Source organism: Molossus molossus, unplaced genomic scaffold, assembly GCF_014108415.1.
Source record: "Molossus molossus isolate mMolMol1 unplaced genomic scaffold, mMolMol1.p scaffold_m16_p_8, whole genome shotgun sequence".
Classification (NCBI taxonomy): Eukaryota; Metazoa; Chordata; class Mammalia; order Chiroptera; family Molossidae; genus Molossus; species Molossus molossus.
The window spans coordinates 44,260,223-44,323,074 of record NW_023425402.1 but is presented as its reverse complement, the minus strand read 5'-3'; the positions used below and the strand labels follow the sequence as shown (position 1 = coordinate 44,323,074).

At 36.4% G+C, this 62,852-nt stretch overlaps 1 long non-coding RNA gene across 1 annotated transcript; it reads right to left on the bottom strand.

The window, feature by feature from the left end:
• Window positions 1-11,294: 11,294 nt before the first annotated feature.
• Window positions 11,295-53,062, bottom strand: LOC118621748. Its single transcript, XR_004957780.1, has 3 exons — window positions 52,963-53,062; window positions 47,753-47,822; window positions 11,295-11,325 (listed from the first exon to the last, which is right to left on the bottom strand). It is a non-coding gene; the product is annotated as an uncharacterized LOC118621748 (long non-coding RNA).
• Between the last annotated feature and the right edge of the window lie 9,790 nt (window positions 53,063-62,852).

Sequence of the window (62,852 nt, the reverse complement as noted above, 5' to 3'; positions counted from 1 at the left end):
TAGGAGTCTTGGTTCCTGCATCCTTTTGACTCAGTGGTCCAGACTTCAGCATTCTTCTCTTGACTCTCAAGTTGCTCTCTGCCAATTGGCCATGGGGCCTCTTGGGCTGCCTACCTTTGCCCTAGTGTCTAGTTATTAAAAATAATAAGACTGCCTTTACCCTTAAAAATGTTCTCTGCCACAGCTACCATGCATTACTTTCTCTCAGTCAGATACTGTGCTCTTCACCCATGTACAGAGCCAGCTACACTGTAAGGTCAGCAACAGATTTCCTGGATCATAAAATAACACCAACCTTGTCTGTAAGGTTAATAGTCACCTGCTCATATCTCCTTAGTCGGGATGATCAATGGCACCTGTCTGCTCTACTGCATGGTCCCCACACAGTGACCTTGTGCCATAGCTGGCTTCACAGTGGACACTCATTTTGGTTCAGTGCCCAGTCTGCTCTGCCATCACTAATAGCTTGTGGTGATTGGAAGTCTCCTTGCCTACTGGGTCAAAACCCTTGACAAGTAAATCATTCCCATTTCATGATTTCAAAAAGAGTTTCTTGACAAGTTTCAGCTAGAAAGACTCTATTCTAAGAAAAAGTAGATTGCTTTTTAATTGTACTTTTAAATTTCTCTTGTAATATCTGCCCAACAGAGATGAGAGCCTCAAGCAACTGGAATAAAGTCCCTCAGAATTTGGAATCAACTTTTTTTCAATTTTTGTATGACAGATCTTTATTTTTATTTATTTATTTAATCCTCATCCAAGGACATTTTTGCATTTATCTTCAGATAGAGCTGGAGGGAGAGAGGGGGGAAGAGAGAGAGAAACATTGATGTGAGACAGATTCATCGACTTGCTGCCACCCACACGACCCCAACCAGGGCTGGGGACAAACTGCAACCAAGGTACATGCCCTTAGTGGGAACTGAACCCAGAATTCTCTGGTCTGCGGGTTGATGCTCTAACCACTGAACAAACTGGCCAGGGCCGTATGACATGTTTCTAAAGTGTGCTTTGTAATAGTGGTTTTTGTTTCTGTTTTTGCTGTTGTTATTGAAGGTACCATCACAGCAGTAGCCCAAAGTATTTGAAACGAGCTACTGTTTATGATGGTATCTAGAAAAGCAAAAATGCTACTTCCAGTTTTAAATATTAATTGAAAATTTTATTTGAATTTAAATTTGTCAAACTCACGCATAGCTCATAAAGAATTTTAATTCAATATTTAACTTGAATGCAAACTAACTTTTTTCTCACTTGACTCAGCAATATTTTATAAGAGTAAATTTAATGTTTGGGAGTTTCTTACTTGAATAAAGAGATAAAAATGTTCTTTGGTATGTGGAACCCCTTAAGTGCCTGCTTTCTTTCTGATGGGAATATAAAGGGGGATAAGACATTGTCCCTGTTGTCATGCAATTCAGTCTATGAATAAAAATATAATCATAGCAGATTGATTGCAGGATCAGAACAAAAAATAAAGCAACTGCCAGAAAGGTAAAAGGGGGAGAAACTTTCCCAGAGCAGGTGCCAGGTGACAAAGCCTTAGCCTTAAAAGTAGGTAAAGCTGGAAAGCTTATGGAGGAGAGGCTGAGACAACATTTCATCAATGTAAGAAAGACACATATAGAAAAAAGAATTGTGCAAAAAAGATGCTGGAAAGTAAATTGTAAGGGAGACAAAAGGAAGAAAGATTGGTTGGAAACCAAGCAAGATACTGAAGACTTTCTCTCTTTGTTCAAAGAGCTTGAACACCATTCTGCAAAGCAAGAATCTTAACATTGTCTATTGAGGCTTTATAGTATGCCAGTCCCTCCCCAGTGAGGGGAGTGATCATCAAGTCCCTGGGGGTGATGTGGAAAAGAGTTTTGAAGAGGTCAAGATTACATACAGGGAGACTGGATAAAAGGCTGTTGTTTTAACAGTTAATTTAGGCAAGCTTTGATCACTACACAGATTAGAGCTGCCACATTTTAATCTACTTGTAGACTCTAGCTTCCGCAACTTCAGTTAAAACTAACTGAATTCCTGAGTTGCTAAAGTTCAGTTTGTATTGTTTTATTTCTACAGCAATGTCTCTAATAAATTATATCTTCACACTGTGTGCAAGTTAAATGCAAAATATGCAAATAACCATAAGAAAATCCAACTGTGGGCATAAAAAAGATACTTTGGGTAGGTATCCTCAGAGGAGGCAATGTGTATAAAGGCAAATATAACTTTCATAATAGATGATAAAAGATATTGCCATAGCAATTATGTTAAAGACGGCATCAACAAAAAAACATGACTTGGGATGTGTAAAAGAATTTCAAAGGCACCTTTTCTTCTAATTGAACATCAATAAGGGCAGACATACAGAAATGACTGAACATCAATTTGATTTCAGCTGAAAAATGTAATTTGGGTTGAACAGATTTTTAAAATATTTTCCTGGAAGAAGCTGAAAAAGCCTAAGTTGTCCATAATTGAGAAGGTAAGAAGAAATCTAAGAAATCCCTGTTTCCAAGAAATAGAAAACCCAATTCTATCTTAAAAACTAAAGGAAATTTATTGACTAATGTAATTGTAAAATACAGAGATGGGAAAGACTTCAGGCATAGTTTGGCCCTGACATTCATGTTATAAAAACTGGGGATGGTTTTTCCCTCTAGGCATTAAGCTAGAGGCTGGCTTCCCTTATGGTAAATAAGGACCACCTACCAGGACCACCTGATTTCTCATTTATTTCTGGGAAGGATAAAGAACTTCTTTCTGAGCAGTCATAGACCAAAAGTTCTGAACTTCATTTCTGTCAGTCTAATCTCAGACATGTGCCCGCCCTTGAACCACTGGATAGTCAGATGCTGATTGGCTTGGGCTGGGTTCTGCATCCATTGCTGAACCATTAACTCTGACAAGAAGAAGATGCCATTACTTTAATTGGCTAAGATCAATCAAGGTCCACTCCTGATACTCTTGATCAGGTTACTCGGCCAAGGCGGTCAATGGGGACTAGAATCCAGCCCATTATATGCTTTCCAAACTGTGCACCCTGGCGTTGGACTATATTTCCTGGAAGAAGGACAGTCTTTTTATAATTCTCATAGAATCACAGGCTTGTCAACTAATAGATCTGTGTTTACCCATGCATGGCAATTTATACTTTTTCTAATTCATATAGAAGTACATATGGATTAGCAATGGCCATTACCCTGGAGTTGAGGGATCAATTCCAACTAATTTTGTATCTCATCTATTTGTTCCTTCAGATCCAGAATCCACCTTGCTGTGTCTCCAAGAAGCTGACATACATCAATAAACTTATCCTTATTCTCTGATCCCAGCTCAGGAGCTTAAGGATGAGTTTACTGTGGGCTGACTGCATCCCTCCACTATAGGCCAAGCCCCTGCCAACAGCCTTCTTCACGAGTGTCTGTCTCTGCCCTTTGCCTCTAGGTTCTGATAACTGCTTTCTCCTCTTGCCCTTTCAGGTCCAGGTTGGCATCAATCCCTCCTCCTGACCCTGCTGTTCCTGGCCTCCAGATGCTTGTGGTTTCCTCACCTTGCCCTTACCTTCATAAATAGTACCTCTAATAACCTCTCCTCAGAGGACCCAATATAAGTGTGCCATCTGTTTCTTGCCTAGATCTGTATGATGTGCTTCACACTGGGGGAGTACTGAATGCTGGAATGAAGCTGTAGTGCCTTCATGTACCACAGTCACCTTGGTCATCTTCTGGTTCCTTGGAAGACTCAGCTCAGTTGGTCCAGGTACAAATCCAAGCACCAGAGAAAAAATGTCATTTTGCAAAGATCTTTACTTAAAGTGCCAAAGGTATGGATGTTTGAGAAAACTTGAGAAAAACATAATGCTACATCAAGATATTTTAAAGTTGGAGATATATGCATTTTTAAAATTTTGATGATTAGAATGCTGAAATGTTCCAGATCACTTTTGGTGGTAGGCCACAAAATTTTTTTTTTTTTTTTTTTTTTTTAATCCTCATCCGAGGACATTTTTCCATTTTTTGTACAGACAGAGTGGGAGGGAGAGAGAGGAAGAGAGAGAGAGGGAAACATCGATGTGAAAGGGACACATCGAGTGGTCGCCACCCACACGACCAACCAGGGCCGGGGACAAACTGCAACCGAGGTACATGCCCTTAGCAGAACCGAACCCGGGTCTCTCCGGACCGCAGGCGGACGCTCTAACCGCTGAGCCAAACCGGCCAGGGCCAAAAAAATTTTTTTAAGGCCATAATAAGAAAGAAGAAAATGAAAGAGCTCAGAAATCTCAGGAGAGTTCATCCAACACTCTGCCTTTATCTTAGATCACTTTTGTAGATGGCCCTTTTAATCAATATTGGATACACCTAAATGAGAGAGTTTTTAGCTGAGAGAAACAGATGCCACAACTAAGAAAAAGATCACAATGTGAATCTGTCTTGAAGTCTGCTCTGTGATGTACAACTTTTCTAAGCCAAAATTTTAACCTGGTGAACAATCAGTTTAGTGCTGCCCTTAGCAGAGAACCATAAATTAAAGATAAGCAATGGTTCAGACTTTCCAAAGCCTTGCCTTAGAAGTAACTCCGGAATCCCAACCAAATCTGCATTTGGTTAAGCAATTTGGCACAGTTTTCTATTTTGAGGCATTAAATTATAATTACAAATCATTCTTATTTCACTCCAAATAAGTGTTTCTGGAGTAGACATAACTAGAAAAGTCTCTTCCTTCTCTTTAAAGAAAAAAAATGAAACCAACCAACAAAGAAAACCCAATAAATAAATGAGACAAAAGAGAAAAAAAGCAACCCAAAACTTGGAGAAGCTGGAAAATTGTGTGTATGGTATATTTTACAGTTGGATTAATATACAAAATTGATTTGCTAGTAAATCAGGAGGATTCAAATACTTAAATGGTAATCTGAAGACTCATCAGAGAAAAAATATTTCAAGTTTTTTTTTGAAAAATCCAAATAATCAAGCGTAGTGATAATTTAACTTCCTTACAAGTTTTTCTTGATTAAAATATCTTTTTACTATTTTGCTCTAACATTTGTTCTAAATGGTTAAAAAAAAAAAAACTTGATATTTTCTTAGTTGGAAGTATAAGCTAATATGAGAAGGAGATAAAGGGCAGAAATATAATAGTAAGTAGTAAAAAAAAAAAAAAAAAAGTCTGCCAACAGTTTACTGATAACCCGAGGAAAAGAAGTGTGGGGAGGTCAGATAGGGTAAAGGGGGAATAAGTAATGATGGAAGGAAACTTGACTTGGGGTGGTGAACACACAATATAATTTATAGATGATGTATAATATAATTATACCCCTGAAGCCTATGTAATTTTATTAATCAAAGTCACCCCAATAAATTCAATTAAAAAGAGAAAGAAAATTCAAACAAATGTAGACAAACAAAAAGTCTGCAAGTCAAAAATGAAAAGAAGAAATTGAAGGAAAAGACATGTAGGCCTGGGAAAGAGTGACCAGTTCTGTCTTCTCACTGCAACAGGCCAAGAGCAAATCCCACTCCAGGTCCCCAAGAAAAAGGTTTCTGTGCTGAATTATGTGAGTCTACCTGAAGTCAGGATGATGGATTAGAACCCTTCTCTAATCCCTTCAATTCTTATGGTTTATTTATTTAGTGCCCTTTCTTATGTAACTGTCAGACACAACTGTGCTGATTTCTGATGGAGAATAAATAGAAGAATAAAATGTCATTTCTTCTTTAAGAGAGCTCACAATGCAGAAAGGTATTCCTACACTGCTTAGATAAGCAAAATTAGTTTCATTTTCTATCAACTATCTAATGTTCCTATAAACTCAAACTCTCCTCTCTCCACTTCTACGTTACTGATCTAGGTAGTAAGAAAAAAGATAAGCATTGCCAGCTAATGGTTTCTCTGCCTCCTCCAGTTTAAACAGTCTGTTTTGATTTCAGATCTCTTCAAGGTAGACATTCCCATTAATTCTAAGTTCAAGTTCTTATCATGGTGGCTTCTCCCTTTCCATTCTTCCTTCCTGAGATGGTGTCTATTTGCTCTTATGATTCCCTTGGCATTGAGAGGAGATCACTTGGTTTCTTGGGGTCTTTTGCTAGCTTCTCTCATGGAGTAACTGGTCCAATTCTTGGGTCCACCCAGCTCAGGAGTGCTTTGTTGGGCCATGTTTCTGAGCATGAGGTTGAAATCTCCCGCTGAAGTTAGCAGCAAGAGAATTCATGATTCAATCAAGACTGGACACACATCTCTTTCAGTCTACATTTGTGGTTTAATGGAATTCCCAGAGGCCAGCTTGATGCCTGACCAGAGTGGTATTGGATAAATTCTTGTACTTTGGTTTTATCAATCATAATTTTATTGTAGTCTTTTTAAATAAGTTTTTTTAAAACCCTACATATTGCATAAAAGATATTCAGTACATATTGGTTTCCACTCTCCCACTCTATAGTAATTAAATGTTGAACGTTTAACTATTTCCCATTTACTTCTTTTTGTTGTTGTTGTTTGTTTGCGTATTTTCTATCCTCACCCGAGGACATTTTTGCATTTATCTTCAGATAGAGCAGGAGGGAGAGAGGGAGGAAAAGAGAGAGAGAGAAACATCAATGAGAGAGAGAGACATCAAGTAGTTGCCACCCGCACGACCCCAACTGGGCCGGGGACAAACTGCAACCAAGGTACATGCCCTTAGCTGGAACCAAACCCAGGACTCTCTGGCCTGCGGGCTGATGTTCCAACCGCTGAGCCAAACCAGCCAGGGCATTTACTTCTTTTTTATCATTTGACAATGTGTTAAGTGTATCAGTTGCATACATTAAATTTACACAATACTTTTTAAATTAATTAATTAATAATTTTAAAATTTTATATTACAAATAACGTTCAATCTTTTTTTATATTTGTTATAGATGCACAGCATAGTGGTTAGACAATTTACATAGTCTTTCCCCTGACAGGTCTCGTACCCACCTAGCACCATACATAGTTATTACAATCCATTTACTTCTTAAATGGAAAAAAAAATTAATAAATTGTTTTCTCACCTCAAACCTGCTAAGTTATAACATATCAGGTTTCCTATCACACATGTAAAATATACATTGTTTTAGTAGTAGCATCAGTCTTGACAGAAAAATCATCTAAGAATTAATAGAATCCAACAGTAATTTAAACTTTCAGTTTGTTAAAACATAAATGCTTGATTAGTTTTAGCATCGAACTTCATGTTTGTTTTAATTTTGTATTTGTTCTTCAAACATCAATAATTTACTCATGATTTCTCCAGACGAAAACCAGTTGTTTCTCCCAGTTTCCTTATTTTCTATATAATTACATAAAATATTTATAAATGTTTTTAAAGTGCTGCAGTAATAAGCTATATATACTTTTAATCCCTTTATTCTCTTAATATTAAATCTTATTTTCCACAATGATAATTACTATATGTATGATTTTATAATGGTATGACATTTCATCAATTAAATATTCTCCTATGAGACATTTAGGTCATTTCTTAGTTTTTCATGATTATACATAAAAGTACAATGGCCATTTTTATGAACATGATAGAGATTACTCTCCTCTGGACTAATTTCTTAGCTCTTAGGTTCCCAAGAAGAGATCACTGAGTTACAGAGAATAAACCTGGATAGTTTTGGTCTGTATCCAAGGCTGTCCTCCAAAAGGACAGTGTCTACAGCAACATCTGCAGGGTCCTGCTTTCCCATGGTGGCCTCTGCTAGCAACAGATCAAGTTACATGGGCAATTTTTCTTCTGACATGACAGGGCCTTCTCTTATCAGGAGCCTTCCATTTCAATTCTAAATCAAATTTATAATCCGTTTGTTCTGCAGTTAGTATAATTCTCTTTTCCCTTTTACTTTGAGCATCTCATTTTCAAATACAGCAAAAAAAATTAAAGTAGCTTTCACAAAAAAATGAAGGTTTTTTAAATGTACAATATTTCTGGAAATAAGTAAAACTTATTAAGCAACTATTTAATTGTTCTAAGTACTGTATATGTATTAACTCACTGAACATTCATAAGAACTGGGTATTATTCCCACTCTATAGATCAAATCATGGAGATAGGACAGTTAAATAATTTGTCATCTGTCACATAGCTAGTAAGTGGCAGAACAGAGATCCCAATTCAGAAAGTCTGATTTCAGAGTGAACACACTAGATCACTGTGCTGTTCTGGAAATGACAGCATAAACTAATGTATACTAAGGAGTATTTCCACAGAAGACTTGTCTTTTTTTCCCCTAGGAATTTAGTTGTAGACTGAAAATTGTCCAGGAAAAAAGTTTGATTTTAATAAGACTTTCCTTTCATCGTCCCCTATCCTCCTCTAATGCAAATATACAAGGACAGAATGAGGAGTAAGAGAATATAAAAGACAAAAATATTAATCTTTCTTACCTCCATAAACTTTTTACTCAATAAAAATTACCAAACAAAATATAAAAACAATCTTTTTATCAACAAGTTGTGAGCCAAACTCTAATCACATTCTTCACTTGAGCCTAAAATCAATGTGATGTGTACAACAATAATTTCTTACGCTGTCTCATTTTCCCTAAATCCACAAAGAAGATTACATATACTAGAGCCATGAATTTCACAAATTATTTATTTTTTGAAATTACAGTTTGTTTTGTTCATTAATTACATGTTCTCTTTGAGGTTATTACTTGGAATATTATTGATCTAGAAGAGTTAAGCACTTTTATAAATTAATATCTGTTTTTTACTATTAGATCTGACCAAGTTTTCTTTGTGTTTATAAGTGTTAATCATTCCTATTCCACAAAGGTAGAAACAAAACACAAGACATAAAAGAAACAGCTTAAAAAGGAAAATCATCCATAATAAAAATTATACTTTGCGTTTTTTACTTTACAGTGCATTTTCATATTTATATTATTTTCAGCTCATTACTAGGAGGTACCTTTAGACATTAGTCTGTCTCATTTGTTTTACAGATGAATAAACGGAGACAAAAAGAAGTCAGAATCTTGAACCTTAAATGAATCCATCCTTTCTGTGTTTTATCACTAGCTCAATCAATTTTAAAAGATTAACTGATGTCCAATGCACACTTGTTAGCATATACCCCAACACAACTGATGACTGACAACATAAAATATATAAAAACATGTTTTAGGAAAATTTTAGGTGTAACACGATATTCTGTTATATAGTTGTTGTCTTGGGTTGCCTGAATCTGCAATTTGGAAGCTGTAGCCAATCTGCTGAATAATCAAATCTCTGCCATCTCTCGTTTTCTCATCCAGGGGGTAAAATGATAGCCTACTCCTATGAATCTACTCATTTTGCTTGCTAGTATCTAATTAGAGAAGAAATGAACTGTTCTTTCTCTCACATCAGAGGTGAACTGACCAGCTCATGGCTCCTTCAACCAGGTGAGCTCTCAATTGCGCTTAGCTGGTCTTTCTTGACTTGAGTCAGCACACATCTGTAGAAGCTGACTTTTACTGGAGCCTTTCAGGGTCAGGGTGATTTGAGAAGATGGATCAGTGAAGGAAAATGGTTATGGGGTTCTAATTGTGGATGGAGCTATCGTCAAGCTATTACTAATCAGACACATTTTTTTTGCTTTTGCTTTAAATTTTTGTTTTCTTTCCAGTCCAAATCACCTACATTTTTGTAGATCCAGCCTCAGTAATCCTTTATGAAGGTTCTATTGTAATATTCTGGCAAAGTTATACTTTTGCGCTTAACTTTTTCTGTACTTAAATCGGGCCAGTAAACCTTTTAACCAAGTATCATTTTTACCATGACTCTTTATTGTGTTTGTTAGAGTTTGGCCCCTTGATTAACTTAAGACTTTAGTCTCTAGACAGCTGGGGTAGGGGTAAGAGTAAAGTAGGCATTTTAGCTGAAGGGTTTTGAAAAAGGAAAAGCAACTTGCTTTCTAAAATGACACATACATACTTTTTTGTTTGTTTGTTAATCCTCGCCCGAGGATATTTTTCCATTGACTTTTAGGTAGAGTGGAAGGAAGGGAGGGAGGGGGGGAGAGAGAGAGAGAGACATCAACGTGAGAGAGACACATCAATTGGTTGCCTCCCGCACAACCCCAACCAGGGATTAAACCTGCAATCCAGGTACCTGCCCAAGACCTGGAACTGAGACCCTTTGGTCCATGGGCTGATGCTGTAACCGCTGAACCAAACCAGCCAGGGTGATATATGCATACTTGATAAAAGTATTAACTAGAATAGATGTCTTATTGAGTTTTTTTCCTAGCTTTTTAGTTATTTTTTCAAATACAGCTGAATTAACTTCTTTGTATTTGTACATTTTCCTCTTGTTCAATGGATTTAAAAAGAAGGACTTTAAAATTCTGCTCTATGTGTTTTCACGAGACACATTTCTAAGCTGTATCTTACTTACTGTCCAAATCATGCCCTCATTCATTGTGAGCCAGTGAAGGACTTCTTGCACCTATGGCTTCTGTTCTAAATGTGTCTAAAACAGCAATTTTCAACTGGTTGTGCTGCAAGAATTTTTAAAACATGAAATACCTGACTATTTAGTTATGGCCACTGACCTCTTTTTCCTCATATTGTCAAATGAAAAAATGACAACAGCCAACACAACAACAGCCATTCTGGTGTGAGTGAATCAAAATTATACTTTTTTTTTTTTTTTTGGTCAGATAGGCAAAAAGTATATATTTTTTGGTGTGCCACAGAATTATAGTAATTTGTTTATGTGTGCCATGAGATATAAAAGGTTGAAAATTGCTGGTCTAAAATGAGCTATGATCAAAGTTAATCATTCAGAATAATTTTATTTTCATGTGATTTGATTAATGATGTCAACATCACTTTATATGTCTAAACAGTAGAGCTATTTGTTTTTGTTTGTTTTATTCCTAGAGGCTACATGTGAATTTTGAAAACATTCAATGGTAATATATCTTCTATATAAAGAGAAAACTGCTTTTTCAAATATGGCTAGGATAATAGAGGGGAAATATCCTTATCAGATAGAGATGCATATTAAAGTGCTTATAAGAAAAAAAAAAGATTTGATATCTTTGATTTGCATTTAAATACGCAAGTAAAAAGAAAAGTTAGGAGGGAAATAAAACAGTATTGGCAAAGTGATGATTATTGTGCATGGGTTTGCTTCATTATCTTATGGATGTCTAGATATTTGAAATTTTGCAAATTAAAAGAACCATGTTTACCATTTCAGGCATATTCTACTTCTGCCTCTTGCTTCCAGGAATCACATATTCTCATTGTGAATTGAAGAGAAGTTGTCATCTGGCTCATGCCTTCAGAACTTTATCTCTCAAATACTCCCCTGGATTAGAAGAGTAGAAAACACACCTCAAAGTCATACTCTAATTTGAATCCTCCTCCCACCATTACTGACTGCATAACTGTAGACAATTTACTTAATCTCTCTCATCTCAAATTTTTCATCTGTAAAGTGGAAATAAGAATTCCATCACCTGGCTGTGGAAATTAAATAAGATTAGTACCTAGCATTAAGTGCTATAAATTCTTAGTATTTAATATATAATTTTTAATAAAAGACTGTAAATGAATGTTAGTAATAGCATTACTAGGAATTGTTGTGGCAGTTAATATCTTGGAGTTATGTGAACCTAAGACCTACTATGAAGGACTTATTTTTTTCAATTTAATTCATAATAGCAATCTGTTCTCAGATATGTTTGATTTCCCTTCACAAATTTTCTGCTCAGCAATGCAATGGAATGGCTACTCTATTGCAGATTTTAGTGGGAAAAGGCATCCATCCATGAATACCTGTTCAAGGGCTACCTCCTCTCTAAAGCATCCCTGAATTCCTCCAGGAAGCATTAGAATTTCCTCTTTTGTGTTCTCTGAGAACTTTGTTTACATATAAAAGCACTTGCCCAGCGTTATTGTGAGAATTTCCTTTGGGAGAGTCTGACTCCCAGAATTTAGCACCTTGTCTGTTTTTCACAACTTTCATTCCTCTTCCCCCTTGCTCCCAGCACTCTCCCTGACACATATTAGCTGCTTAAAACATATATGAGGATTTCCTGCCTGAATGAATGGTCCTTCTTATTTATTAAGAGACTCCCCTCCCTCCCTCCCTCCCTCCCTCCCTCCCTCCCTCCCTCCCTCCCTCCCTCCCTCCCTCCCTCCCTCTCTCCCTTCCTTCCTTCCTTCCTTCCTTCCTTCCTTCCTTCCTTCCTTCCTTCCTTCCTTCCTTCCTTCCTTCCTTCCTTCCTTCCTTCCATAGCTCTGTTAGGCCTTAATGGTTATTAAAGTCCACAGCTACTTCTTATGTCCCAATTATCTTACTAAATATTCATGTTTTATAGTCTGTGGATGGTTCTGCTTATATTTCTGGGAAAGCAATGCTGCTGTTATTTCATTTTCTTAAATGAGAAGTGGTGAATTTGAACAACTGAAAGCCATACTAATTCATCCAACTTTCTCCCATCTGTGCTAAAAGACAACATTTAAGGGCAGAATAAATGTGTTCAACAGGTCAAAATAGTAATACATTAGCAGGTAATATATATTTATCCTATATTGGTAGGATAAATCTTGTGAAAAGTTGCATGCACTCAGATACTAAGAAAAGAAATTTTAATCAAAATAAGTTAGTCAAAATTTCCTGCCACTGTCCTTCCCAATAATTTGGTTCATTTATCTAGCTGTAGGGATATTTTTTTAAAGAAACATTCAGCTTCCTGCTATTATGAATAGCCACCTTTCTGGCCAGGCTTTTAATAAATTACAGGGTTAGACACATCAAGGTAGCTCCAACCCTTTCTAAATGGAACTGAAAACACCAAAAGCCCAAGATAAGTGGGAGGTTTACTGGATAGTAACCTAGTAACACCAGTCATGCAGTTGTACTGTAGTTACCTTTTGTTTTCTTTTGTCAAGCCTTCTGTGATGTTATATACCTTATGAATCATTTTGTACTTGCTGAAGGAGTATACCTGCATTTACAACATCACACAGACTCTAAGAAAGGAAATTAGAGGTGTGTGGCTGCATCCTTATTGAAAAATCATGGGTTGATGTTAATGGAATTGGGGCCAATAAATAAAATTCCTTCTGTTACTCATTAGAAGTGAATGGCCCACAGAGCTTGCCTGTTTTAAAGGGGTGTTTATTCCTGTATTTGCCCCGTGGATCTATGGTTGTTTTTGATTACAAGAAACCGGTTTTAACAATATGAATGCTAGAGATTCAGATGAAAATAAAATCATTTTCAGGTTTTCCAAATTATTTAGAATAACTTTGTGGGAAATGTATCCAACCATTTCCTACTGAGAGGAATATTACTTGAAGAGAAGCAAATGTAAATCAGTGAAGTACTTTCTCCTCCTCTTCATTCATTCCTTCAACAAATATTTTTAAAGCATTTACTATATGTCAGGAACTATTTTCTATAGAAATACAGAATATATAAAAAGAGATGTGACTCATGTCTCATGAAGATGAGAATTTAGAGGGAAAGATAGCAAACAAAGAAGCAGAGAAAAAAAACTACCAATGTGGTAAACGGAAAAGAACCATGAAGGCTGGGCGGGATGGTGGGATCAGGAAAGGCCTCCCAGAAGTAACAGTTGAACTAAAAGATTAGTTAATGGATTGTGGATTGAAGGATTGAGGGAAGGATGAGTTTAATGGAGGGAAGGACTTGCACAGGGGCACTGAGGAGGTAGCAGTACTTTTGAATTATTTAAAATATAATTTAGAAGTTGCTAGAGTACTGGAAGGAAGGGAAATGGTGGGAAATGAGATGGAGAGGTTGACAGAGCCTCCATTATTTTAGACCTTCTTAGTAAGTGCCGAAAAATATAATGTGGGAAATCCTTTTCTATCCAATGTAAATATCTGCTTAATATGCAGAGTTCTATATATTAATGTACACAAAAAACAATGAGAGTATTGATCTCACTAGTATCCCACTCATTGTCCATCTGGGGAATTCTGGAGTCCTAAGGAAGTCCCTATGTATAGCAAGAATTTGGGCTGGCCACAAAAGGGATTTCATTCTACACACTTTGCAAACACAGTAGTACCAGCATGTCCACATCAGTTCATTCAGTCAAAGGCTATTTATTAAGTTTTGTCTATGTCAGATACTCAATGAAAGAGGGGAGGGTAGAAGAAATAAAATTAAAGGGGAGAGAGAAGAAAACTGATTCTGAAACTGATTGTCTATAACTTATCAGTCATTTCACATACATTAGTTTATTTAGTATATTTAGAAGTTCTTTGCACTGGGTGTTACTAGGTGCATTTAAAGATAAGAAAACTGACATTCATCAAGGTTAAAATAATTGTCCAGGCAGCCAGGATTCTGACCCAGTTCTGACTGATTCCAAAGCCATTTCTCTTTCCATTATTACACTGTGGTCCCTGCTCTTGAGTGTTCTCCCTTCTTCTCAATCAGGCACAGCACTGAGCACAATAATCACTGTGCCCCTTGACAACATTCTCAGGCCAACAGTTTAACTCTGTCAGAGTCTTGGACAAATGGAGAAGTGGGAGAACTCACAAGGGTTTTTCTTGGCTTACAAACAAACAAACAAACAAAAAAACAGCATAGGAAGGGCATGAGAGAGAGAGGGAAGGTTAGGTTTATACCAAACTTTTTCTGAGCCAGAGGGATAATGCCTTCTAAATTAAATATACTAGTTAGATAAGATTAACTGCACAGATAAAGAATGCATGGGCTTGTTTCACATTACACATACTGCACTATGTTCCTCCCAGTACACCCTAGACCAATCAGGGTAGAGTCCTGTTAAATAACTTAAGGTCCCAAAGAAGAGGGGATAAAGAGAAAGGGTAGGATCCATCAAAACTTAGTGAATGCAAGAAAGAGGTAAAACCACAATATTACCCCCTCAAACAACAAATGTTGATAAGCAAAAATCAGAGGCAGGTGGAATAAAGAGAGGGCAGTAGTCTTCTTCTCTTATTCTTCTCTCCTTCAGATGCCTGTAGCACAAGACTATTGTGTGGGATAGAGGTGAAGACATTTTAAATCTTGGAGAACTAGAGTTCCTAGCAGTGTCTCTGAGTTGGGGATAGAGTGTAGGAGATGTTTGGTTTCTTTGGCCTAAAAAACTCAAACATGGAAGGCTGATAGGGAGGGTGTCACAGCCACATGGATGCCTCTGGGAACAGTTGGTAAACATCTGCATATTTAGAAATATTTTCTGTTTGATCTTTTTTAATCAGTCTTGACAGGATACATTTCAATTAGTTTCTTCTTCTGTATAATAATTACTTGTAGAGACCCATATACCTACATGATATCTTCAGTGCCTAGAACTCTTCCTTCTACTTCTCTGATAAAGTGAAATAACCACAGTGACGCATGTTGTCTATCTAGTTTCCACAAAAACACTAAGTGACGTGATGGTTGGTGAAGCCTACAGAACTTGGTAAACAGACCGTAACAGGGCCTTACTCTGTAGCCACTCCTTTACTTCCTGATGGTGCCACAAGTGGCTCCTTGCCTCTAACCACAGAAGTCACATCTGTCAGTTCCACTCGGGAATTTCTATTGTCTCTTTAGCCAACAAACTCAGACAGAATTTTGTTTTCAGGATTGCATTTGCATGTTCATTGTCATTTTCATTCCTTGATTCTGAATCATCTATAAGAATTCTCCACCCTCCCTGAAGAAAAAGTGTATGGGGTTGCTTTCCTCTATGATGCGTGATGTCAGAGAGAACTAAGTTTAACCAGGCACAATTATCAACTTTGGCCACAGCTGCTGGCCAAACACTCAGGAATTAGATGGCCCAAATTGTCTCCGTATGCCAATACTGCCTCTTAGAATGGCAAGCCCTACTTAGCATTTAAAATTTTCCCTGAAACAGAAAAGAACTCTTTGTTCACCAGGGTAAGAAAGTCCATGTACTGCTACATGACCCAAAGCAGTGAATTTTCAAATGTAGTTGGAAATGTAGTTTCAATGGGGAAACTGCATAAGAAAAACTTTACTTGTAAAACTGTGTCCTCAGACCGCTGCAGAGCTTTAAGTTTTATGGCAATAAACCATAAGATAAAAAGGTTTTCAGAGTAGCTTAAAAATCACCAGAGCTAAGTATCACTTAGTCTTCCTTTTTGCTTACATAATTCTAGTTATCTCTTGTCCAAGATTCACTTTCATAGCCTAAATTGGTTTGTGGTGTTATTCAAGGCAGAGCAATTATCATCTGAAAAATCTATGGAATACCAGTGGCCTGCGGTATTAAATCTGGTCCCTTGGTTTATAGTCCAAATTCAATGACTATAAATGTAAAAGAATAACTAATATACCTGGGGAAAAAAAAGAAAGAGTGTTGGTGATTTTCTTCTTCAATGATGAAGGTAAAGGTGATTTAACACATTATCAGTTCACCTATTCTAAAAACAGAAGATGAAATGCATGAAAAGTTTTTATTCACACAGATGATAGCAAAATTGTTATTTATAATACAAAACAATTGAAAACTATCTAAATGTTCATCAGTAATAAAATATCTTAATACATTATGGTACATTTACATGATGGAATGTTAAATAGCAGTTTAAAATAGCAGTCTAATCAAATTTGTAATCACATAGGGAAATGCTATATTACAATGTTTTATGAACAAAAGTATATTAATAAATATGCTTGAAGATCTCATCTGTGTACATAAGCCTATATGTTGAAAAATTTCTGAACACTAGTTTAAAAAATTTTAGTTGTATATTTTGCATTCATTCAACTCTTTAGTATTTCCTATAATGTAGCTATAGTATAATGAAAGCTTTATATTAAACAGGGCACACCTTTTTAAGATATTAAAATATAAAATTTCTAAGCCCTCTGTTCCTCTGGTTTCATCAGCCATTCACCAAGTTATAAAGTGAAACTGCTTTATTAAAAGATAAAAATTCCATATAGTATACCATTTTTTTTTCATCAGGCAGCACTTCCTTTTTATGATGACTTCAATTTTTATGTATAAATACTCTTAGCATTTTCATTTACAGCATCCTGTATTCGTCAACATTTCTGAAACATTCCTCTCCAGGCAATTGGCAAGTCTAAAGGTTTTCTTTGGTTTGCAATCAAGCGATAAAGATTAAATAAACCTTTAGCCAGCCAGCTTAACAAACTCTGTCTTTAGGATGTCTTTCTGTTGCTGGGCTCAGATGAGTCTTCCTCAGGCAGCAAATTTCTCCCTGTGCTGAGTGGATTTTGATATTTTCTGGGCTATGTTGTAGGTGGCTGGCTCCTACCAACTCTGGGTCAGAGCAACAGGATCCCAATCAAATCTACATCAACTCTTCCTGGGAAATAATTTTATGGCTTCCAAAGGTCGTATGAATTAAGAGGCTGGATGAAGCTTTTATGTGGGAAATGGTGACATAAGTTAAAAGGTCATTTTTTTTTTCTAACTAGTTGCCTCACATTAAATATGCTTTTATAAGCTCTATTATAAAGGTCTTGTGACCCAGCTGCACCAGGACCAGGTCTGAGAGTTAAAGAACCAGGACTTCCTATCTGCCGCTGTGTCTCTGGGTGGCTTTGAGCAAATTAAAAAACAAACATCTTAATTGCTTTTTTCTAAAAAAAATGGGCCATTATTATGCTGTAACTGATAACCTGTTAATTATTGTCAAAGGCCTAGAAAACAACGTGTTATATAAATGCTTTCTAATGGTTATCATTTTTGCCATATATTTAACCTAAACCACCTTCTGAAATACTCCTGTAATACTATATATAGTATCTGTTTTGTAAGAGCCATTGCTTTGCCTAAAAATCTTTTATATCATTTAAGTGTCTAGGAAGGACTACAACACTTCTGTTTTTAATTTGGGGTCTTAATCTATTTCTAATTTTTATTCCTAAATGAGGACACTGGAGATGTTTGTACATTGAGAAAAGCATGGTGTGTTTTTTTAGTCTGTGAATGAAATGCAAACAGGAAAGAAAAAAATATATATAACACCCTTACAATGTACTAAACTTTCCTACTCAAATAGGGGAATTTAGAATACATATTGTACTAGAGTTAATGTGTGGTATCCAAGATTTTTATAATTAAACATGCAATATTCCTGTATAACATTAGCTTGGCAAATAATCAAGGGAGCTTATTATTAGTCATCATATAGTCTTTTCCTATAGACCTGTACTCAAAAACAGGGATATTTATGAAAGGAGGGAACTTGAGGAAGAAAAAGAGTTTTGCAAAAATACTATGTTGAATTATTTTCCTACAACCTCTTGGTACTTAGTAAATCTTGTCACTCGAGTTTGCTATTCTTCAAAACATTTTGAACATGAAGACTTATCCTCTATATATTTCCAAAACATTTTAATTATACTCAAAAGAAATTCAGTACCCATTAGTAATCATTCCATATTCCTCCCTGACCTAAACCCTGGCAATCACTAAGCAGTTTGCTCTATGAAGTTGCCTATTCTGGACATTTTATATGAACGGAATCATACAATATGCGGTCTTTTGTGTCTCTTTTCTTTACCTTAGCATAATGTTTTCAAGGTTCATATATATTGTATCATGTATCATTAATTTAGTTCATTCCTTTTTATAGCTGAATAATATTGTATCATGTATCAGTACTTTAGTTCATTTTTTTTATGGCTGAATAATATTCAATTGTACAAATATATCACATTTAGTTTATTCATCAATTGATGGACATTAGGGTTGTTTCTATTTATTGGTTATTATAAATAATACTGCTATGAACATTAATGTATATGTTTTTGCATGGACATATGCTTTCAGTTGTCTTGAGTATATACCTAGGAGTGAAATTACTAGATCTTATGGTAACTCAATGTTTAATTTTTGAGTAATTGCCAAATTATTTTCCACAGTGGTTACATCATTTTAAATTCCTATCAGCAATATCTAAGGGTTCCCAATTCTCCACATCTTCACCAACAGTTGTATTTGTCTGCCTTTTTGATTCTAGCCATCATGTTGGGCATGAAGTTGTTTACATTGTGGTTTTAATTTGCATTTACCTCAGTGGCTAATAATAATGAGTATCTTTTCATGTGCTTATTGGCCATTTGTATTTATTAATTTGAGAAATATCTATTCAAATACTTTGTCCATTTAAAAATTGGTTTATTTGTCCTTTTGTTCTTGAGTTGTAAGAGTTCTTTATATATTCTAAATACAAGTCCCTTAACAAATATATGATTTGCAAATGTCTTCTACCACTATGTGGGCTTTCCCCCCACTTTTCTGAAAGTGTCCTTTGAAGTACAACAGTTTTTAATTTTGATAAAATCGATTCATCTATTTTTTTAATTGTTGTTGCTTGTGTTTTTGAGTTATAACTAGGAATAATTGCCTAATCTAACAAAGATTTGTGCCTATGATTTAAAAAATTTTTTTTATAGTGTTATATTTTACATATAAATTTGAATTAGTTTTCATATGGTGTGAGGTAGGAAACAAACTTCATTATTTTGCATGTGGATATCCAACTGTCCCAGCACAATTTGTTCATTACACTTTATTCAATTGTCTTGGCACTTTTGTTTAAAATTAATTAACTATAAATATGTTTCTTTTTAGACTCTCAATTCTATTCCATTGATGCATATGTCTATTCTTGGCCAGTATCAACACTATGTTAATTCCATAGTTTTATTGTAAGTTTTGAAATCAGGAAGAATGAATTATCCAACTTTGGTAATTTTTCCCCCCAGGGCTATCCTGGGCTCTTTGAAGTTCCATATGAATTTTAGGATCAGCTTGTTAATTTCTCCAGAAAAGGAAATTGATTTTGATGGGGATTGCATTGAATTTGTGGATCAGTTTGGAGAGTATTGCCATCTTAACCACATTAAGTCTTCTAATCCACAAACATGAATGTATTTTCATTTATTTATGTCTTTACATTTTTTTCAACAATAATATTTTGTACTTTTATGTGTACAAGTCTTGCATTTCTTTTGTTAAATTTATTATGAAATATTTTATTTTGATACTATTATATAGGAATGAGCAAAATTAAGTTTATAGTTGTGAGTACATATAACTGAGTTTATTTTTGTATTATTTATTAATTATTGTTTTATTTTCCATATAAACAACTGTAAACCTACTTTTGCCCACCCCTGTATAAGCAACTAGATTCCTAATTTCATTTTCAAATTGTTCACTGCTAATGTTGGAAATACTGTTGATTTAAAAAAAAATTTTTTTTCCTTTATTGACTTTAGAGAGAGAGGAAGTGAGAGGGAGAGAGAGATAGAAACATTGATGAGAGAAAACATCGCTTGGCCTCCACACTGGGGATCGGGGCCCACAACCTGGGCATGTGTCTTGACTGGAGAGTAAACTGGTGACCTCTTGGTTCATTGGTCGATGCTCAACCACTGAGCCACACCTGTTAGACTACTGTTGACTTTTTAGATATTGATTTTATTTATTGAAACCTTGATGAACTTGTTTATTAACTTTAATAGTTTTGGGTGGCTTCCTTAGAATTTTCTATATACAAGATCATATCATCTGGAACTGAAGATAGTTTTACTTCTTCCTTTACAATCTGGATGCTTTTCGTTTTTCTTGCCTACTTGCCCTTACTAAAACAACAAGTACAGTATTGAACAGAAGTAATGAGAGATTTCTTTGTCTTGCTCCTGATATTAAGGGGAAAATTTTGTCTTTTATCATTAAGTATGATATCAGCAGTGTATTTATTTAGATGTTCTTTGTCAGGTTGGGAAATTTCCAAGTTTGTTGGTTTATTGTGTTTTTATCATAAAATACTGTTAGATTTTGTCAAATGCTTTTTTTTTTTTTTTTTTTGCATCTATTAATATGACCATGTGGTTGAATAGTTGGTGCCTGTCCTTTAGTATAATGTCCAGAGCTAAGGTAGAGACAAGCTTAGCTGCCAGGTCTAGGTTCTAGCTAGTCAATTAAAACAACAAGCCAAAATGAAAGTAACAGTGAAGCCCTAAATTATTTATGGTAATAGTATAAGCAAGAGGCTAAAAAGGAAAAAAATGTTAGCTCCCGCAGTGTTCCATTTTTTCCCTACCAAATGGTGCCAGGAGGTCAGATATATCAATGCACACAGGGTGATCACTTCACTGCTGAGGGAGCCCCAGGCCAAAAGGACCTGCTGTTTTGTGGACCCAGAGGTTCAAGGAAAAAGGAGGGAGAAGGGCTAAGAGTGAAAAAATACTTAATACTGAGTCAAAGTGAAGAAAAGTGTCTTGAAGGCCTCCCAGGGAAGGTGGGATAGGCAGAGGCACCTGAGACAGGCCTTGGCTGAGGGTCTTCTGATAAGAAAACGTCTCAACAAAGGCTCCTGAGCTAAGAATGCAGATATTTATGAGAGCAAAGCTAGTCAGGGAGATGTAAGTCCTTTACTGCAGCTCCCACGAGAGATTGCAATATAGTGGCCATGCACCAAGTCTGCTATATATGTTTTGGGGGCAGCTTTCCCCCATGAGGCCTGTCAAGTAAAGCCTTTATAATTGGCCTTAGGCCTGAAAGATCACACAGGGTTTCCGTCTGCAGCCAGATTCCTCATGTATGACTACATTAATTGATTTTTGTACATTAAACCAATTTTGTATTCCAGGAGTAAATTCTATTTTCTCATGGTACATAATCTTTGTTATATGCTTTAATTTTTGCCCATTGAGTATGATGTTGGCTGTAAGTCTTTCATATATGGCATTATGTCGAGATATGATCCCTCTATTCCCACATTGCTGAGCGTTTTTATCAGAAATGGGTGCTGGATTTTGTCAAATGGTTTTTCAGCATCTATAATATGATCATGTGGTTTTTATTCTTTATTTTGTTTAGGTGGTGCATCACATTTATTGATTTGCAAATATTATACCAGCCTTGCATCCCTAAGATGAATCCCACTTGGTTATGTGAATAATTTTTTTGATGTATTGCTGGATCCGATTAGTTAGTATTTTGTTCAGGATTTTGGCATCTGTGTTCATCAGGGATATTGGTCTGGAGTTTTCTTTCTTTGTAGTGTCTTTTTCTGGTTTTGGAATTAGAATTATGCTGGCTTCATAAAACGAGTTTGGAAGTCTTCCTTCTTCTTGAATTTTTTGAAATAGTTTGAGGAGAATGGGTGTTAATTCTTTGAATGTTTGGTAAAACTCCCTTGTGAAGCCATCTGGGCCTGGGCTTTTGTTTGCTGGGAGAGTCTTGATTACCTCTTCAATTTCCTTAGTCGTTATTGGTCTGTTCAAATTTTCTATCTCTTCCTGGTCCAGTTTTGGGAGACTGTATTTCTAGAAATTTGTCCATTTTGCTTAGCTTGTTGAATTTATTACCATGTAATTGTTCATAGAATTGTTAACGATCTTTTGTATTTCTGTGGTGTCAGTTGTTACTTCTCCTCTTTCATTTCTGATTTTGGGTATTTGGGTTCTCTCTCTTTGTTTCTTGGTGAGTCTAGCTAAGGGTTCATCAATGTTGTTTCTCTCTTTGAAAAACCAGCTCTTTGTTTCACTGATCCTTTGAATTGTTTTTTTATTTTTATTTTTTGGTCTCTATGTCATTTATTTCTGCTCTGATCTGTACTATTTCCTTCCTTCTACTTGCTCTGGGGTTTTCTTTTTGTTTGCTTTCTAGTTCTTTAAGTTGTGAGGTTAGATAATCTCTATTAGAAATTTTTCTTGTTTCTTGAGGTAGGCCTGTGGTGTTATGAACTTCCCTCTCAGAACTGCTTTTGCTGTATCCCATAGATTTTGTGTTGTTTTATGTTCATTTTCAGGAAGTTTTTAATTTCTTCTTTGATCTCTTCTGTAACCCATTCATTGTTTAATAACATGCTACTTAGCCTACATGTGTTCCAATGTCTTTGCATGTTCTTGTTGCAATTGATTTCTAGTTTCATGCCACTGTGATGTGAGAAGATGCTTGGTATGATTTCAATCTTCTTGATCTTGTAGAGACTTAGTTTGTGTCCTAACATGTGGTCTATCTTTTTTTTTATCCTCACCCGAGGACAAATGATAGAGTGGGAGGAAGACAGAGAGAGAGAGAGAGAGAGAGAGAGAGAGAGAGAGAGAGAGAAACATCGACGTGAAAGGGACACATCAAGGGGTTGCCACCCGCACGACCCAACCAGGGCTGGGGACAAACTGCAACCGAGGTACATGCCCTTAGCGGGAACCGAACCCAGGTCTCTCTGGATTGCAGGGTTATGCTCTAACCGCTGAGCAAAACCTGCCAGGGCACATTTGGTCTATCTTTGAGCGTGTCCCATGTGTACTTAAGAACAATGTGAATTCTCAGCTTTGGGGTATAATTCTCTATAGATATCTATTAAATCCATTTGGTCTAGAGCCTCATTTAGAGTCTCTGTTTCCTTGCTAATTTTTTGTCTAGAGGATCTATCCAGTGATATCAGTGGGGTGTAGAAGTCCCCTGCTATGATTGTATTGCTGTCTATTTCCCCTCTAAAGTCCTCCAGAAGATTTTTAACATATTTTGGTGCTCCTATATTGGGTGCATATATGTTTATCAAGGTTATATCTTCCTGTTGGATAGATTCTTTCAGTATTATGTAGTGGCCTTCTTTGTCTCTAGTTATGGCCTTCATTTTGAAATCTATTTTATCAGATATGAATATTGCTACCCCAGTTTTTTTTCCTTTCTGTTTGCTTGGAAGATTTTTTTCCCATCCCTTCACTTTCAACGTATGTGAGTCTTTTGTTGTAAGGTGGGGCTCTTGTAATCAACATATATATGAGTCATGCTTTCTTATTCAATCAGCTACTCTGTGTGTTTTTATTGGAGCATTCAATCCATTTACATTTAAGGTGATTATTGATATGTACTAATTTATTGCCATTTTTTGTTTAGTGTGGTTATATTTTTCTTCCTATTTCTTCTACTTATTACAGTAGTCCTTTTAACATTTCTTGCAGTGCTGGTTTGGTGCTAATGTATTTCTTTAGCCTTCTTTTGTCTGGGAAGCTCTTTATTTGACCTTCTCTTTTGGACATTCAACAGTTTTATTATGAGAAGTCTCAGTGTGGATGCCTTTGAGTTTATCCTACTTGGAGTTCATTAAGCCTCTTTGATGTGTAGATTAACACTTTTAAATCAAATCTGAAAAGTTTGAGTTACTATTTCTTCAACTGTTCTTTCTTATCTTTTCTGTCCTGTCCTTCTTTGATTCCCATTAAACCTATGTTGATATATTCAATGATGTCTCACAGTTCTCTGAGGCTTTTCATTTTTATTCATGTTTTTAACTTTCTGTTCCATAGACTGGGTAAAGGTAATTGACCTATTTTAAAGTTCACTCCTTCTTTTGTTAGTACAAATCTACTGTTGAGTGTCCCTATAGAATTTTTTATTTCAGTTATTGTACTTTTCAACTTTAAAATTTCTATTTGGCTTTTTAAAATACTTTCTATTTCTTTATGAATATTCTATATTTATTGTTCTCATACTTTATATATTAATATTCTATGATATTGTTCTCATACTTTCATTCTTCAGACAGTTTCCTTTAGCACTTTGAATGTATCTAAACTAACTGATTTAAAACTTTTTCCTGTATATCTGACAGCAGGGCTTCCTTAGCAATAGTTTCTAGAGATTCCTTTTTACCTGTGGATGGGCCATATTGTTTTCTTAATTTGCATGTTTCATAATTTTTGTTGAAAACTGGACATTTTCAGTAACATAATACAGTAACTCTGGATGCAAAAATCTTCTAATCTCCAGGGGTTGGAAATCATAATTTAAATTCCCATGATTATGCTCACTTCAGTATTGACATGATTTTTTTGGAAAGCTGTAGGAAGGAAGAAGAAAATGGAGTCCTCTAGTGATGATCCATAATACTCTATATGATTAGAGTTATATTCTTAATATTTTTGGCAAATAAGACCACTTTAAAGTGCAAGATATTGCTATTTATTCTGTATTGAATCCCACTGTAAAGTGAGAAATCATACCTGTAATTACTTTTCATAAATTCAAATTTTTCATATGGGTTTTATTTAAAGAGTTATATCTACATTTCTTTCTGGAAATAAATTTAAAAGGTACAGTGTACTTGTAAGTAAGTCTTAAGTGGGCCTTATATATGGGGCTTATATTGACCTTTTTAATATTTCAATTATATTAGATTAGCTTTGAAATGGTCCAGAGAATTAGGCTGCCTATTGTCTATCACCATTATTTCCATTTATGGACAGGATTTACAGGTATCAGAGATGATTTTAATTCTAGTGACACAGATACTTCATAGCCTCCACACAAAGATTTTAGATCTAGACATTTACTTGTTCCCCAGTTGTCTCCTCTGGCCTGTGCCTCTTAATCTCTTTCTCACAGGCATTTCCTAGTGGATGCTGAAGGTATAACATGAACAGCAAGTGCAGATTTGGGCCTGACTGCACTTTCTGAGATGACCAAGCATTTACTGAGTATTTATTCAATGCCAGCCACTTTTCCTATATCATTCCTTTTCATACTGCAGTCTAATAAGATCAGTATTATTATTATTATCCTCCTCAGACAAATGAGGAAAGTGAAACTTGAAGAACTTCAATACTTTGTTTCAAGGTCATTCACTTTGTAATTGGTACATACATTAATCAAACTGAATAAGTTCCCCTCTACCATGATCTTCTTCAGTTAAAAATGTAGCATTCTCCAAAGTAGAAGACACCAGCTAAGGAGAGGTTTGCCTATGGTCTTTGAAGATGAGGGAATTGAGGCAGTACTGATTGCAGTTCTATAGTACTCTGTGTTATGGTAGTGATTCTGAGTCCATTCTTGGACATCAGGTACTATGTGACAGTTTCTGACTGGAGTATTTAATTGTTGGTAGAAGGCATTCAACATCATTTTTTCTGGTGAAGTAATCAATCATCTTAGAAATACATGTTGAAATGGAAGTAAAACATGATGAAAGAGCCTACCCTGGAGAGTTACCTGGATTAGCAGTACACTTTGTGAAAGATAAAAATAAACTTTGGTTGAGTTAAACCATTTTGATTTTGGATTTTTTTGATAGCACAGCATAGGCCTGCCTATTCAGACTAATATTAGTATAGTAACTGCTCCTTGTATAAAGCATTCATTTATTTTGCAGCATAAATTTTACAGAGCAAAATTGTGATAACAATATAGCAGGGTGTGAGAATTAGGAGCAGCATCTACTGGGGTTTAAAGAAACATAGTCTCCAATTTGAAGCTAATCTTGGTGCAATTGTACCTAAAATAGAACTGGGGTTTCCTTTTTTCTACATCAATAAAATCTTAATTAGTTGACTTTTCTATCTGCTTCAAAACATTGTTTTGATGTCATATCATTTATTTATTCTTGATTTTCATTTGCCCAAATACTTCTGGCAGAAGGAAGCCTACCATATGTTTTATGAATTAACCAATAAACTCATCATCACAACCATTGTTTGTTCATTAGAGTCACTTCTCATAAACCCATAAGGGCAGGACCAAGGAAATAATAAACACTAATCTCAATTATGCTGCTTTGGCTCAACCACCCTCTTGTTCAGTTAGTCTAATGACAAAAGAGTATATTTTAAAATCAGCTCCTTTCATTGTAATGGCTTACTTTCACATATGATCAAATTTGCAGGCTTTGTTTTCTAGGATAAGAAAAGGAAACTTCTCTATCAGTTATTCAAATGTGTGTTTTTTGTTTTTTTTTCACGCCTCGTTTGCATTTGCATCAATTATCTCTAGGAGGAAGTATGACAGGCCTTTGATAGTTACAGAACCAGAGCTAACAGATGGAATCAACTATAATTCAAGCAAACAAATGAAAATAGTAAAGGGACTTTAACCTGGAAGCTTAGAGAAAGGCCTGAGACTGGGGATGATGGAGTGAGGTCACAGAAACAAAGTCTTGTGGGGCAATGTAGGCATCCCCCATTCTCAACTAACTCTGAGGTGTTCATGTTGCAGAGGCACTTAGCACCTGGTAATGCTTTTCATCCATTGGTGCCAATGAGAAATACTTCTTATAAAAAAAACTCTGCAAATAATGCCTAAGAAGATGGGGAAGTGTCACTCCACAAAAAAATAAGTCTCTTTTAAAGTAACTTGTTTCCAATCTTGTTTTTCATAAAAAGTTAATTCATTTCTTATAAAAAGAAATTCTTTCCACCTATTACCCCTTTATTCATTCATTTATTGAATACTATGTGTCAGAAGCTCTGCTGACACAGCAAATAAAGAATAAACAGTAAATAAGACAATTTTTATCCTAAAAAATCTTTATCTTATAGAGGATGTATCTTTACCCTTTATTGGCTGTGTAGGTAAAACAGAGTTGTATGATATTTTTCAGAAAATAGCAATCTGTGACCAGAACTGTGGAGGATGCTGGGAAAGTATCACATAGGTAGTAGTGAAGGAGTAAATGTCACTTACTCTTTCTAACTTTGTTGATATTTGCCTTATTCCTTGTTCCCGTTGCACAGATTGAAATGATGTCCTAGTGAGAGCTTAAAATGACTGAGATTTTCATACAGGCAGTCAGAATGGTCGTGATATTTCTTTTTTTTTATCCTTACCTGAGGACATTTTTGCATTTATCTTCAGATAGAGCAGAAGGGAGAGGGGGGAAGAGAGAGAGGGAAACATAGATGTGAGAGAAACACATCAACTGGTTGCCACTCACATGACACCAACAGGGGCTGGGGACAAACTACAACTGAGGTACGTGCCCTCAGAGGGAACTGAACCTGGGACTCTCTGGTCCGTGGGCTGACGCTCTAACAGCTGAGCTAAACCAGCAAGGGTGGTGTGATATTCTTAAGATAAATTGTTTAGGAATATAAAATGAGGAGCAGGTTGTTGTGATGGTGGGTGATTAGTCAGCAGTAGACATGCTGAGTTGGAGTTTCCTATGGGATATCTAGGAGCTCTTTGGTAATAAGTGGATATTTTTATCTGAAAAGAGTGGGTTTTGTTTTTTTAATTCTTGACACTGCAAGTTCCTAGAAATGCAGGATTTTAAAAAGCATGTAGGCTAAACACATGTGTTATAACTTCATGATATACTCGTTTACAATATATCTACTGGGTTTAAGGCAGGAAACACTTAGCATGCTCAAATTTAGTAGAGTTTAATAAAGGGACTATCACAAGGAAGCAGAGAAGATGAAGGAAAACCCAAATAGTATGATACCCCAGAGCTCATCATAGCAGGAAGGCATTATCAAGAGGACAGAGTAGTTCCCAGTTCCCAGAGAGGAAATAGAGAGCCACCTGACTGGAGCTGTGACCTTTAATAGAGAGACCCATGGATCCTTCCCAGGAAGGGAGCCCATTTCCTGCTAGTGCCTCTACTGTCCTGACCAGAGCCAGAGGACAAAGACATCCTTTGATAGAGGCCCTAGTTTAGCCTCATGGGCCACAGAATAGGGTGCAAAAAGTTGGGGAATAGATTTACAGAAGCAATCAGATCTCTAGCATATCTAAAAAGCTCAGAGGTCTTTATAATAGCCCCATAATAATATTAATGTTAATAACTATCTGGATTGTGTGCTTACCATATATCAGGCAGTGTATCAGTATAAAGATATCTCATCAGATCTCACAACAACCCTATAAAGTGGGTACTATTATTCATACTTTTGTGGAGAAAGACACCAAGGCTTAGAGATATTATTTTGCTCTTTTATCCAATAAGAAGTAGCAGGGCCACAACACAACCCTAAAAATCTGTTGTCAGAACCACTAGGTCTTGCTACCTGCCCATTTTTCACATGCAAAGCTGCATCATAGAAAGTTTAAAGGATTGGTTTAAGTCAATGTGGCTATGAAATGATGACCCTGTGATGAACTCAGCCCTTTCTGTAACTTACCCATGATCATCCTGCAAGTATAAGGGACATGGGTGAGATAGGGCAATGGGAAAACAAAATCAGTTTAATCTGAAGAGGGTAGAGTTGAATTTGTATTGTCTGTTTTCTTCAGGCTGAAGGAATAGCATAAGCAAAGTCATGGAGGTGAAAAGAGTGGTCCAATTAAGCTAGAGAGTTAGACAAGAAGAGGGTTAGACTAATGCTGGATATAGCATTTGAGAGACCAAGGTGTTAAAGGATGTCAAAGAAACCAACTGAATAAAAGGAAGAAGATAATTCAAAAAGAGAACCAGGAGAGGCTCAGAGGGATTAAATCACATCCAAGAAAATAACAACACTTAGGTACAGCAACAGCATATTTCTGACTGCAACAGTAACAATCATTCTAGGAAAGCATGCAGACTTTCTCTATGTACTCCCCTAATCCATCCACACCAGGAGTTAGAATGTTTTAGAGTTCCATGACCTTTGCTGACTCTCAGTAGGGAACCTGAAGAAGTTAGTTTCTTGGTTGCTCAATGAAATGATCTATTCTCCTACTACTCTCTCACTCCCTTCTTACCTTCTCTTCTATCTTATCACCCTTCTCTAATTGTATTGAAATATCTTTAATGCCAGTGGCAGGTTATCCATTCCTTCAATTTATATTTATTAAACCCCTACCATGCTGGGCATTGTTTCTAGCATGGGGATATAGCAGTGAACAAAACACAAAAATCTCTGCCCTGAAGAAACTTAAATTTTAGCGGGAGAAAAAACAAGTAAGTAAAATTTATTGAATTTCCACTGGTGATAAGTGCTATGGAGAAAAAAGTCAAAAAGGGTAATATTGATGGAGGTTGCAATTTTAAATAGAGAGGCCAGGAGATGGCATTGAAAAGGGCCTAGGAGATGGAATAAAGGGGTGTAGGGACATCTGGGGAAAGAACATCAAGTTAGACAACATCGAAAGCAAAAGCTTGAAGACTCTGCCTTGTACTCTAAGTAAAATAGGAAGACTGAGGTTTTTCAGTAAAAAAAATATATGACTCAAACTAAATTGTAGAAGGCTCATACTGGTTGCTGTGAGAATGGGCTGTAAGTGGACAAGGACAGAAGTAGGAGACCAGTTAGGAGGCAATTGTGATAACACAGGGGAAAGATTGGATGTGGTTTAAAAACAAACAAAAACGTCAGTTTCTGCATGTATTTTGAAGGAAGAATTGAGAAGATTTACTGATGGATAGGATGTGAGGCAGAGAGAAAGAGAAGAGGCAAAGATAGGGCCACTATTTTTGGCCAGGAAGCTGGAAGGATTAAGTAGCCATTTTCTGAGCTGTTGATGACTGTGGCAGGAACAGTTCAGTTTTGAACATGTTGGGCTTGAAATGGCTATTAACATCTAAGTAGAGATGGTGAGTAGGCAACTAGATATGAGAGTCTGTAGTTCAGGACAGAACTCTAACTGGAGATATAAATGGGGGAGTCATCAGAATGTAGATGTTACTTAAGGCCATTAGCAGAAGCCTCTTGAGTGGGCATATTTAGTGAAGTGATGATTCTGAAGCACCCCAACCTTCAGAAGTAATGTACATGAGTGAAAAAAACCATGGGAAAGAGACGATGGTGAGTAGTTTGGATGGTGATAAACTGGAGTTCACACATCTTTCCCAAAGCTGGCAGCTATCAGATCTAGCTGATTCCTGCCATTAAAAGTGCACCAGCTGGCTCAGTGACAACAGAACTCCCCAACAAAACATACCTTCAGGTCACTAGTTGGTGACCTCTGCCCTACAGGAAGAATCCAGATATTTGATTCTGGTTTATTCCCCAACCCTGTCAGACTGATCAGCCTCTGCTTACAAGCTCAGGTTTTGCACAGTGACTAGTGTTTGATGTTGTGGGACTGGCTTCTCTTTTAATTCATAAATCTGGCTTCACCTTCTCGAGTACCAGTATTGTGCTCGAACTAGCTTCTATTGGCTCATGAGAACCAATTTTAGATTTTCTGGAATTGCACAAGTTGATGTTAAACACAGTCACTATTAAAATTAAATTATATAAACTTATACAAAATCTATCAAAAACAAGATCATAAATACTCAAAATGCATAAATTCCTAATTATTTTTACTACATCTTATTATTATTGTGTGTGCGTCTGAAGGTATTTTTTTTTTTAATTTTATTGATTGTATCTGTATTCTGGAAATATTACATATGGTACATTTTCTTTCTAACTCTGCTTTCAATGCCTTCATGTTGGTAGCTTTAAATGGCCCATGTAGGAATATTTACACCACAGAAATTGTCAAACAATACAAATCAGGGCTATTTTTCCTGGACAGCCAGCTTTAAACCTTTATCAGTGTACCACTGTGCAAATGCCATCCTTTCACAGCTGACTGGTAGAAACTAGAAGTGATAATGGTAGATAGGCATATAGAGACTAAAGTTCAGACCCACTATTCCCTAATTCTTGAGACTATTTACTTGATAATTATTTTTTAAATGTCTAAAAAATTGCTGCATAGATTTTCAGAGACTGGCTTTGGAAAAGTCATACCTACCATTTATACCTCTTGCTTTTCCAGCAACAACTACAAAGATTGTCAGGATGTCCCACAAAAGGTCAACAGAACCATGTTCCAAGGAGTTCTCTGGAAAATAGCTTGACATTTTAAGTCAGTATTTTCTGTCTTCCACCCAATGTTAAGCCCTATTATAAAAATGCAATTGAAAAGATTACATCTTTTTTCCTAGAGTTTGAGAAACATGTAAAGAGAGAGAAAAATTTTAAGTCGGACTGTGGGGAAATGATTCTTTAAGGAGCAAAACATATATATTTCAGTTTTTAAAATTCTAAAATGCCTTTTTAGTTAGTCTTCAAGGATTCAGTTTGGATGTACTAAAGCTTTCAGGTAGGTAAAAGCAAATGAAGCTCACTTTCCCCTTCCAGGTTTCCTGAAGCTACCCCATTTCCTTCCTTTTTACATGCCCTCTCCACAAATACAGCTGGTAAAAAGTATCTGTTACAATGACCCAGGCTTTACCATTCATGGCAAATCTCTCTAAATTATAGGTTTTTCCTCATAGAGACCATTTACAGTGGGCATAATACAAGGCTGTGTTCAACCATGCCACTCTTTGAACTAGCTGTACCATGTTATTACCACACTAAACTGGAGTGGCCTGTTTTTCTATAAATAAATATCCTCCTCACTGGGTAGACGAAAATCCTTAGTAGCAGTTCCTGTATTGCTGATTTTCTGGTTTCTGGCTTCTCTGCTAGGAATGATTTTTGAGTTGTTTTGAAAAGAGAAGACTTGTAAACACTTGACTGTTGCTGGACTCTAGAAAATCCGATTAGCCAGGAATCAATAACATTATTACTCAGCTGGGTTCCCTATAATTCTTCCAGCTTTGCACCAGGTGGGTGGATGGGGATGAGGAAGTGAGCTCTTTCAAAGAAATTGCATGCTCTTCCTGGATTCTATTTGTTTCTTTACAACAGTCCTTTAATTCTGTGGTATTGGAAATGGAGCTAATAAATGACAGTTTGAACAAGATTGGCTTCCTCTCTGTGAGGGAGAACAAAGCGGAGATTATTGACTTTGACAAAGGCTGTCAGAAGCTTAATCAGCCACTCTGTGAGACGCCCACGTCATCAACATGAAATAAAGTCCAAGAACTCACTAAAGTTGTATAGCTCTTGATATATCAATAATCCATGCACACATTATATCTTCAGGTTAGGGGTTTGTTTGTTGATGCCATTTGTCTTGTATTCTTTTTTCTCTAAATCCTCTAAAGCAGTGGTTCTCAACCTATGGGTCGTGGTCAAACGACCCTTTCACAGGGGTCGCCTAAGACATAACAGTAGCAAAATTACAGTTATGAAGTAGCAACAAAAATAATTTTATGGTTGAGGGGTCGCCACAACATGAGGAACTGTATTAAAGGGTTGCGGCATTAGGAAGGTTGAGAACCCTGCGAGTTGTATTGGAGGTATTAAAAGGCAGGATGTCTTGTAGAAGCCTCAGGGGCCATCTGATTTCCTTCACTGCCATTTCTTGGGTTCCTGTAGTTACATCCTCTAGCCCTGGAGTTGTTCCCAGGGCTAGAGGATGTAGTTGCAGGATGTGCTCCCAGAGTCAAGCTAGCTGTGTCAGTCACAGCTAAGTTCTAATATTTTGCATGCATTCTGACACTGCTTTCTTATGAATTGGTCCTCATCTGCACCTCAATTCTATTATCTGAATGCTCAACCTGTCCACCCTTGCCTCAGTGCTTGCCTGGATATGCTACCCTAAACCAAACTTCCCATGGTTGAATTCTTGCTACAGTGTAATACTCTCCATCCTTGCTAGGGTCTGCCTGCCTGAAACTGACTGTGCAGTATGTGACTAATGAGGATTAGATCTCCTAATGTGTGCCCACCTGTCTGGCCTTTTACTTATTATAGCTTGCCTACAAATCTGAACCACAAGTGAACTTTTAAGAAATACTTATGTCTGGGCCCCACCCCTAGGAAATCAGATTTAGCTGGTCTCATGTTGGCCACTGGTTTTTTAATTAAAGGCCTTTGTTATAGGCTAAATTATGTCCTGCTCCAAATTCATATGTTCAAGGTCTAAATCCCCCAGTAGCTCAAATGTGACTGTATTTAGAGATAGGGTCTTTATATAGGTAATTAAGTTAAAACGAGGTCCTTAGGGTGAGTGAGAATCTAATATGATTGGTATCTGTAAAAGAAGAGGAAATCAAGACACAGACATACACAGAGTGAAACCCTTGTGAAGACACAAGAAAAAAGGCCATCTATAAACCAAGGAGAAACCTCAGAAGAAACCAAACGTGCTGACACCTTGATCTCAGACTTCTAGCCTCCAGGAAAGTGAGAAAATAATTTTTGTTGTTTAAGCCACCCAGTCTGTGGTATTTGTTATAGCAGTCCAAGCAAACTAATACCATCTTCAAATAGATTCAATAAGTAGCCAGGGGTGGGAACCACTAATCTTCTGGTTCTAAAATTTTAGCATTCATCAATTCACCTGGAGGGCTTGTTAAAACAGGTTGCTGAATCCAAACCTTAGCATTTCTGATTCAGTATATCCTGAGTAGAAACTGATAATTTGCATTTCTATCAAGTTCCCAGGTGATGCTGAAGCAGCTCTTCCTAAAACCATATGCATTTGCAAATCACTGCACTGATTTATCATGTGTTGTAATTGGTAGTCCTTGAGCCTCCAGCTTCTTGTCAATTCTTGATTGTCTTATGGAACAGTCCATGTGCCAAGGGATTCCCTGACCATTTGTTCTGGTTCTCCTTGAGCTGACCAAGTCAACTGCCCTTGATTCATACACATATTTCCTTAGGAAAATGACAATTCTGAGGGGGAAAAAAACCAAGACAAAACATGACTAGGGAAGGGTTGTAATCTCACTTAAGTCTATACATACGTTTGTATATTAATTCCTATCTTTCCACATAGGATTTGAGGCAACTACTAAGATTTGGGAGAACTGGGTCACTTCACATCTGAAGAGCTGAATAAATGTTTTAATTTTAATATATTAAATGCATTCTATAGGTTTCTGTAGAATTAATATTTACTCAGCATCAAACATAGTTTTTCCTTTCAATAATAATTCACTTTGAATAGTTAATAATAATACTTTTTCACATTTGAAGAGTACTTTGAAGTATGTAAAATAATATGTATAACACTCCTATTACCCACGTTAGTCCTGTGAGGCCTAAACACACTGGAATTTTTAAGTTCTTTCTTCTTGACACACACTTTTTGACTTTCAATATTAACTGATGTATGAAGATTTCACTGTAGGAAGCCATTCCCACCCTCTGCTTTCTCCTGAAAGGGTATTTAAAGTTCAACCGACCCTTTTAAGCACCCTAGTACTTAAAGGAAAAGACAGCCTTACTTTGTGAATTTCTTGAGTTACCTTTATGTCCCCAATGAACAGGACAGTGTAAAGCATGGGTAAATATGCAATAAATGGTTGTTAAATTAACCAGAAAAATGAAACTTGAACCTTGCACAGAATATGTTATTTCTCACCTTTCTGCCTTTGATTTGATCTTCCTATTCCTAGGCTGCATGATCCCCTTTCTTTACCTAACTTGGCTTTAAGACGAAACGGAATACATGGAATAGAGGGAAGGGGAGGAAGAGAAGAGATTAACCAAAGAATTTATATGAATATATGCATTGCCCATGGACACAGACAATAGGGCAGTGAGAGCGGGGAAAGGGGTACAGGGGGAGGGACCTTGTGGAAGGGGGTAATGGAAGAAAAAAGTGGGGGCATCTGTAATACTCTCAACAATACTCTCAGTTACTCTGCATTATTGCATTTGTCCATGCGATAATTAAATATCACTCTGTACTTTAAAATGCGTTATAAAATAAAAGCATTTTTACACCTACTTAGCACATTTTGATCACTTTTAAATCTTGTTTTCTTTTTTAAAAAAAGATTCAATACAAAGATTTCTTCTGAATTGAGTTTATGCTCTAGCAGATTCCATAATTGTGGTGTTCTCCCCTTTGCTTTCAAATCCAGTGGCTATTGATTTAGTAATCCCATCAATCCACCCTAACCTTTAGAGAGCCTATGTAAAGTGCATTCACCTGCGTAATTTCATTTAATCTTCACAAGAGTCACCTGGGGGCTTTTAAACACTACACTTCTCAGCTCCACCTGAGACCAGCTACATCAGAACATCTGGAGAGAAATCCTAGGAGTTAGCATTTTAAAGAGTCCTTGTGGTTTTAATGTGCAGCCAACATTGAAAATCCTGAGTCAGAGGGTGCACATCTATGGCACACATTGTAAGGTTTCTCTTGTTTGAATGAGTTCTTAGACCCTGAAAAAGATTTTAAAATATGTAGTTCAAAAAGTTCTCCTACATTGTTGGTCTTTCTTTTCCCTTCCTTTGCAATGTTTCCACCCTTCTCCAGTTTTCAGCTCTTCTCTATAGTTTAGGATCCAGTTCCTCCACCTGCTTTCTAGACTAAAACACTTTCAGTCCTCTTTCAGTTCCTCCTATTTGCTTCCCCAATTACCACCAAGTTCAGCAAAACAAAAATAAAAACTCTCTCAACCCAGCCTTGAGGAGCCTCAGTCCATCTCAACACTAGTGAGCCCTTTGAGGGAAAGGCCTTGGCATGTCTTTTTTATCTTCAGTAATAAACATTCAACAAATGAGAGCAAATTACTTGCTCAGTGGTAAGGCTGGTGGTAGAGATGATGCAGGGATTTGTAAATTTAGTTCAAGATCTTAGAATTTATTTTTGGAGTGCCTTGATATGATATAAACTAGACAATTATAGGTTCAGAATAGTATTTGCAAAAGATAACAGGGGATACAGTTGAATTGAAGAATACTAATAGTTAGGAGACTATTGGAGACAAAGATAGGAGTTGTGGAATATTTTAGAAGTGGAATCTATAGGGCAGCTTAAAGATACAACACTCAGTTCTTCATTGTTGCATTTGCCCAGGAGGGAATTAGATCACTCTGTATTTTAAAATGCGCTGTAAAATAAAAGCATTTTATACCTACTTAGATAGCACAATTTGATCACTTTTAAATCTTGTTTTCTTTTAAAATTAAACACAAGCCTTGGCTTTTTACATAAAGAGTAGAGGTGGGGCCCTGGCCAGTTTGGCTCAGCGGTTAGAGCGTCGGCCTGCGGTCCGGAGAGACCCGGGTTCGGTTCCCGCTAAGGGCACGTACCTCGGTTGCAGTTTGTCCCCGGCCCTGGTTGGTCGTGCGGGTGGCAGCCACTCGATGTGTCCCTTTCACATCGATGTTTCTCTCTCTCTCTCCCTTCCTCTCTCTCCCTCCCACTCTACCTGAACAAAAAATGGAAAAATATCCTCAGGTGAGGATAAAAAAAAAAAAAAAAGAGTAGAGGTGGGGAGCCAAAGGTAACTAAATATACACTTTTCCAGTTTTCTCCCTATGACCTATATAGTTGTTTTATGTAAGTGTTCAGAAAACATAAACACGTTTAACATCCAACAGTAAGAGGTCATAAATAAGCTGAAAAGAACAAAATTTTAAGATTAAAATAAGTCTCAGCTCTTTCTTCAGCCTATTGCTTTGTGCATACCTGTTCATGAGTTCATTATAATTTAAGTTCTTAAAGTTTTTAAAACAATTGGTACCTGAAGGTTATAAGGTAGTGGAACTTCTAGAGGCTCAACCTCACATATCACTCAGAGATAAGTACTCAAGGTATACGAAACATCCTGGCATTCAAAACCTTTTCCAATGATATCAAAGAGGAGTCCATACAAGGGACTCATGCAAATCATGAATAGAGTGGCCAGGACAGTTCCAATACATGCTTATTTCGGGATTAATGTTAATTTCACCCCTTTCATTTTCAAAAGTGTCCTAATTTTGGCTCTAAATTACTTGCTTGTAATAGCTGTGAAGGACAGAGCAAATGTTTGTACTGTGAAGGGAAAAGATTATCCAAAGTAAGTTCACTTTTCTTTCCTTCTTCACTCTCTGAGTGAGTAAATTGGGCAAGTGGCAGAATTATGTGCTTCTGTGCATTGGGGCAAAGAATAGTCACGAGAAAGGAGTGGGAGTGAACTAGGATGGAGGGTTTCTCAATCCTTCATTATGGAGGAACTGTAGAAGAAGTAAGAAAACTTTACTGTGGATACCAGTGCATCAGGGCAAAAAAATTTGATGACAAATAGGATAGTTGCTCTTCTTGAGACATAGAACTTAACATCTCATTAACAAAATGAATTTGCAAACTGCCCAGGAAAAATCCAGCATATTAATAATAAAAGAGAAAAGTCAAGGGGCCAATTACATGTATAAGGGCAGGAAGTCAAGGGGACTAGAAAGCCAAGTTGAATAGACTCTAAGTGCACCTGCAGTATGGTGTAAGGCAGGAATTCTGCCATCTATGTTGGTGGGCTGACTTTCATCGTCACACCTCCTCTGAAGCTGATGAATATGCCATCTTGAACAGTTGACTAACCTCTCTGTGCCCTGCTTTTCCAAACTGGGAAACAAGAAGCATCAAAGTGACTACATCTTTGATAAAGATCTTGCTTTATTTTACAAGTAGAAATTTTACCTAGGACTCTTTTTCCTAGTCTGAAGCTTGTATAAGAGAGGGAAAAAATTCTGTGTCTTTCATATGTTTATGGAGCCTTATTACTCCTTGTCAAACAAAACAAACAAAAAACCCCTACAAAATTGTTATTTGTATTTTTATCTTAAAAGCCATGATTTTGATTTAAACAATATGTACATCCTTACAAATGAACAAAATTGATATTTATTTTTGTGGTTTCACAAATTCAGCCATATAATTAAAAATAATCTTACTGGACTCTTGAAAGAAGAGGTCTAGATTCATTTTCAGTTACATAAACACACATTTAAATTTGAGGAACTAACTGGTTTCAAATCCCAGATGTCAGCATAATAAATAAATATTGTTTTAAAAGACAAGCCTAATAGGTTTGTGAAATCAGTCTGATATGTAATTCAATGTTCATAGTCCAAAATGGAGAATTTTTTTAAATGTAAAGTGTGTAAGTGTTATTTTTTACCTCATTTCCTATGGTACTGGATTCTTACCCCTTTCCTTGCCCACACCCCCCATTATAATGTTTTATGGATAAAAGTCTTGCTCCTCAAAGTAAGGTTCCAAGTTAGCAGCATGGACGTCACTTGGGAGCTTGTTAGAAATGAAGGATCTCAGACCCTACCACTAAGCTACTGGATCAGAATGTGCAATTTACCAAGCTCTCTGGGTGATTTTCATGCACATTCAAATCTGAAAAGCACAGGATTAGAGAACATTTGACTAGGAAGAGAATGGATCATAAAAATAAGTTAGTCAAATTGAAGATTTAGTGGAATTAAAATGCCTTGTGCTGCCTCCCAAAGAAATTGTATTAATTCTTTGATGACTCTTTCTTCCTGTGTGCACACTGATGTTCTCCTCTCTTCTCTTACCACTTGCTTAGAGTATCTTTCTCTTTCATATTATGTATGGAGGTTACATGTAATTGTGGTTAAACTTTATAATTGCTATTACTTAGCAAAATTTCAAACTTCCTCTAAAATTACTTCACTACCAACCTACAATATGTTCTATTTACACAGCCTAAATCTGTTTTCTTTTCTCTGAGACTCCATCCATGAAAGCAGATATAATATGAACTCGAAGAATGGTTTGGCTTGGGAATATATTGGTTCTGGGAATGCAGCTATAGACCAGTGACAACCAGAACTGGACGAGTAATACCAGGGTTAAAGCAAAACTTGGGGTCTTTGTTAGCAGAAGAAGGAACATATTTTAGTGATGGGTAATATAGAATTCTGAGGCAGCATGAACCATAGCTTGTAAAACTGTTCATTTCTGAGGGCTGAAATGGCATACTTTTGGCTGACAGTGCTTTCCAGAAGCACCATCAATGAAAAAAGATGCTTAGGAATTATTTTTCTACTATATTTCCACTAAAAATTATAAAGCTTCTTCCTAATTAAAATTAAAATAAAGAATATGGACCTACTTTAACTGAGAAAAAGCAGATAAAATTAATGTAATTAGATGACATAAAGAACAAAGGTTTTAGAGTCAGACAGACATGCTGGAGTTCAACCCCCATGCTTGTCACTTACAACTAACTATACACTTGATCAAATTATTTGATCTCTGTGAGCCTCAGATTTCTCCTCTGTAAAATGGGGATTATACTACCTGAAGAACTGTTTTAGAGAATTAAATTAGATCATATACTTATGGTCTCTGGCATAGGACCTGGCACTTAATTACTCAATGAATATGAAATATTTTCCTTTCTCCTTTCTTCCTTAATTCTTTTCTGAATCAGTGGGCAGGATTATTTTATATGATTCACTAAATAACCCGAGAGATGATCACTACTGTGACTGAACACCAAATGTGTAAATGTGATCTACACATAGCAGCATTATAAAGAGATACATGAGTATTATTTGTAATTATTACACTGCTGTATAGTTTGAATAAATGTTAATGTTAGTATAGTTTTGGAATTCCTCTACAACCTCCAAAAGGAAAGAATTATGGTCATCTTCAAATATTTAGGAAGGTCCTTCTTTTCTACTGTGTTACTTTTAAAGACTGCTGGAAGTGATCCTAAGAAGGAAAATATTACTGAAATGCCTACATGATTTTCATTTTTATAAGAATATCATTATCATCTCATTCATTCAGGCACTAATTCAACATTTAATTATTTATAGCACCAACACTGTGTTAGTTGCAAAGACTATAGGAACCAACAAAATATCCAGTCAACAAATAAATACATAATCACAAACTTTGGTAAGGGCATTCAGAGAAAAGGAAGAGTGTCATCACAATTAGTTCCTTCCTATAACCTTAGGCTTTCTATAGGAAGTAAGGTAATCCATCTCCTCCCCTGTTATTTGTTTTTCCCTTTACACATTTATTTTCTGTGTCTATCTCTTACCCTTTGTAAATTCATAGCTTTTAAAATTACTTTTTGTGTGTTTGAGATGTTAAATTTTATTCAGCTTCCTTAATTCTACAAAACCACTTTTTAATTTTTCCTCTATTTCTTGATTTTACTTCCTTATCTGCATTAAATGGAGTTCTTTTTGTGAGAAAAGAGGAACCATGACCATGAATTTAACTATTTTATCCTTATCTAGAACAGATCTATTAAATTGCTAATATTCAGAAAATGGGGGAAGAGAGCAGGACCAAAATCTAGAGACAAAAGGATATCTGTTTGTTTACAGCTGGCCTGACCCCATTCATAGGCAGTTTGCAAGGTAAACAAGGTTTCAGCTCTATTTTGAGATGAATGTATCTTAAGTGAAATATATATAGTTGGCACATGGTGGTAAATTGATAACCATAATTGTTCATGCCTCTCTCTCTCTCTCTCTCTCTCTCTCTATATATATATATATATATATATATATATATATTTTAAATCCATTGATTGGTAAGAAAATCTGAAGGCAGTGGTGTGCTAGTAAATATTTCACAGCAAAGCTCTGGGGGATAAAAAGTGTGTGTGTGTATATGTATGTGTGTATGTGTGTGTATGCGTATATGTACATAAATACATACATTTGTTATACATTTTACATTTATAAAATATGTGTAGCACACAATTTATAAATAATTATAAATGCTATTTGTAAATTCTATATAGCCAATTGATTCACACAGACTGCTTCTGTTAGTTTTTGTAGAACTGTTGTATGCAATTGAACCATAAATTGACAAATGAAGTTACATTCCAACCTGCTACCTCTTTTCCCAATAATGTTTTTTATCACCAAATCTGATATATATGTTTATTGTTGAACTAGTTGTAATTCTTGTACAGATGTTATATTCATTACATAGTAACTCCTTTCATCTTCGGCACTAGGAACAACACACTCTTAAGTGTAATTTGCATTATTAACATTTTCTCCATCACTTTCTTTAGTCCAAACAATCAATGAAACAATAAATCAGGCCCTGACTTGTAATGTTAGCTACTTTCTGTAGTGAAACATTGCCATCATGATCATTTTCAAGCTACCAATGTAACATCACTAAAATGAAATTGGGAAGAGATACACAGAAGCGCACCATCATATGGTATTTCCACCATACTGATACAAAAGAGTTCAATAATCTCAAGAGCAGAGAATATTAAAATAGAGTAAAATAAAAGGGACGTGATTAGTTTCAAATATTTATGAACTTTATTTATTTTATTTTATTTTTTTATCCTCACCCGAGGACATTTTTTTTTTTTTTTTTTTAATCCTCATCCGAGGACATTTTTCCATTTTTTGTACAGACAGAGTGGGAGGGAGAGAGAGGAAGAGAGAGAGAGGGAAACATCGATGTGAAAGGGACACATCGAGTGGCTGCCACCCGCACGACCCACCAGGGCCGGGGACAAACTGCAACCAAGGTACATGCCCTTAGCGGGAACCGAACCCGGGCCTCTCCGGACCGCAGGCGGACGCTCTAACCGCTGAGCCAAACCGGCCAGGGCCACCCGAGGACATTTTTACATTCAACTTCAGACAGAACAGGAGGGAGAGAAAGGAAGAGAGAAGAGAGAAATATCGATGTGAGAAAGACACATCAAGTGTTGCCACCCACATGAACTTTATTTTTAATATAATATATTGAATTATAAATTTATAAAATTTAATTTTTATTGATAGGCATTTTTAATAATTGGCTCACTACATTCCTAAAAATACCAACAATCAAATGATCTGGCTCTAGCACAGCCCTGCTGAAGGATGCTGGAAACACTGGGTGGTTTTAGTTGTAATCATAATAGCTCTCATGTATCTAGTGCTCACTAGATCTCAGGTATTATTCTAAGTGGTTTTTTAGATTCACAATCTCATTTATTCCTCATAATAGCTCTATGAAGTAGGTATTATTATTCGCATTTCTACTTTACAGATTAAGAAATGGAAGTATGTAGAGGTTATTTAGCTAGTCTAAGTTTCATAAAACTACAACTGCCTCTCTCAAAGATAGATACATTTTATCACAAATATACTGTGCTTATAAAGATGAAATTAATATCCTGTTGAGGCTCAAAATTTAGCAATGAGAACAACAGCTTTACTGGTGGTGTGACTAAAGATTCAAGACTGATTAAAAGAAGGAAGCATAAATGGTGCTTGGGGAGGGCAAATGGAGGTTTGCTGAAGTCTCTGCTAAGATAAATCAGCTGAATGAGTGGGTAGTTTAGTAAGAAGGGGTTCCTGGTCAAGAGTGGTGTAAAGTTCATGGGGCATGCTTAAAAGGGTAAGAGGGTGAGTTGTTTGGTATAGTTGGAGTGGAGGTGAGTATGAGCAAGTGATAACATGAAGATGGAAAGTTAATGTAGAGCAGATAAACCCTGAGGTAAGGGGCTGGAAGGTGATTACAAAATAGACATGTGTAGCCTAGGAAAAGCAAAGAAGTAAAGCCAGAATGTAACTGATCAGTAGGAGCTCTTAGGTCACTAGAGGGCTTGGCGAGTTCAAAGAGCATCCTTGGTATGTATGTCACAGTTAATTTTATGTATTAACTTGGGTAGGCCATGGTACCCAGATATTTGGTCAAACATCATTCATTGGATGGTGTTAACATTTTAACCAGTAGGCTTTGAGTAAAGTAGATTGCTGTCCATAATGTGAGTAGGTTTTATCCAATCAGCTGAAGGCCTAATAGAAACACCGACCTCCCCCAGTGGAGAGAGAATTCTGCCAGCAAACTCCCTTTGGACTTGAATTGAAAGTCTTTCTGAGTCTTTAGTCTGCTGAATTACTGCTATAGTCTGAATGTTTGATCCCAAAATTCATATGTTGAAATCCTAATCCTTAAAGACGATGGTATTAGGAGATGAGGTCTTTGGGAAGAGCTTAAGTTTTGAGGGTAGAATCCTCATGGATGAGATTAGTGCCTTATAACACAGACCCCACAGAGATTCCTAGCCCCTTTTACCATGTGAGAAAAAGGGGAATAAATGATCACATAAAGAAGCAATAAAGAAACAAAGCAGCATTACTGTTAAGGAATTAAATACATGTTTATAGATTGAAGGCTTGGGAATGGCTTCACCAAGTAAGTGAGAACTGAGAAACTGTTGGATGGATGGATGAGAATTTAAGGTTAGATAAAGGAGTAGTCCATGGGTACACAAAAAGAGTTTGGCTGTTATTTATCAATGTAATCAAGTTTTGACTTTATGCTGTAGCCATTGGAAAGCCTTTAAAGAGTTAATACTGTATATAGAAATATAAAAGTGACAGTTTAGTCAGATTAGATAAGTAGTAGAGTGACTATACTGAATTTGATGCTTGGCATTGCCATTTATAAGCTGAATGACCTTTGGCCATTACTCACATTTCTAGATCTTAATTTCTTATGCCAAAAAACAGGATTACAGTAGCATCTTTCTCATCATGGTTTTGTGACAATTAAATGATTATGAAGACAAAACACTTGGCACAGTGTCTGGACAAAAGAACCTTATAATAAAAATAATTATCATTATATTGTTGGTAATAAAAGTTTGACACCAAGTGATGAACATGAAAATAAAACTGAATAGGAGGAAAACAGAGAATTGGCAAGACTAGATGATGCAGGAAGCAAAAGAGAAGGCAACATCAAAGCGGATTCTGGGTTTAGAGCCTGAGAAAGCAGTTAATACCACCAGTATTCATGGAGAATAAGTCAGGTAGAAGAGAAGCAAGTAATCTTTCCACTCTTCTTACTGTCTCTGGGGAAGGGTCAGTATTCTTCCCAAGACCTGGTCAGATACAAGCTAGGTCACATAAAAGTCTTGGAGATGACCTGGGTGAGACCAGTGGTGAGGTGAGTGCTCTGCTATGGGCAATGTGACAGGAAAGCTGGTCAGGGAGATCCCATCATAGGCATCTGGGTCAGCCCTGGAGGGTGAGGGGTGTGGCATCTGCATGAAGGCAACAGAAGGATCCAGGTTGCAAACAGAATGCAAGTCACACAGCAGCCAAAGTTTCATAAATAGGCAAGAGTAAAATTTTAACAGAAGACGCTTTTCTAGAGGAATAGAAAATTGAGACTGAAGGGAAAATAACATGAAGAAAGATCATGTGTTGGAAGGTGTGCTGGAATATAAGTGAGAAGTGAGAAGGAGAAATAAGATGCATGTACAGATATTAGAGATAAGTATTAAAATAGGACTGAGTCACAAGGAGGAAAACATAGAACTGGAACTGGAACTGGAACAGACTAGCAGAGCAGGATCAGCAGTTCTAAGGCAAAAGCTTCACTTTTTGTTTCTCTAAAATGTTATTACTTTTATTGAATATTCAATAAATCTGAAGATATTTATAAATTATGTATAGCTATAAGAAATATAATAACTAGAGACATATCTAGGTTTTATGAAGTATAAAATGTATGCAATTTGTGGGATCTTCTTTAAAGAAAAAAAAAGACAAAATCATGAATACAAAATTAGATATAAAAGTGGACATTTTTTTTAAAGTTAAAAAAAAATCACAATAAATTACAAACTTTAAAAAGGCAGAAAAGTACTATAAACTTTACAAAGTCCAAAAAAAATACAGTATTTAATTAGTGGTTTATTTTTGCTTTATTTTTAGTTGCATAATGGAGAAGTGCAGAATCTCATAACTTTTTCTATGGTTAGGGGTTCTAACTAAAGAGTTTGCTCTAGCTCTAGAAGTGACTTTAATGAAAGACAATTGTGAGGAGAAAAATGAATGAGGAGACAATGGCAGGAAGTGGCCAGCTCTAGAATGTTTCATATCTGTGCTAATTAAACAGTGGAACTCTGTAAGATTTAGTCTGAACAGTGCATTGCTTATGCCTAAAAATCCACACTACATGGGGTTAGTCAAGCCATGCATTTGTACTTGCCGATTGTGCTGGAGTGTGATAAAAAAAGGAAAAGAAGAAATATAGGTGGAGAAGTAGAGGAAGGAGGAAAAAACTGGGTCATAGGGTGGAGTATTTGATAACACGATATTCCTTCATGTATATCCTGGATAGATAGCAATAAGAACTGAAACAGATTCTAAAAAATATAACAAGAATGATTTATGTATATTTATATAATTTAAAAGGAAAGACAAATTTGGTGAGGAAGAAGAAATGAAATAGATTCATAGCTGTAATTTTTTTAAATCTGGGTTACAAAACAGTATGAATAATATGATTGTTTTGTGTGAAAGGAACAAAGGAACATCACACACACACACATACATAAAACCATGTGGAGCAATACACATCAACTTTTTTTTTTTCTTTATTGATTTTAGAGAGAGAGGAAGGAGAGGGAGAAAGAGATAGAAACATCGATGAGAGAGAACATCGACTGGCCACCTCCTGCTAGCCTCTCACTGGAGATTGGGTCCACAACCTGGGCATGTGCCCTGATGAGCAATCGAATTGGTGACCTCTTGGTGCATGGGTTGACTCTTAACCACTGAGCCACACCGGCTGGACTACACATCAACTATTTTTAATAGTGGGCACATCACTATTAAACACTTGGTGTGTGGGAATCTGAAAGTTTTTAGTTTTCTACTTGAACTAACTTTTATTTTTTTAACTCTTTATAAAAATGTCTACTTTTTGAAACAAAATGTAAAGATTTGAAGCAGATATAGAACAGTGTGTGAGACTGATTGAGCTGGTCAGGTATACTGTACCTAAATTGCCCTTATTAGCTGCCCAGACCAGAGTGTTCTGTTTCATCATACCTTACAATAAACTTACTCTGGAATAAAACTTGAGGCTAAAGCCCTGGCCAGTTTGGCTCAGCGGTTGGAGCATTGGCCTGCGGTCTGGAGAGACTCAGGTTCGGTTCCCGCTAGGGGCACGTACCTCGGTTGCAGTTTGTCCCCAACCCTGGTTGGGTCGTGCGGGTGGCAACCACTCGATGTGTCCCTTTCACATCGATGTTTCTCTCTCTCTCTCTCCCTCCTACTCTATCTGAACAAAATGTCAAAAAAAAAAAAAAAAAAATGTCCTCGGGTGCGGATAAAAAAAACAAAACAAAACAAAACAAAAAACTTGAGGTTAAAAATCAATGATTTATACAATAGTTAAGTTCCAGGAATCAGCATCATAATTAATTAGGTCAGGATGACCAGCTCTTGCTTTATCTTTTATTGTCTCATTTCCTGATTTATTTTCCACTCCCTACTTGTTCCTAATTATTTGATAACTCTTTTAATGTGTAACAATGAAAGAAATTTCCATTCTTACCAAAAATGGAGTAAATTATGAAACAGTAGAAACATTTCTATCATAATGCTCCTCTTTATCCTATTTTTTTCTGAACAATATTCAGTTACCACAGCCTGTAGCCATATTAATTACATTTAGTCAGCTCTGAACTGACATGTGGACATGGATTCCAGAGTTTTAAATGACAATAATTTAGAGTGTTGCATAGTGCTAAAATTTTTCCAAGGCAACACAAAACACTCCTTGGTTTTTTAAAGGAGAAAAATGTACTATTGTATGTATAAGCGATTTAAAAATAAAAAGTGCTTTAGATATAGTAATTAATAGTTTAATAATTATTATTCTATTTTGATAAGGGTTGTCTTCCATCTGAAGTCTTGAAAGATTCCAATTTCATAGAATTCTATATAATCTCTTTCATCTGTAAAATTTTCACTTAATATACATGATATTTTTCATCAGTTTCCTCTGATGGTTTTATGCTTAGACTTCATATGGCAGTATAAGACAATAAAAATCATCTTGTCAGGTAAAGTTTACTTTAAAGAGCATGATAGGGCCTATCTTTTACCTACAATTCTAATGTTGGATGGAAAAAATACACACACACACACACCAGAGTGAGAGAAAGAGAGAGAAACACATGTATTTATGTAAATAAGAGCTTATTTTTAAATTTGATTATAAAATAATATAAGCTCATAGGAGGTACTTTGGAAAACAAAGAAAAGTAGAACTGAGAAAACATTCAAAACGTATCTAAAATCCATCTAGTAAACAAGTCCTTGATTAATGGCTTAGTGTGTTTCCTTCCAATCTTTTGAAGTTTTTGGTCATGCATATGAACAACCCCAAACACTTTATCTTTTCAAAGGCGATGCCATACTCTTGCTATTATTTTATACTTTTTTTCCCATTTGGAGCATTTTCCCATTACATTAAGTATTATTTGTAAAAATGTTTAACAATTATATCATATGGCTATATTAACACATTTATAATCATTCCCATATTATAACAGAGTCCTGACGGGAAACAGGTGATCCACCCAAACTGACACAACTGACAGGAATTAATAAAGGGGTGACTTACCAGTGTGCTGGCAAGGCCGGGGACATCAATAAGGCATGGTGAAGTACCCAGGAGCCATTATTACCCCAGCCTGAGGAGGGAAGAGGAAGAATGCTTTCATTCAAACACATAATTAAGCATTTGGAATTTGTTTCAAAGTAAGAAAGTAGGTGAGGTAAAGAACTAACCTTATGCTTTTCTAAGATTGGCCAATGGTCCTAACTTCATAAAAGAATACGTTGTCTTTCCACACGGGTTTAAAGTACTACCTTTTTCATATACCAAATATTTGAATGCTTTGAACTTATTTTTCTTATTCATTGATCTCTTTTTCTATTCCTGTGCCAATTTTATTAAATATTGACTTTGAGATACATTTTTATAATCTATACGTTAATTCCACACTCACTATTTAATCAAGCATTAAAAAGTCACATTAGAATATGGGAACTTATATTACAATTAACAAAATTTTTTAATTTACTTAGAAATAATTGATCTGTTTTCAATATAAAATTTCCATTCAGCCCTGGCCAGTTTGGCTGAGCTGTTAGAGCGTCGGCCTGCAGTCCAGAGAGACCCAGGTTCGGTTCCTGCTAGGAGCGCGTACCTCGGTTGCATTTTGTCCCCAGCCGTGGTTGGTCGTGCAGGTGGCAGCCACTCAATGTGTCCCTTTCACATCGATATTTCTCTCTCTCTCCCTCCCACTCTATCTGAACAAAAAATAAAAAAAATGTCCTAGAGTGAGAATAAAAAAAAAAAGAAATTTCCATTCAGTCTCTCAGGAAGAAAGTATTGTATATTACTTGCTAGATTCATTTTATCTGAGGGTTTTATTATGAATTAAACATTTTTCACTTTGTTTTTTGTCTAGTTATGATTAGAATACAGAAAAATGTATTAAATTTATAACAAGTCACCGTACTGAATTTTCTTATTAGTTCTAAGATATTTTTAAAGGGCACTTCACGTAGGTTTTTCAGGAAGAAAAATAATAATCCCATATGCAAATATGCATATTTTTTCATTGTTTTTTATTTAATTATTTTTGTTACAGAAGTTTCTCCTTTTCCCCCACTGATATCCCCCTCCTTCGCCCTCCCCACACTGTGCCCAGCTTTGTTGTCCATGTCCATGGTTCATGCATACATGCATATAAATTCTGTAGTTTCTCTCTCCTGCACCACCCCATCTTCTGGGGATTGTCAGTCTGTACCCCACTTCCACGTCCCTGGGACTACCCCATTCCTCAGACTGGTATGTTCATTATATTCCACAAATAAGTGAGATCATATGATACTTGTTTTTCTCTGCTTGGCTTGTTTTGCTTAGGATAATATTCCCTAGGTCGCTCCATGTCATCTCAAAAGATAAGAGATCTTTCTTTCTTACAGCTGCATAGTACTCCATTGTGTATATGTACCACCGCTTTTTTATCCATTTGTCTACTCATGGACATTTGGGCTGTTTCCAGATTTAGCTATTGTAAATAGTGCTGCTACAAACATGGGGGTACATATATTCTTTCTCATTGGTGTTTCAGGCTTCTTAGGGTATACTCCTAGAAGTGGGATCACTGGGTCAAATGACAGTTCAATTTTTAATTTTTTGAGGTAACACCATATTGTTTTCCATAGTGGCTGCACCAGTCTGCATTCCCACCAGCAGGGTACTAGAGTCCCCTTTTCTCCACACCCTCGCCAACACTTGTTGTTCGATGATTTGTTGATGGCGGCCATTCTGACAGGTGTGAGGTGATAACTCATTGTTGTTTTAATTTGCATCTCTCTGATGATTAGTGATGATGACCATTTCTTCATATGTCTCTTAGCCATTTGTAAGTCCTGTTTGGAGAGGTGTCTATTTAGTTCCTCTGCCCATTTTTTAATTGGGTTCTTTGTCTTCCTTTGTTGAGTTGTATGAGCACTCTCTATCTATTGAAAATTAACCCCTTATCTGATGTATCATTGGCAAATATGCACTCCCATAGAGTGGGTTGCCTTTCCATTTTGGTGGTTGTTTCTTTTGCTGTGCAGAAGCTTTTTAGTTTGATGTAGTCTCATGTGTTTATTTTCTTTGTTTCTGTTGCCTTAGGTGATGTATCAGTGAAAATTCTGCTGTGTATGATGTCGGAAATTCTGTTGCCTACAGTTTCTTCTAGGGTTTTTATGGATTCATGAGTCACATTTAAGTCTTTTATCCATTTTGAGTTTATTCTTGTGTATGGTGTAAGTTGATGGTCTATTGTAATTTTTTTTTTTTTTTTGCATGTAGCTGTCCAATTTTCCCAGCACCATTTATTAAAGAGGCTGTCTTTACTGCACAATATGCTCTTGCCCCCTTTGTCAAATATTAATTAAGTATATTGTCTTGGGTCCATTTCTGGGTTCTCTATTCTGTTCCATTAATCTATCTGCCTGTTCTTGTGCCAGTAACAGGCTGTTTTGATTACAGTGGCTTTGTAGTATAACCTGAAATCTGGTAATGTGATCTCTCCAACTTTGTTCTTCTTTTTCAAGATTGCTGTGGCTATTTGAGGTCTTTTTTGGCTCCACATGAACTTTTGAAGTATTTGTTCTAGTTCTGTGAAGTATGTCATTGGTATTATAATGGGGATTGCACTGTATCTATAGATTGCTTTGGGTAGTATGGACATTTTAATGATATGAATCCTTCCAATCCATGAACAAGGTATGTGCTTCCACATTTTATATCTTCCTCTATGTCTTTTTTCAATGACCTGTAGTTTTCTGCGAATAGGTCCTTTATTTCTTTGGTTAAGTTTATTCCTAGGTATCTTAATTTTTTTGCCGCGATGGCAAATGGGATTTTTTTTTGAGTTTCTCTTTCTGTGAGTTCATCATTGGTATATAAGAATGCCATTGATTTCTTGACGTTAATTTTGTATCCTGCTACTTTGCAAAATTCATTTATTAAGTCTAGTAAATTTTTGATGTAGTCTCTGGGGTTTTCTATATATAGTATCATATCATCTGCAAATAATGACAGTTTCAGTCCTCCTTTCCAATTTCGATCCCTTTTATTTTTTCTTCCTGTGTGATTGCTGTGGCTAAGACTTCCAGTACTATGTTAAATAAGAGTGGTCAAAGTGGGCATCCTTGTCTTGTTCCTGTTCTTAAGGAAAATGCTTTCAGTTTTTGCCCATTGAGTATGATGTTGGCTGTAGGTCTTTCATATATGGCCTTTATTATGTCGAGGTATGATCCTTCTATTCCCAGATTGTTGAGCGTTTTTATCAGAAATGGGAGCTGAATTTTGTTGAGTGCTTTTTCAGTGTCTATTGATATGATCATATGATTTTTATCTTTCATTTTGTTTATGTGGTGTATCACATTTATTGATTTGCAAATATCATACCAGCCTTGCATCCCTGGGAAGAATCCCACTTGATCATGGTGAATAATTTTTTTTGATGTATTGCTGGATTCAATTTGCTAGTATATTTGGTTCAGAATTTTGGCATCTATTTTCATCAGGAATATTGGTCTGTAGTTTTCTTTCTTTATAGTGTTTTTTTCTGGTTTTGGAATTAGAATTATGCTGGCCTCATAAAACGAGTTTGGAAGTCTTCCTTCTTCTTGAATTTTTGAAAATAGTTTGAGGAGAATGGGTATTGGTTCTTTGAATGTTCAGTAAAAATCCCCCATGAAGCCATCTGGGCCTGGACTTTTGGTTGCCGGGAGAGTCTTGATTCCTCTTCAATTTCTTCGCTGTTATTGGTCTGTTCAAGTTTTCTATCTCTTCCTGGTCCAGTTTTGGGAGCCTATGTGTTTCTAGAAATTTGTCCATTTCACTTAGATTGTTGAATTTGTTGCCATATAGTTGTTCATAGTAGCTGTTAACGATCTTTTGTATTTCTATGGTGTCAGTTGTTACTTCTCCTCTTTCATTTCTGATTTTGTGTATTTGGGTTCTCTCTCTTTGTTTCTTGGTGAGTCTAGCTAAGGGTCCATCAATCTTATTTATTTTTCAAAGAACTAGCTCTTTGTTTCACTGTTCCTTTGAATTGTTTTTTTGCTCTCCATGTCATTTATTTCTGCTCTGATTTTGACTATTCCCTTCCTTCTACTTGCTCTGGGGCTTTCTTTTTGTTTGCTTTCTAGTTCTTTAAATTGTGAGGTTAGACAGTCTATTAGAAATTTTTCTTGCTTCTTGAGGTAGGCCTGTAGTGCTATGAACTTCCCTCTCAGAATTGGTTTCGCTGCATCCTATAGATTTTGTGTTGTATTGTGTTCATTTTCATTGGTTTCCAAGAAGTTTTCAATTTCTTCCTTGATCTCCATGCTAACCCATTCATTGTTCAATAACATGCTATTTAGCCTCCATGTTTTCAAATGTCTTTGCATGTTCTTGTTGCAATTGATTTCTAGTTGCATGCCATTTTGATCTGAGAAGATGCTTGATATGATTTCAGTCTTCTTGAACTTATAGAGACTTAGTTTGTGCCCTAACATGTGGTCTATCTTTGAGAATGTCCCATGTGCACTTGAGAAGAATGTGAATTCTGCAGTTTTGGGGTGTAATTCTTTGCAGATATTTATTAAATCTATTTGATCTAGTCCTTCATTTCGCGTCTGTGTTTCCTTGTTAATTTTTAGAGAATAAATATATAGTGGGATATTATTTTATTTTGCCATATCATGCTAATATTTTTATTATTTTTGAATTAATTCATATGTGAGATTGGGCTACAGTGTGGTTTTGCTAATTATATATAAACACATTATACAGTTTTCCTTCATTCTCTATCATCCTTAACCAATTAATTAGCATGGGAATTATTTGTCCAGGGAATATTTTGGGGGAAAAAACTACTCACACATCCAATTGGGTCAGGTAGCTAGGGCAAGGGGATATCTCTCTTCATATCCTATATAATTATTTGTTTCTTAGAACTCCCAATCTCTTCTTTAGTCCAGTTTTGTGTTTTGTTTATATATATTTTCTTAGAAAGCAATCAATTTTCTTTGAGATTGTCAACTTTATTGCCATAGAACTCTATAAAGCATTCTAATTATGATTTAACAATTTACATTTTAATGAAAAAAATATAGCCACTAACTGAATTCTTTATAACTATAGTATTATGCAAATAGAAGTAAAAATTAAAATGTTTTTTTCTTAAACTTAGTAAAAAATTTCCTCTTTCTTTTCCCATTTCCTTATTTTCCCCCAGAGAGGAAATATTTAACTCATATGTTTCCACATACTTTTTTTTCTCTCTCTTGATTGTGATCTCTCATATTCTTTTGTTTCTAGTCCCCTTCAATCCAACTTATGTCTGGCCTTTTCTCCTTCTTCTCCTCCTGTAAAACAAACAAACATCAAAAAGCAATTATAACTTAGAAAAGATTCAGAATAACACATTCCCAAAATGCTTCAGTTAATTTATCCTTCACCACTTGGGTAAATCACAATTTCCTGTGAAGAAACAGAGTATGTAATTTCTGAGAACTCTATCATCTGGCTCAATAGGAACCTTTCAGAAAGTCATGAATGTGAGGAGTATCCTTGCTTCTAGACAGAGGCCTAACAGAATAATATTACTTATTAGAAGTATCTTTCTGTCGAGGCTCTTCAAGCTTCTAGCCTCACTTATATTTAGCTTAATAAATATGGACAGAAACAAGTAACTTAGAATGAAAGATGATAATGCTGATGTACAGAAGCCACATCATGGAGAAGACTTGACAGTGCAAGGAATGTACTTGCTTATTCTTTACGACAGGTTATAATAAATCTTGACACTTTACTAATCTTCAAGAGATTGGGAGACTTTGGGATACAAGAGAAAAAAAGGACCCAATTCACTTAAAAAAAGAGAGAGAGCTTAATAAAGGATGTATATAGTAGCAGAACTAGAAAACCAACAGTTACTTTTTGCATACATTGTTCTTATATGCTCCCAGAAATGGCACACTTTGAGTAAGTGACCCAGTTAGTTCCATGAACACTTACACTGCTGTCCCTTCCAAGAAATGTATGATTTGATCCCTACCATCAATGATCTCACAGTCAAACTACATAACCTCTAGAATAAGAAATAGCCTCATGATTGCTAACAGTCTGAAACCTCACAGAAAGCAGCTCATTAATACCATTATTAGGGGAAGGATGCTTTGTGTCTGGTGACTAGCAGATGTAGGGAAAGGCAAAGTAAAATTTGAAATTGTAATGGAAAAACAAAATGGATTTTTTCATCAATGTTGCATTTTACAGTTTAAAAAAAAAACCTTAGCACTTACTTGACAAATAGCCCCTTTTCATCCCTCACCTAGCTTTCAGTGCCACTTAAAGAAAACATCCTAAAATGTGTATTATTGTATTCTAATTACAATTGAGAGCACAGTGGCATGTGATTGTAGTATAACAACTAAAGCCCTGGAGTGCCTTTTTATTCCATTAAAAATGACCTTAGCTTTGGATCAGAGAGCTTTGCACAAACTTGTATTTTTTTGTGGTTTTCTCTCCACAGGTTTGCTTCCTCATACAGGGTGATGCATTGAATCATGACACACCAGGGTCAGTGAAATTAACTATCTTTCCCATGAGAAATAACCCACCATTCAGCATTTGCTATTAACATGCCTCTGCTGTGAATGAATAAAGTCATATGAAGTGTATGGAAATTGTGGAGCAGATGGGCATTACATAAATATCATTTGGTGTTCTTGATGGAGACAATACTTTTCTCATCTGTAAATAGGAGGCATTTGGGTGCAGAAAAGGAAATGTTGATCAGTTTGGTTACTCTAAGGAGAAATAGGTCTATTGAGGTTAATTTAAATTGAGTTTTCTGTCTGTTTCTAGAGGGTCTTTTAAAAATGATGGTTAATGCTAGATCTTATTGTGTCCTGTAATGGGAAGATTTCCCAGATTTTCTAGAATTGATGAGGTGCTTCTGTTATCACAGGCAGCATGAGTCTCAGCTCACTTTGTCTCTACACTAGATTTCCACTTGGGGAACATAAATTGGAAGGGATGTCATGAGCTAGGATCATTCAAATCAGTCTAAAAATATCTACTAAGGGCTTACTGCAAGTCAGGTTTTGTGCTAGGCAATGTGTGAAGGGCACACATTATAAATGAGAAAGCCAGTGATTCTTATCTAGTTTGAAAAGTATATTTGAACCCAATGGAACATGCACCAAAAAGCTCACTGAAGTATTGTTTATAATAGTGAAAATTCAGAAATGACCCAAATCCTATTAATAGGATGATGGAAAGAAAGCCTATTAATAGGAGACTGGCAAAATAAACTGTGATATATCCATACAATGGAAAAATCATCCATTATTTATAAAAAGTGAGGTAGATTTATATGTGGAAGGATCCCTAAGACATGATGGTACATCTATGTAAACAGACATAATATGATATATCCTGTATAATCATTAGATGTGTGGTAAACCATCCTGAAAGAATACCCTCCAAAGGAAGTCCTCCTACTGAACAGTGGGAGAAGTGCTATTCACATTGGAGATGGGTTATCTGATGACAGTCTGTCTTTGGTGGCCCTACACTAACCCAATGATGCTGGTTAACTTCAGGAAGAGAATCTGGAGTAAAGATAGTTGTCTAAGGCAGCTTTAGCTATTATCTAAAATGTTTTAATTCTTAAAGGAGATTACATTAATGAAATAAACATATATCAAATGTTAATTTAAAAGTGAGTGATATATTATTCCTGCTTTCCAAGTGCTAACAAGAGGAGAGATGGTATATACTTAAATATTTTGATGATAAACAAAGTGTGGCCAAGGCTATTCTTGATGTTCTAACCATGTGTGGTGGAAATATCTGTCTTTTTGTTTTTTGGAGGTGGGTGGTTAGTAAAAATATCTTAATGAAAGCAAGACTTTCTACTGTACAGCATTCTGAGCAGCTTACTGGTAGTATCATTAGCTGTCATCCAACAAGCCAACCATGTTACAAGATGTAACTCAGGGGAAGCAAGAAAGGCACTGGAGGGAGAGCCAAAGGGAAGGTTTTAGCCTGTATCTATTAGGATTGGTTGGCTTGCTATTTAATAATACAGACTCTGGTTTTCTCAACTCAAGGGTAATGAATTGGTAAGATATTAGGGGTTCATAGTATTGATGAGAGGCTGAAGGACTGAACTTAAAAAATATAGGTAGATACCAAGCACCTCGAGGCAAACAGAAGTGCAGGTGAACATGGAGGAGAGCACAAAATCTCTCATTTAGCAACAGCAACCTGAATATGAATAAAACGTAGTAGCATCATCATCTTTGTAACATATTAAATGATTGGCCTAGACTGGAGCACAACAGCATTTAGTTGTCAGGAGGGAGGGAGGGAGGGTGGGAGAGAGAGAGAGAGAGAGAGAGAGAGAAAGAGAGAAAGAAGACAAAACAAAATGAAACAGTGCCAGGTTGCACAGTGGATAGCAGGGCATCCGTCAACACAGTCCTATGGGAGTCCTCCAAGATGGAAATGGAGTGAGAAGGATAGATGATGGAGAGCCTAAAGAGAGAAATGGTTACTAACTGGCTATTTACTAAGTACAAGGTACTTCTCTAAGCACTTTACATGGGCATTATTCTATTTAATATTGACAATAACTCTGTAAGTTAGGTGCTATCATCAATATTATTATTCCCATTTTACAGATGGGGTTAAAGTAACTTTCTCAGGATTACAGACATAACATCTTGGTAGTTTAGCTCCTGAGTCTATATTTTAATGACCTGCCACTGCAGATGTCCATTCTATGTCCCCTCCTTGCCTTTTTTCCTCCCCATTTCCCAGAGTAATATGGAATACTTTAAAATATTAAACAGAAAATGTGTAAGACACATTATCCTTAAAGCAACCCAAAGGGTTTTCATAGCCGTAATCTCAGTTCTTGTCATACTTCCAAATTTAGGGTGAGAAAATACTTCAATTCTTATTTTAAAGAAGGCGATTCTGGATTATATTACTTGCCCCAATGTCCTCCCAATTAAGAGCTAATTGGGACAAGGACTCAGAACAAGTAAGTTAATAATGTAACCAATTCATCCCTCTGGTCAGGAATTACAAGTGCCTCACCCCTGTTCAGTGAGGTTTCTGGAACTAGGAACCACAAATCAGGACAAGTCATCAAGTCCCCCTGTTTAAAATTGCCCATTGGCTTCCATTACATTTACAATAAAACCTTAATTCTTTATCATGGCTATGAAGATAAGGGGTGTCTGCTTTACCTCTGGGCCTCATCTCTTTCCACTACCTCCCATATTCTTTGTCTTCTTGTTTCCAAATTCCTGCCTTGAGGCTTGAACCACTGTTCCCTCTGCTTGGAATGTTCTTCTCCTTGTCTTCACATAGCTGATTTCTTGGCCTTCAGCTCTCAAATGGCATCTTGAAGACATCTTTCCAGATCACACTAACTAAAGTAACCCTCCCTCCATATCGCTTTTCCCTGTGTTAATATCCTCATAGCACTTATTGACATGAAATTTTCTAACATCTATTTGTATATTATTGATTGATAGATTCTCTTCTCTAGAATGTAAACCCCAGGGGTGGGGGGCAGCATTTTTGTCTTTCTTCCTTAGGTCCATATCCGCAGCCAAGACCCACAACTGAATATGGCACACAAATGTTCACTTAATAAATTGTTTCCAGTTTACTCAAGCATTCACATTTTCCCTTGATACCTTAAAGGCCAAGTAATTGTAGCATAGTCAGTCTGCATAGGCCTTGGGAAAATTCCCTTACTTTTATAGTTCAAAAAGCTGACACAGAAAGGTAAAGTAAATTACCCAAGTCATAGCAAGTCAAAAGCAAACACAGATTAAAGTTTGGGTCTTTTCACTTGCAGAAAAGAGCTCTTTCAGTACATTGTGCTGTTTCCACTCTGAACGGTGAACTGAAGTGACCTTTGATTTATAACCATGAGAGGCAGTAGGGTTACATAGAGGTGTTGCCTTTCTGAAGATAAATATATCATCCCTTGGAATGGTTGGGCCCCTGAATTGATGATAGAGACATTCATATTAGACAGTTTCCATGTGCCGTTTTAGAACTTAACATGTATTGATCCATATTATCCTCAAAAAACCCCTATTAAGCAGATACTATTATCATCTCCATTTGAGACATTTATATTAGGGAATTTGCCTGCGGTCATACAGCTAGTAAATTGTGAAGGTAGGATCCAAACCCAGGCAGTCTGGTCTAAAGCCCTCACTTTAATCATCAATGCTGTTCTGCTTGCTCTGGCCATGAGGCACAATTGTTCCTTCAAAACACAAAAACAGAGAGTTTTCCTTTGAGTTGAAATAGGTAAGAATCCTCAGTGAACTGTGAGGCAAATGGGAATCAGTGCAGTTTACATCAATGCTGTATTGGCAGAACCGACTATGTTGCTTTTTTAGGCTTTAATTTCCTTTGTACAATGGTCCCCCATCAATGGCAATGAAAGAAACAGAACAAACATTATTGAGTCACCAGCTTCTTCCAAAGTACTGAACAGTGCTTTATTGATGGCAGGTGTATGGAACTTCCTGGAACATGTTGTTTACAAATAAAGACATCTTTCTGGCATTAAGAGAGTGGAGAGTATGTGGATCCTGCTGGTCTGGGCACATGACACACTTAATACTTGATAAAAGAGGAATGGCTTCTCTGCTCCTCCATGCAGGCCAGAATTTTATTAAAGTTGCTCTCGGAGTCAGAGATAGCAGTGGACTAGCAGAAAGGTACTGCACTGGGACAGTATCAAGCAGCAGAGCAACAAAATCTATCTCACCTGATTGAGAGCAAGCATCCCCTGCAGATCAGGAGCTCTCTATTTCCTGACTGGGACAATTTCCTAAGCTAGAACTATTCCTACATTCTCCTCAATTCCATGCAGTTTGAGTTATTGACTTTCCATTCTGATTACTACTAAAGCTCCTTTAAAAATCAATGAGAGATAGAGCACAGAAGAATGCAGAATCTCAAATGTAAAAAGAAATGCCTTCAGGAAGATCGAAGTGCAAAGTGGGTATTTGGATGAAATATTTCATTTGGTAACATAGGTTGATAACATATCTTCCTCATTCCCATTTTTTAAGCCCCAAAATGAGACAGCATAGGGACAGGGGCCTGGGATCCCAAGGACACCAAATAAGAAAAACCGCAGAGCTGGCACCACCTGGCCACCCCTTGTCTGATCCCAAGATCACCAGGTGGCCAGAAAAAAACCCACAAGAATGTCACCACCCCTTCACTTCCCGGCTCAAAAAACTGCAGAATTTTATCTCCCTCCTAACTTCTTGCTTTTCCTACCATAACATGGAAAATTCCATAAGCACACCTTTTTCAAAATGCCTGTCTTTTCAGCAAGCCCACTTTGTCCCCAGCTCATAAAAGCAGCTGAGCAGAGCACCCCAAGTCAGCTCAGAAGACTTTTCTTTCCTCTGTGCTGCCTCCCTTATACTTGAGCATAAGCTTAATAAAAATCTGTCTAGAAATTTCTCTGGGGCTTCCTTTTGATTTCCATCCAAGAACCCTAACACTGGTAACAGTTTGTTGCAACTCAGATGGAACCCACTGTGTCCCTAGAGTAGCAGGATAGTGTAGATAAGAAGATTAGTCAGTCAGTCTCCACATTTAGTCTGGCAAGCAGCCACCTGAACTTTCGATTCAGCATGAATGTGACTGGTAAGTCCTCCTCCAACCTTTGTGACTGGACAGATTTTGTTCTTTGTCATGTTCATTTTTTTCTGTTGTGTCCCTGAGAGTGGTCTGGAGTCTCACTGCAGTTAGATTCGAGTCCCACTGCAATTGTACTGGCCCAGAGTGGCTAACAGGTGGACAGACTGATTGCTTCCCTCTGTCCTCCCGGAGTGTCTCAGGTTAAAGACCCAAGTCCCAATGGTGGGGTTCCAGCCCCATTTCCGGTTCTGACTGTTTCTGTTTTGTCCTGTTCAGGTCTTTCAGTTTCCTGGAATCCCCCCTCCCCTTCCTCTCCTTTAAAACCCTTCTGCTGGGTCTGAACTTCTGTGACAATCTTTGAACACTAGGCCACCATCTTCCCAGGCTGCTGGCTTCCTGAATAAAGAAACCTTTCCTTTCCAACCACCACTTGTCTCTTGAGTATTGGCTTTCAAGCAGCAAAAAGCCAAAATTAAGGTTTTTGTTTTTTCTTTATTGATTTTAGAGAGAGAGGAAGGGAGAGGGAGAGAAAGACAGAAACATTGATGAGAGAGAACATTGATTGGCTGCCTCCTGCATGCCCCCCCAGAGGATTGTGCCCACAACCTGGGTATGTATGCATACCAGGAATCGAACGGGTGACCTCTTAGTGTATGGGTCAACACTCAACCAGTGAGTCACACCAGCCAGGCCAAACTTGAGTTTTTGGTAACAGATCTCTGCCCAGATAACCAGGAGACTGTTCTCTCTACCTCCTAAGGTTTCGGATCCCTTCAGATCTCCCAGGACAGAGTAACCAGTCACAGTTGTAGTTCGGGCTCATCTGTTCATTTTCTGTGTTAATTAATGTTGTGACAACCTGGGGGACAAATTCCCTATGTTTCTAAAAGTTATAGATTGTGTTCATGAAATTGCCAATCTAAAGAATGGTAATTGTTTACTTTTGGTTGCCACTAAAATTAAGGTTTCCAAATGCTAAGAATTCTAATTAAAATGGAATGAAACTATGTTTTTGGAAATAAAAGGTATAAAGAATGGAGATACATTTTTGAAGGAAAGTCATTTGCTAAGAGGCAAATTAAAAGTTACTAGGAAAGTTGTAGAAGGTTTATGAAAAAAAACTCTTTTAAGAAAGGACATTTTATATATGATTAAGCTGAATAAAATTAGAATAAATATAATTAAGTAAGTAAGTTTAAATATAAAAATCAAGCTGATATGGAATTAGAGTTTGGTTCTTTTTCAGTCTGTTAAAAAGAAAGTTTTCCTGTATTATTGTTCTGCTCCAGATAAAATATTATGAAATTTTTCTATCTGGAAAACAAAGATTTTATGTTTTATTTAAACAGTTTTTGGTGTTGTCTTAATCAGAACCTTAATTACTTAAAAAAATAATCTTCTCGGTCCTAAGGACTAATGTTTTATAACCTGTGTATTTGATACCTTTTATTGTCACTTTGAGTAAATAAACAATTTATATTGTTTCATAATGGTATATGATCTTTTTGGTCAAGTATGTTTGGCAACCCTAACCCTGCTGCCTCTTGCCTGATTTCAAGGACACCAAATGAGCAGGAAAAACCACCGATAAGCCAACTACAAGAATGTCACCACCTTCCTTCTCTCCCTGCTCAAAAAATTGCAGAATTTTATCTTCATTCTAACCACTTGCTTTTCCTACCCTGACATGGAAAATTCCACAAGCCCACCTTTTTCAAAATGCCTGTCTTTCCACCCAAGCCCACTTAGTCCCCAGCTTATAAAAACAGCCAAGCTTGGCCAGTCGCTGAGCCAGTTCAGAGGACCTTCCTTTCCTCTCTGCCTGCCCTCCTTGTGCTCGAGCATAAGCTTAATAAAATCTGTCTGAAAACTTTCTCTGGGGCTTCCTCTCATTTTCTATCTTAGGGAACATAAGAACTTTAATGCTGGTTATAATAGGTTTATAAGTTTTGACATTTTCTAGCATAGCATGAAGTCTGACCAAAAAATGATGATCTTACTTCTTCATAATCACATTTCAGATTGACTGTTATCTAGAAGTGACAACTGAATTGATCCTCTAATATTTTCTGGAGTGGTACAGACCTACTGATACTTCACATGGTCAGGAATATTTGGGTCAGAAAAATTTTATCACATCTGCTTAGGGTTGAAACTTCATTAAAACACTTCACTCTCTATTATTGTGTAGCTAAAAGACAGCACACATACTGTAAATATCCAGACCTTACCTATGGAAAGAAATAGCTACTTCTCAGTTTTAATAATTATTATGAACAGGTAATTGAACTCCTCCTTTGTAGGAAGAAAAAGCACATTAAATTAGGTTACATGGTTACCCAATATTTTCAAACTAATTAGCAACCATACAAAATTCAAACCTATTCTTTCTACTCCACCTCCCAATTAAAAAAACAAAACAAAACAAAACAGCCAGTGTTCATTGTAAGAAGCACATTTGAAAGACCATATGAATTTGCCCTTTTGATTGGTTGAAAAAGGTTCTAGTATCAGCAATTTAAAAATGGTTCAACCCAAACAGTAGAAATAACATGAACTATGAATTTGGAAACCTGGATCTTCCTCTAATTAGCTGTTTGTACTTTGGTGAGTTGTTCAGATTTTCTGACTTCCACTTCTCTCAGCTCTAAACTAGGATTAATAGTGGGTGCTTTCTGCAAACCTCTTAAGGTTGCTGCCAGTATCAAAGCAATATTTGTAAACTAAACTATGCTCTACAAGTACAGAATATTACAGACATTAAATAGCTAACCTCAGTGTCAAATTTTGTCTTCATATTTCTCTAAGTGGAACTATATTATTTAGAACTATAGTACTACTGTCAAATAGCCAATTTTTTCTTTCAATGTTTTTTAAACATAAGCCTGAGAATTGAGTAAATAAACATTGAGAGACCTTTTGGAGTTTTATTTCTAGATTCACCCTGAGAATCACAGTTTCTGGGACTGAGTAAATAACAGTTTCTGGGACTAAGAATCCCAGTTTCCGGGACTTGCATCTGTCTGGTAGTAGTGTTGATCAAAATGGTAACGTTCAGCTTGTTAACATCATCATCAACAGACTTTTTCTTACACTGCCCTTAATGCAATTTATTGGTGCTTTAAAAGGAATTACTTACTGACAATTTTCTTTTCCTGTTAATGTATCTGTCTAATCAGTTTTGATTCTTTGAGGCAAAATAAAGTCCTGAAGATAACCTGATTTGGGGAGACTATGATGAGAGAACAACCTAGGTAACTTAGCAGGTTAGATAAATGATAGGACACCTCTTACTTAGTGAAATATCAAGACTTTAAATAAATACGTGAATTTCTTTAAAAAAATCTATTTAAAACTGACAGTAAACTTTGAAAAAGTCAAAATAGAAATAGCTACTGGGCAAGGAAAAAATGTATCAGAAAGAACAAAAAAAAATTAAACAAGGATGTATGTG